The sequence below is a fragment of the Gambusia affinis genome, linkage group LG02 (genome assembly GCF_019740435.1).
Source record: "Gambusia affinis linkage group LG02, SWU_Gaff_1.0, whole genome shotgun sequence".
Classification (NCBI taxonomy): domain Eukaryota; kingdom Metazoa; phylum Chordata; class Actinopteri; order Cyprinodontiformes; family Poeciliidae; genus Gambusia; species Gambusia affinis.
In genome coordinates, this window is record NC_057869.1 from 26,945,269 (window position 1) to 27,013,916 (window position 68,648).

A 68,648-nucleotide genomic window follows, 5' to 3' on the forward strand; every position below is an offset into this window, starting at 1 on the left:
TTAGTAACTCAAAAAAAGTTAAAGTACATGCGCTTATGGAGCAGAAATCAGTCTTAATTTTGATTCATTAGTACAAACGTCCTCCTGTAAAAGACCAAAAATTGTCACATTTAAAATGATTTCTAGCACCAAAAACTAAACAAATGTCCAACTAAAAACAAAATAAGCTTAATGTGATTTTTATTTGTACGTCTTGTAGTGACAATGAATATTACAGTAGAAAAGCGCTCTCTAAACGTTTGTAGAGCCGAAACAAAAGAAAGCCATGTTTTCTGTTTTCTTGTTCTGTAAAAAAACAGATATTCAAATGAACAGGAACAGCATCAGTGAAAATGGATCGGTCCAAGTTTAACAAATGGGTGAACCCAGGTCTAAACGCTCCTTACTGTGAAATCACAATGAAGGCCAAAAAGCTTGATTCATGAAATATGAATACTTTGTGGTTCACTTCAGATTTTCTACTCAAGAAAATTAAATGGATGAAAATCTCAAGCAAAATAATAAGTTTCTATCTGCTTTAACTAGTTAAGAGGACGACCACATTTTAGACACCTACAGCTCAGAGAACAAGAAAGAAAAAAAATAGTTTTATTAACGTTAACAGAGCTGGTCGATAGAAAATTGGTTAGATTGGTTCCCAGACTATGGCTGATTGATTGGTGTTCTTTTATTAAAAAAAAAAAAAAAAAAAAAGACTTTCAGTGGCTAAATACAACAATCCAATAATGAACATGGAATAATGTGTGATAATAAAAATATTTTTCATATTCTTCTAGTCCCTAAATAGAATTCCATATTTTTCCAGACTACATGGGAACAGGTGAGGTATTTAACTTCAGTGTTTTTATCCCCAATGTTTAGACAGGTTGGATGATGAACCTTTGTGATACGCCTTGCCATCTCCGTCATTCACTGTTTATGTCCTCTTCCAGGTTGCTTTTGATCTTTTTAATGGAGGCTTTGCGTTCTCTATCCTTCCTTAGAAAGTATTTTCCAAGAGACAATTGATCATTTATCTCAAAATTGCCCTTAAAGGTTGTAAACGATTGGATGGAGTTCAGGATCCTCCATGGGGGAACATTCTGGGAGGAGAAAATTAAACATTTGGAAATGAAGGTCGTCCAAATGCTCGTTTCTATTCATTTTTGATGCAGGCGTTTCATTTCCTTTGACATCTAATTTAAGACAAGGGGACCGTCCTATCTCCGAGTCAGCAGTTGTTTTGAACTTTTAGAGACGCGTCGGCTCCAAATGACTAAAATGAACTGAAATGGGAAAAAAAAAAAGTTGGTTTCATATCTGAGAAGTGCGCTGGCCTTACATTTGGAAGTCTGTAGCGACAGCCTTGAAGGAACCACATCTAATTCAAATTATATGAAGAACAGGCAAGAGTCAGTGATTTAAGGTACCCATGTATTCTGCTTTACTAGCATTGGTATTAATCTGCTTCTGATGGTTCACCAGCTTCGTAATGTCGACATCTGCTGGTGAAACACTGCATCTGCAACTTGTCAAATTTTCTGTATGCATGTCTGAGATACTTTTGCCCCAATAATCCGGATAAGAGAAAAAGGAGACGCAACACCATTTTGTTCTTAACGTTTTTTTTATATTGATGTTGATACTGCATACATAGTTCAGACTTGCACTCTGCTCTGACACAACCACTGGTTCAATAAGCCTGAAACTTTCCTGTCAAAGTCAGTGTTAGTTAACATTAACCTTCATTTCTAGTGCAGCCTTATCTGCTTTATACAGTATAAAAGCATTTAAAGCTGGAAGAGTGCGGGCACTGAGCAGAAAGTAAAATAAAAGGCACAATTATTTATCAAAAATATACAATCCATTCATATACAAAGATTCATACAGCAAAAAGGTAAAAATATGGAGAACTCTTCAAAATCAGATGACATCCTCTGTTTACTTTGCCAGAGCTTTGTCCAGGTTGTTTTTAATGGCATCCAGGAAGTCAGTTGTGTTGACGTAGTGTTCGTTCAGCTTGACACTGTATATAGTTTTTAAAAAATGTGATCATAAGGACAATAAATAAAGTTTACCAACACGCACTCTTGCAAAAAAAATGAAAATTCAAACTCACTTAGCCAAGCCGTGGATGCAGCCTGCGAGGTCTTTGGTCATCACTCCGCTCTCCACCGTTTCCACACACACCTTCTCTAACGTCTGACAGAACCTTAGGAGCAAAGATGTGGTTTGTAGAAAACTGTGGAGGTGCACAGTTACATGAAGATGAGCATAGGGGGAAAACGGCATACTTTATTAAATCTTTGTTTCCATCCAGTTTTCCTCTGTGTTCTAGTCCTCTAGTCCAGGCAAAGATGCTAGCGATGGGATTGGTACTGGTCGGTTTGCCCTACAAAGAAAAACAGTACGATACAAGATGGCATTAGCTTAAGAAACCATCTGTTTACATACTGTTGTAACACATGCTAAACGTTTTCTCCCACTCGTACTGTTGTGACATGACGTAAATGTCTTTGCAAAGGTTTCCTTCAAAGTCAATGACTTGGGTCAAAAATTCAGGGTTTCCTTCCACAGGCTTCTCCCAATATTTTGCTGGACTTTTTGCCCATTCCTCCTGGTGGAACTGAACCAGGTTGGTAGACCGCCTTGTTCACGTGTTTTCATTGAGATTGATACCTGGGCTTTGCGATGGCCACTCTTGTATCTGATTTTATTGTCCTTAAGCGACATTGTAACAGCCCAAGGGGCAAATGACTAGCTACTCACTTACTCCCACGTTTCCCACCGATCTGCGTATCGGTGGATAAATGTGTGCTCGAATGGGTGAAAGTGACTAGTGTAAAGCACTTTGAGTGGTTATAATTATTGGAAAAACAATAGATAAGTTCAGTCCATTTATCTGTTGGTTACAAACACTGAGAGATGCTGCATTGGGAGATCCAGAAGAATCCATTTTTCTACCCTTCTTCCTAATGTAGTCAGGAGGTTTGGTTCCTCTCCAGCTGCTGCGTTCCGCAGAGGCGGGGTTCACCCTGGACGACGCATGTCAGGGAAATGTCTTGGTAAGAAAAGAAATAAATCTTTGTTCTTGCAACTCAAGAATACAAATTTCTCTTTCCTTGCCAAGTATGTATTGGTCTTCAATATTTCCAGAGAATTCTCTTTCCTTGTGACATCATCCATCTGACAAAGTGTACCAGACCCTCTACGCGTGTTTTTGAGTTTCCCTGATTCCTCCAAATGTAGCAGTGTTCATCATGGCCAAACACTTAACAGTTGTTAGTTAAATATCTCTCATCATTCCAGTGTTTGGACAAATTATTGGCACAATTTTGGCTAGCCCTCTGATTGAATCTAAACAAGATCTGAATGGAAATAAAAAATATTCCAATTTTCTTTCTCCCTACGGTAAAGCCCGTCCATCAGACTGATCCGGAAGCCTTACTATTTGGTGATCTCGGTAGTGCCTGGTGACGGTGCCGTGAGCAGCTTCTGCCTCTATAGTCTTGCCATCAGGACACACCAGCACTGACGTCATCAGACCCAGAGAGCCAAAGCCTTTGTACGTCACACACAGAGAAATAAAAATCGTTGTGAGGAATGAGAAACGGCACTGCATGACTTCATGTTCCTGTTGTAGCACACTGACCCTGAGCCAGGATGTCTGACTGCACGTCGCCGTCATAATTTTTGCAGGCCCAAACAAATCCGCCGCTGGACTTCAAACCCTGGGCCACCATGTCGTCAATGAGTCGGTGCTCGTACCAGATCTTCAGCTTGTCAAACTCGGGCTTGTACGACCTGCAGGAGGACACGGTAAAAAAAATTAAATAAAAATCAGGTAACGATCAGATGCAAAGTGGTTTGGAAAGAAATGCAGGATTTCTACTGACAGAATACTGTCTGTGTTAAAAGTCAGAGGAACTGCTTCTTTTACTTTTCATATATGTCCTCAAAGATGTCTTTGAAACGGCCGTCATAGGCCTTGAGGATGGTGTTCTTGGTGCTCAAATACAGAGGCCATCTCTTCTGGATGGAGTACTGGAAGCAGCTGTGAGCAAAGCCACTGATAGACTGTGTGATGAAGATATCGAAATCATCACAGATCAACAATCAAACACCAAATATCGAGATGAGATTGGCCGCATTTCAGATCCTGCAATGTGCTCTCACCTCATCGGTGTTGTACATTCCCATTCCACAGCCTCCAGCCTGGAAGTCATAGACCTCCCACTCCCGGGGGTCACTTCCGTCCGCTGGAGTGAACACCATTTTGAACTTCCCAGGATTGTCCACAACAAAGTCTGTTGCCCTGTACTGAGAGCATTTCAACATTTTACACATTTAGCTGCTATCCTCCTGAGAAGAAATAATACAAATATCTTTCTTTTTTTTTCTTTTTTTTCCAAACACCTGATCTCCAAAGGCATGCCTGCCAATGGTTATGGGCTGAGTCCAGCCAGGAACGAGGCGGGGAATGTTTTTACACAGGATTGGCTCACGGAAAACCGTGCCACCCAAAATGTTCCTGATGGTGCCATTTGGACTCTTCCACATCTTCTTAAGATGAAACTCTAAAATACGAAAATGCAGTATGTGTTTGAGGATTTAAAAAAAAATTAAATAAAACTTTATCAGAAGCTGCATTTCCATCACAAATGTGCACAAAGCTTTGTCAATATTATGCTGTCGAAAATACGCAATTTCACAATTGCAGTGTTTCCATTAAATACGAAACGCAGTTAAAAATCACCCTTGAATACGTTTATCAGATGAGTCATTAAAAAAACATCCTCCTCCTCCCACTTTTTGTCGTGATCTTTCTCAGCAGTAGTAACATCCGGTTGTGGATTATAAGACTCATGTCATGAGAAAAGTGGTTTCCATTGCGGTTTTTGCAAGATACGCTAATTTCGATACAACCAAAAAAAACCACCTCATCCTAGCGCAAAAACTTTTTATCAAAATACGAGTTTAAAATTTTTTTTTAAATCGCCATGTCTGCATTAAGCAAATGTATTGCGTGATTTCAGTTTGCGCGGTTATATATCGTCAATGGAGATGCAGCTGCACACACATCAAATCTGCCGTTGAGTCAACAACTTAATGACACGTTCAGATTCACCTTCAACTCTCGCCTCGTCAGGCGTGATTGTGGCACACTTGACGGCCACGCTGTATTTCTTCGTAGCCAGAGCCGAGTCGATGGTGACCTGGTCGTCCGTCCGGTCGCGATACGGCAGACCCAGGTCAAAATATTTCAGCTCTACCTCCACATTTGGTAGGATGAGCTAAACAAGGAGTCGGTTTCCCCACATTGGAGTCAAAAGCAACACAGAAAACTCAAAATCACACAGCCTTTAAACAGATTTAATCGAAAAGGTTTGACATCAGTCACTAGAGCAGGCTCTACCTTCTCTTTTATGAACTCCCATATGATGCGGGTCATCTCATCTCCGTCCATCTCCACCACTGGCTGGTCCACTTTGATGCGCTTCGTTGAATCTGAAAAAATTGAAATTGAGAGTTAACGAGGTCTCTCTAAAGGTTCCACTGGTAAAATTGGAGCTTTTTAAAGTTGAAACTTCTATTTAAGACCAATATGAGTTGGTCTCATATTGAACCAACTCTTAAAGACCAACAGATCAAAATGGGACTATTTTATCTTGACTGGTTGCTAATCTGCAGGTCAGACACTGAAAAACTAAAAGATAAATCTAAGAACTTCCACCAGCCCCAGATATATTTGCCCCAATATTCTACCATTTCTGCCCTTTCTACATTTCCTACCTGTAAGCACACCATTTAATACACATCTACTTAAACCATTAAACCATGGCACATCAGTTTATATTCTGTAAAGTATTTTTTATGAATTACAGACATAAAGAGTCAAAAGAAAGTCTCAAATCTCATCAAGTAATTTAATTCTATTGCATATAATTATTTTATTTAAATTTTGTTATACTATATTGAAATTATTATACATTGCAACTCCATAGTTTTTGGAGTTAATTATTTTAAAATAAATAATTACAACTCTACTTTTTTTTAACCTAAATGTATGTATTTATTTTCAATTTTATTTCCTCATATATATATATATATATATATATATATATATATATATATATATATATATATATATATATATATATATATATATATATATATATATATATATATATATATATATATATAATCGGTTTATTTCCATGTTTAATTATTTATTTTCAATTTGATTTCCTCATTTACGTACTTATTTACAGTTTTATTTTCTCATTGATTTACTTACTTATTGTCAATTTTGACAGGATCAGTCCTCCATAACAGTGTCTTCCCACTGACCATTTTCACTCCATAAATGTATCAACTCTGTGACTTTAATAAGCTCAGATAAAGGTTTGGAACATTTGCTTTCATTAATAAATATGGATAATCTTAACCTGCAGTCCAATTTTTAATGTCACTAGGGAAATAAAAAATTTGTTGAAACTGGAATTGGAGAAAAAGTATGAGAGGTGCTCTCCTAATCATGAGCCTTATATTTTGTGATATGTTGTAATAACACCCGAATTCCTTAACCAAAACAATCACGCATGGAAACAATCATCACATTTGTGAAAAGTCAATTTGAGACTATGAACAATTGATCTGAGCCACAGAACTCCAAGTAAAAGTTGTCTAAAGCTACACAAGGACATAGGAAGGGGAAATGGTAGCAAGGGTCAAAGTTTGCACACAGTCAATGGCGCAGCTCATTAGGTTGGTAGTGAAGTTTTATTATTTTATTGAAACTGAGTTTCCCTCAGTTTCAAGAGGGAAACTGAGAATCATAAATCCTCCCTGCCTTTGGGGAGTCCAAATGTCCCTAATGCAGAGAGACATGTAGGAAACATCCTGTGACACCTGTTAGAAATACCGAACAAAAGATGACGACTCACTTAATTTTTTTTAAATAACTCAAACCCAACTCTCAGGGTGTGTACGACAGGTTTTATATGTGAAGCTGTAAACGCGGTCAAGCTATCTCACGCTGTGACCTTAATGTTATATGAGGGCTATGATAGCGTTTATTACACGAGTGGATGAAAAGACAAGGCACGTTGCACTTAATTTAAGTATATAAAAAAAATTATCTTTTACAGTGATTAAAAATATTATATAATTTGACTGTTTCTAAGCACTTGACAGGTTAGTTTTGTTCTTTTTCATTATTAATTATTTCTTTTTCCTAAATAAAGCGATGAATGAACCTATTCAGTGTTAGATAACTGTACGTTAGCAGTCTCTTCGATGTGATTCAGCAATGGCTGGTTGCCAAACAAAAGAAACTTTCTTTTTCTTTTTTCAGAGTCACATTTGGGACCGTTTAAAAAAAAATAAAAATAAAAAATAATCACACAACTGGCACAAATATGTCCACGTGCACTGTAATGCTATGAACGTAAACAACAAGAGCCAACAGCAGCTGTGTATTTTCGAAATATTGGAGTTTCAGTATGAAGCTGACTCACGGTCCCTCTGCTGCTGTCTTTTAATGCAGACGGCAGATGGTGAAAGCGCCGCGGGGCTCGGCGACAGCGGAGCGGCCGCGCTCCTCAGCACGGTGCTCAGAGCTCTCAGGTAACCCGCCATGTTTGGAAGAGGACAGACGTACGGTCACAGACGACGTAGCCGGATCGAAGAGTGTCCGCCTGCATTTAGAAGAACAGGTTCACGCGCACCTGCAGGCGACCTCCCCGGCGGAGCTCCAGTAGTGGCGGAAATAGCTTTGCGTCAAATAGGAAACGTGAAAGCTCTAAAAGCAAACAAAAAGCAAATAAACAGCAGGCCTGACCCAAAATGAATTGCAGTCTGCAAGGTATAACAAAAACAGTGTAAGCAGGAAAGACTTTTTCAATTTTAAAAAATGAGCACATAACCAAAAATTTAATTTAACTGTTTTATATAAACTCACAGAACATTGGATGCCCCTTTTTATTTTATTATTTCTTTCTTCTTCTTCTTTTTTTTTTTTACCATATTGGATTTATGATCCACCTTAAAGTCTCAAAATAATTTTCATGTGAAAATAAATATATAATTATTGTTGCTTGTTGTGCTGTCCTCGCAACTACTGTGTAGACAGCCAGCGAACAACTAATAAAAGGTCTGCAAGGTTTGCATTTGAAGATGTTTTATAAATGGGCATTTTGCAACAACAAAATTCCTACCTAATACACATATCTTAATGCAACGCTCAAAAATTGTGTGTATGTGCTCTACATTTTATCAACTAAAGAAAAAAAACAACACATCGAAGTGTCTTTCAACACTTACTTACAAAGACTACAATTTTCCACGGTACAAAGCCGTACAAAGTACATTCAAAGTGTTCATGATGAGTTGTTAATTTTATGCTAATTGACTAGATTCTTGTTGACGAGGTTACCGGAGAAAAAGATAGCTTGCTGCTAAGAGCCCTCACTCATTCATGTTTCTGCAAATGTCAAAACAGATGAAGCACTAATCAAATTTCAAACCCATAAAATTTTATACATTCTTAGCATGAATTTAGCCATACAATTGCTTGCAATTATGAGTCTACTTACTAACTAAATCAACATAATTTATTTTCACTATTACAGTGTTTGATCGACTGATTTAATTATTATTAATAGTCACCACATACGCCTGTTTTGCCGTCTCTTTTTTCCTATGTCATCATTAGTTTTATGTCTTGAGTAGGTCCATAATAACTAATAAGAAATTCATTTGAAAACCGGAGATGACATTTTTTTCCCCGATTTACTGAGGAGCTGCACTGACTTCCGCTTACCACTGGAGCTCCACCGTTTCTGCAGCTAGATGGCGCTTGGAATTGTGGGTAAATTTGAGAAACTACAACATTCAGGTTCATCAAGGAGGCTCGGAAATATTAACATTTAATTGTTAATATTTGCTTAGAGTCAGAGAGCGCCATAGAACTATGACAGTGATGAATGTATATTAATTGAGAGTATTTTATTTCAAGAAAGACACGACGAAGTTTTAGACTTTATTATTTTCAAAAGGCCAACATTTTGAATTCAGTGGTTTGTCGCGCAACGGCTAACATCCCTTTTTCCCGAACGAACATTGAACCCAACAAAAGAAGATGGCTGCGCCCTGTAGAAAGATGGCGAGTCGGTCCTTCTCTCGGCTTTTGTGTTATTTTAGTAGTACAGCCGTCGGAAGCGGGGCATGTCGCCGGTTTTCCGTCACTCCTATTGACAGGGCGACTCCTCTGGGCAGTACTGCAGCGGACAGAGCGACGTCTCCCTGGTCTCTGATGGCCGCGGTGTGTCTACAGAGGTTACCCGTCATTTCAGCAGACTGCAGTCCGATAGAGCAGCGCTTCAAGCAGATGTTGCAGCAGGTGAGCCGTTGGGGGATCTAAAGACAGAGTTCTGGTTGGAAAAGTGTCCAGGGGATTCTGTGACCTGATGGATGAAGAAGTGACACCTTGTGGAAGATAGGGAAACTACACTTTGATAATGTTCCGTGCACAGGACGTTTTTCCTCTTTTTGTAGGCTATTTCATAGACCACATAGGTTTTTCTTAAATGCGTCGGGGCTTGCGCAGGAAAAAAAAGTCGCATAACATAACAAAAGTAATCTTAAACACAATGTTCACCCCAGATGGAGCTGGAGAAAAGCCTGGTGTCGGACCATGAGCTGCGGCTCCTGGAGGACGCGGAGAAGATGAGTCGGAGGCAGGCTGCCGACTATGACTCGGACGAAGAGGATCGGGGTGACCAAGAGATTATGATGACTCAGGACTTGGAGGACACCTGGGAGCAGAGGTTAAAGAACTTCCATCCAGCTCCAAGGGTCAGAGGTCAGTGGAGGCGAGGACTGGTAAAAGTCAGGAAGTCACTTGGGTGTGAACATCTTGGGATGTTCCTGAAAAAAAGAAAAAGTTTGATAATTTATTAACGGAGACAAGGAAGAAAATGAGGTTATGTAAAGAAATTTTACGAGACGGAAGAATTTTTTAATTTTTTTTTCTTTAATAGGAATTTTCCTCCTTGTGACATCATGAAAGTCAGAGTAAAATCTACACGCACGTCTCCCGTCTCTCTCCCTTATTCTTGCTTAGCCGACGTAGACGAGGACCTGAGCTCGGCGCAGCGCTGCCTGGCCGACTCTCTGGTGCTGCTGGCCGAGCAGCAGGTGGGAGCAGAGAAGCTGTGGCTGCTGCCTCAGGCTGCGTGGCAGGAGGGAGAAACGCTGCGACAGACGGCGGAGAGAGCGCTAGACTCCGTGACAGGTACCACAAAGCCACCGCGTCTTTGTTTTTAGGCTGTTAACACCGTCTTTAAAAAGCCTTTTGAGTTTCTCCAACATGTCCCCGAATTCAAAGGGGCAGTATTATGTGAAGTCAATTTTTTTGAGCTTACATCATGATGTTATTCCCTTATCAAACAATAGTTGCCTTGATTCTTTAATGCATGTTTGGGGAAACCCTTTAATCTCCCATGGCAACCACTCAGCTGGGCAAAACGCCTGAGCTTCTGAAACACTTGTAAGATGTTTTTAAAGGGCTGATAGTTTAAGTTTCAGAAAGAGCAGGCGTTTTTTAGTGACAGAGGCTCAATTTCAAGGTGTTAAATTTCTTTAAATTCATATTTGCTATATATTGCGTTTTTATGACAACTTAAGATCACATAGTTACTTGAATGTGCTAAAAAATTATGCTATGTGGCTGGAAGATACATAATACTGCCTCTTTAATCTACTCAATTCTAGTAGTTTGTCCATATTAACGCTTCAGCCGGTGGACGTTCCGACCTAATGCATAATGATTTTATCCACATTTTAATAAAAAATTATTTTTTTTTTGTGTAGAGAGCTTTGTCTCATTGTAAAAGCTAAAATAACGTAAACAGAATTTAAATATTTATAATATGTGTGACTACAGATTATGCAGCTCCTTCATTTCTCTGTAGTAATAATAAGAATATATTTTAGTGTGTTTCTCTTTAACTCCGAGTCATCTTACAGAGCAGAAAAAAAAATACATTTAATCAACAAAACAGTTAATTAAAAGGGCAAATCAGCACATAAGACTTGACAAGAGTTTAAATGTGGGTTTGAAGCGAATAAGCCAGTGTGAGCAGGTGTGTTTCAGAGCTGTGACTCAAATAAGGGGAGAGAATTTATATTCCTAATGACTGGAGGAAGTGAGGCGAGGAGCAGCCTGAAAGCTGCACTCCCCATGGTGAAGAGACGGGCAAAAGGAACAATAAGATGAGCGGCACATGAAGATCTGAGAGAGCGGGAAGCAGTGGCCATGCGAAACTGGTTACATAGATAAGGAGGGCCAACGTTATGAATGCACTTAAAACGTGAGCATTTACATTTTAAAGTTTATCCGTTAGCTTCCATGGGCAACCAGTGAAGCTGTTAAGGAACTGGAGTAAATTGTTTTCTTGAGGGACTTATGAAGTTATGAACCAAGCTGAGCTCTGCAGGAGTTTGAGTTCATGGAGGAACACAGAAGAAGGAAGTAAATGTTTGCAGACCAGGTGATATAATTAATGAGACTGAGCTGAGAGAGTACTCCCATGTGTGACATCCTGAAGGGAAGTTATAAATACTAATGTAGAAACTGTGAAGATTAAATGTGTGTCAGTGTAACATTTCTGTCATATTAAAGTTAAGTTTGAGAAAACCAGTGGAGAACCAATCCAAAAAGGATTATATATATATATATATATATATATATATATATATATATATATATATATATATATATATATATATATATATATATATATATATATATACAGGTGGAAGGGAGGAGTTGGTTTTGGAAGAAATGTAGAGCTGGGTGTCATCTGCAAAACAAAGAAAGTTAATATTACACTTCCAGACTTTGTGGCCAAGAGGGAGTATGGAAATATTGAATAACAGGGGCACTAATACACAACCCTGGGGCCCGTCTACAGAAACAGAAAACAAACGTGCCATACTCTCTCCATTTCCAGATGATAAACAATGCTCTCTGGGATGTCATGTATTGTTTTATAGTTTAACCCTGATTTGAACATCTCCCCCAGACAGGGCTGCTGTATTTCTTGGTCTTGCTGATGTTTTGTTCTCTCTTCTCTAGAGCAGAACAGGCGGAATCTGTTTACAATTGGTGAAGGCAATTGGCTGGACTAGATTTTATTTAAAGGTTTAAAAATAAAAGGGGCTGATTACAAATGCATCCCTTATGATTGGGAGAATATTATCTATAATATATATATATATATATATATATATATATATATATATATATATATATATATATATATATATATATATATATATATATATATATATATATATATATATATATCTTTTACACATACAAAAAATATTTAAAAAAATTAAGTTAAATAAAATACAATTACAACATTTTAGTTAGTCACCGAGAGCAAGCAGAATGTAAGTTACTGCATTCCTACTGCATGTATTTCCTTACAGCTTGATACAATTTTATCAAGAAATTTGTTAAAGATTGATATTTTTTTTAAACACCACACACTTCAGGGTTTTTTTTTCCTTCATTAGGTGGGATTGTGTAAAACCCTGATCAGTAGTCTAAGCTGCAGTAGGTAGAGGACTGCAGAGTCTGAGAAGCCAGGAGAACTAATGTTAGCATTTCAAGTACATGATATATCGCCTTAGACAAGTTATCGAGCTGCAGCTGTACAGAAACAGCGCTTGTGATCTAGTTTACATCATTCTCAGTTTAAGATATCTTATGTGATTTATACATTTATAAATATAGGTATAAAATATATTTATCTTGTTAAAAATATATTATTTCAGAAGTTAAATATTTATCTTGCTGACAATTTAGCAAACTAAATATTTAGCTCTAATCATGTTAGCTTTAGCTCCAAAATTAGTTTGGAGCTAACTTTAACTATGTTAACTAAACATGTAAACATGTAAAATACATGTTTCTTCATGATACGTGTTTTGTTGCCCTGCAGTACTTCAGCAAATTCAGTGTTTAGTTTGTAACAATTCCTGAACAGAAATTCATAATCACTTCTAATTCATCTATTATTACTCATTTTAAATTCTCAGTTCATGTTGACACCATGCTAAAACCTACATGTTTAATTTTAACTCTGTTACAATTAGTTTCAAAGCTGTTTAATAATAAAAAAATAGACTTTTGAATAGAAATGGCCTCTTTTTCAGGTGGCCTGTGCCTGAAGCTCGTCTCAACTCTACAGATCCTTTCTGCTCCTGCTAATACGCTGAATTTTACTTCACACAGTCACGCTATATATTCAGTCTGTCAACAGGTTAAAATCCAGAAGACCGTTTCGGCTGCAAATATTTTCATTGACTCGGTAAAGGTCTTTAACACAACAGAGATTTAAAACAAAAGCTGCAGTTGTTGGCGTGCAGCTGGAGGAAGCCTCTAAGCTGCAAAGTCTACATGCTAATCAGCACTTGACTGACTGCTTTCAACTGCTGTGCAGCTTTTAGCAAGGGCTCACTCCATCAAACACTTTCTATGAAGACCTTGATACTAGAATGTAATGTTTAGTGGAGGGTTTTTAGCTAAAGTGTCTTTCAGTTGATCCATTTTTAATAAATCTGGACTCATATGGACTCTATGACAAGGCGGCGCTGGTGCTTTGAGCCGTCTGGGGATTTGCATGATACAAGATGAGAAATTTGAAAAATGTTGTGCAAACTCGAGCAGCAATCGAGAACAAACGCAAACCAAGCGCAAAGTAGAGCATGATCGATGCCCTTTCCCTCCCTGATCAAACTCCACCTCTGTGTCCTCCCGTCCGCAGCAGCCGGCGTCAAGGCGACTTTCCTCGGCAACGCCCCCTGTGGAGTTTACAAGTACAAACTGCCCAAGGCCGCTCGGACTGAGGGCTCAGTCGGAAGAAAGGTGTTCTTCTTCAAAGCCATCCTGGCCGACGGCGCTCCGGGAAGCGCTCCGACCGCGCCTCTGCTTTGGGTGAAGAAGAGCGAGCTGCAGGAATACCTGAAACCAGCGTACATGACGAAGGTCGACCGCTTCATCCTCAACTTGTGACCAGGGACTTGAAGAATATGCATCAAGCTAACATTGGTACCGTTTGTCGCTGAACTTCATTCGCTGTCAATAAATATTTTGATGTTCAATAAAACATGATTCTGTAAATCTGAAGTTTTGGATGTAATCATTGCCTACAGTAATCAATGGAACAGGTAAGTTTGAACTTTCTCCTTTCCAACTCCTCTGAAGGTCAGGTGTTGGAGGTTTTGTGATGCAAGCCTCTTCCTGTTGTAAAAAAACAAAAAACAAGCTAATAGTACCTTGTTGCAGATGTGTGACTCCTCCCACACAGCAAAAGGGAAGGAGATTGAATGTAGAAGCAATGGTGTCCCCTGGCAAGCAGCAATTGGAAATCTATATTTAATAAAAGACCTTAAAGAACTCAATCCATGTTCAGAAACAAGACCTGGTCAAAGTTAGTAAAAGAAAATACAGAGTCCTGTTGACCAATCAGATGGGTAGCATATGAAGAAAATTTGACCCCAAATGAAACAAATAATACTTTTAAAAAGTGGATTGAAAAGGGCTTGGTAAAATACAATGATTTATATCATAAAGTCTGTCTAAGGTCCTTTCAAGACATTAAAATATGATCTTGATAACAGAGATTTTTTTTTGTTATCTACAAATCCGGCACTATTTAGAAAAAAAACAAATAAAAATGAACCAGACGGAACCTTTGTTGGCTTATTGAACATCTTTCTAAAATGGTATCAATCAACCTCCGTTAATAAATTAACATCCAAAATGTATAATGAACTACAAAACCTGGAGGGAGGGGATACATTATACATTAAGGAGAAATGGGACAAGGAAAGGAACCACCAAATTCACATTGAAGACTGGTTAGACATTTTGAACAACTGCTGGAAATGCACATCATCACTAGCCTACAAGGAATTTGCATGGAAGACTGTTACATGCTTCTTCAAAACACCAGTTCAGAGGGGCAGACAACACGCTGGAGGTTATGTGGGTCGAATCAAACCGGCCACTTTCATATTTTATGGAGCTGTCCTAAACTATGTTCCTACTGGGAGACAATTAAACAAAGCGTGGAGATCGTTATTGGGGTTAATCTTGTTCTAAACTTTGGGACGACCAAACTGTGTAAAGGGATTCAATAAAACATGCATGTTTAATATAATGCTAATTACCAGTAAAAAAGCAATCACTCGAAAATGGATGACTGATAAAACGCCCACACTACAAGACTGGATAAACATCATCCAAGACATTTGCACTGAAACTGGAGCAAGAGAAATTTGAAGAATGTTGGACCCCATGGCGGACTTTCATGGACACCAGATCTAAAACTAACGATAATGAGGTGACGCCCATTGTTCCTTCGGTACTCTGTTCGGACTAGACCGCTTGTTTTACAGTTCGGAAAAGTTATTTCGATGTGATGTTGGTTTGTTCATTCTTTTTCATCCCCATTCTTCTGAGAGGAATTGAGGTTGAGGAGGAGGAAAGAAGGAAATAGAAATGGAACACTAAATACCAGAGACGGGATAATCACACGACAGGGTCTGTGGTACGGATCAATATGACAAACTGATAATCACATGACGTTATGGATCACTATGACAAACTGAATAGATGATTGTATAAGACTGTACCACCTTTTGTGAACAGACGAGATGCACATTCTTCATGTTGTTCCTTCATAAAAATTTGAATGAGAAAAAAAAAAGCAGTACCTTGTTGCTACAGTTATGCACCATAACAACTGACAAAACAAAACAAGGAATAAAGAGTTTTTGTGGGATTTCTCTGCAGTGGGACAATGACAGCTACTTCTGTCAGATGTATCTTCTAAGCAATAAATCAACCAGTAGTAAGCCTCTAGAAGTGATGCGTCACTCATTACTCATCACTTTATTATACAGTTCAGTGTTAAGGTTGTCAGTCGTTCCCTCTTTCAGCAGCAGGTGTTAAAGATTCTGTACCTGCATCAATTTCCTATTATTTTAGGGCTCTTGATATTTCATTTGAGCCATTCTTTTCCCGGGGCCTTTCGAGGAAAACAACCTCCTTAGATTTTCAAACCGGCTAAACAAGTTTGAATTTAATGGTGTAAGCCAAAGAAAGAAGAAGAAAAGAAATTTACGATAAAGTTTCAATATCCGAGAAGAAATGGCGCAAAAACCCCAAAATAAATAGTTGGCAAAATTCTTGAAAACTGCATTTTTCAAAAGTTTATGTGAACAACCAGCTTCTTTAGCAACAGCCTGTTGTGTCTTACGCTCCTTATGGGAGGGGTCAGTAACTCCTGGACATCTGTCCAATCAGCAGTCTTCCTCACAATGACTCAGAGTAAGAGACCGTTAGAGGCTCAGGAAACTTTCGCAGGTGTTTTGAGTCAATTAGCAAGCTACAGAGAAGCAACTTCAACTGGCTTATGGTGCAAATCTGTCAAGATATTTGTTCGCTCTTCTTGACAAAAATTGTAGAGTTTCCTGCCATAAACCCAGCTTTTAAGCTCAGTCCAAAGAGTTTCCGTGGGGACAAAAATTACATGCCTAGCCGGTTCTGTCAACTCCAAAACCAGTCTAGTTGTTTGTTTGGGGTTATGTCCTTGCTGGAGCACCCAGTTGCGTCCAAGTTTCAATCGACTGACCCAAACTGTCCTCTTTAATTAAGGACATTTGGTATGGATGTTCATGAATACCACACCACAACCCTGTCAGAATCTGGACAACAACAGAACACCAGCGTCACTGCCCAGGGTGAGGTGGGTTTTACATCACCATCCAAGAAAGACCTCAAGACCTAAACCTCTGAGCTCGTTCATTAAAATTTGCAACTGCCAAATAAATAAGCTAAGTCTGTCTGGAAGCAAGTTTTATGCTCATATAAATGCTGCTAAGGACAGGAAAAGTGCTTGCAAGCAGGTGAAACTGTTGAGCCTTATGCTGGTTGTCTCATGCTGTGGGGCTGTTTTGTGCAGTTTGCGCTAAAGGATTACTCAAAGTGGGAGGATTAATGGTGAAGGGGAATTTATGAAGAGCTTACGGCTAGATTAATGGTAAGACACCAGTCAATTTAAACAAAGTCTGCTTTTTTCGGATAAGAAAAGTGTTTGAGTTTCCTTCCAGAACTGAGTCAGATGCTAGTTAATGCTTACAATAATGGTCGAATGCAGGTTGGTAAGGCAGCTTGACCTATGAGTCAGGGTCTATGTGTATATTTAAACTTTTGTGAATAAGATCAAACCTGTTGCGGCTGTTGTAACTCCAAGTAACGTTATTAGCTGTTTTCTTATCTTTGAATACCATGAGGACATTTCTGAATATTTTAGGTGTGACACTGCTCCATATAAAAAGTAATTACTTCTTCATTCGAACACCAAATTTGAACATTTATTAAAATCTTTATCTCTAATAAGCTTTTCGCTGTTAGCGACTTCTGGTTTTAATTCAAATTCCATGCTACTTACTTCCTGGACTGATGTTGCTATTCATCGTTTTGACTCTCCTGTCAGAAGAATAGTGTTTCGACTTGACATAATATAAATCGCTTTCGTAGAAGTTGTACATATCTGACTTTTTCTGTCTAACCTAAACAGAACATCTAAATATTCTGGACGCATGAAGCCGTGGTAATTTTTATATATAACAGTCGGAGTGGATATGTGTTGCAGATCTAATTTAATTCTTCAGAGTGGGCGAACATTTTCAGATAACCACAGTGACATTCTGCTCTTCTGCCATTATGTGCTTGAAGTTTGTAATGTCAGATAACAGTAAATCCTTTTATTTAATTTTCAGTTTATATTTAATTTGGATATCTGCAGCTGAATTGCTTTCCAGCCTACAAGTCAATTACTGCCGAACAAATGTTCACGTCAGATACAAGCAAGTCCAGACACCTGCGATGCAATTTTAAATATCAAAAGATCTATAAAATATTGGTGTTTGAGTAGCAGCAAAGCAGTCACAGGCCAAGCTGACAGAACCAGTACTGCGTCACACACCTGTCAGAAGACATTGAAAACGACTCCCTGGGGCGTCAAATGTGCTCCACAGACAATCTGCAACTGGTCTTCTTGGTATGCATGACTGTTCAATTAGAGGACAGAATAAGGACCATAAATAACCTGGCGCAATGTGTGCACTAGGAAATATCTGACAGTTCTCAATTTTAGTGGTGGAGGTACCCGCAATGAAAGTAGTGGAAGAAATAATGTCACTGGCAGTGTTTGACAAGAGGCTGGGAACTTTCATGAATTTATCCTTTGTGGTTGAGGACGGTCTCTTGTGACAGCCCGTTTCATCACCTGCTGATTGTGTTATGAAGCTGTTTTAGAGAAATAATAAACGAGATCAAAGCTGTCAGAAAAGAATCCCCCCTTTTTTTTTTAACACCTCTTTGTTTATCAGTTTGTTTCTTATGCTTTTATGTCTGACGGATCCCACAGCAGCATTTCAACCGGAATGTGGTGTTGACTTTGACTAGTGCAAAACCTTGATTTCTTTCTTTTTCAGCCTTTCTACTGTGGATCATATGCTACTATAGTACGACCCGGTTTGGATGAAGCGCCAGCTGCCGGGTTTATGTCCAATTACGTGACTCTAGAGCCCTTTGCTATGCTCTTCGTCGACTTATTGACTTGAAGGTGAATGTGATGTATGACCGCAGAACAAACCCAAAATGTGACCCACTGTGCCTGGCAGGTGGTAAGAGGTGTATGTGCTAAAATAAATATGGGATGAATCTGGTTTACACCAAACTTAGTCCTGGGCAACAACCCCACTTTGTTGTTCAGATGCCACTGTTTTCAGAGATAAAAGTCTTTGTCATGACAACCCTTCCAGGGAGGCCTTACTTGTTCAGGCGTTACCAATTGTACTTTTGTGATCATTAACGTTTCTTTTGCGTCGTGAAATTTGTCTGAGCATTGAGGTGATTCAGCTGGGGTCTTCAAAGAAGATTGTCAACTGTGAAGAATCTTTCTGACTGTGGAACAGTCAACTTCAAATTGATCAAAGTTGCCCTCTAAACCCTTCTCAGATTGAGGGGTAGCAACAATTGCATCTCTCAGGCCATTGCTGATTCCACTTTGGTAAGTTGCTAATACAACGTGCTAAAAGTTCTGCTTTTATAGGGGTGGTCACGCTCGTTGAATCAGTTAATCAAGGGCTTTCGGGAAAAAAAATCTAGATTTTTTTTAGCGATAACAATGTGCCTGACCCACAAGGGCAGATCTATTCAGTCTAATTCTATCTTTGTACTCTGAGCAACGGCATGCTTTATTATTTATTCTGTATTGTATTTAGAATTCCTAATTGCACTTTCTGAACCATTTCAAAAGTTCGTTGTGAGCTATTGTGTTTTCTTCACTTTCTATATGTTGGCTGCTATATTCCTAATTGCACTGACTGAGCAAATTAAAGTAGTTTTTACTCATTTGACCAAGCTTGTGAAACTATTGGTGTATTCAACCATGCTGTATTGATGCAGAGTTATTAAACAAATGTGTAATTCAGTACATTTATGCCTGTGTTTTGAAACAAAAACATTTTAAGTCGATTCAACTCTGTTTTTTGTTTTGTTTTTGTTTTTGCATCAGACTGGTATTGGTCGATAATGAGCCACAGATATCTGTATCAGAAGTGAAAATAGTGGATCAATGCAGTCGTACAATATACTAAGTTTAGAAAAAGTAGTAACACGATTCTGACATCTTTCTTGAATAACCAATTACTTGGAAGAGTCATAAATGCAATGCATGGTGTACATTTAACATAGCGATGTGTGCACTAGGTTGTGAAGCTAAGGAGCAACATCTATCGAGCTATATTGGGGGGAAAAGTCCAAGGAAGAAGATTTCATCATCCCAACACTAGATGGCAGTACTGGCACACCGCTCAAGCCACACGTTTGTGAGAGGCAATGTAATTAGGCCCGTATGTAGTGACCCTAAAGGAGGACTGCAGAGAGTGTTTCTGATCAGCTAGGCCTCATCTTACACATACTGAAAATATCCATCATTGCTGGCTAATGTTCCTTTGCAATAGCTGCGATAATTCGTCTTAGGTAAGAGCTTTCTGGTGTTCCTGAGCCATTCTCTGCCTGCTATCAGACCGTTCTTTCCATTTGTGTCAGCCAGGACAAGGAGTTATTAATGTTGCAGAGATTGGCATGCCATTCCCTCCACCCCCCTTTCTCGCTCTCTGAACTTTATTTCTAGGGGTTTGTTGAAAGATATGGCGGCCGTAGCTGTTTGAAGGATTTGTTGAGTGCAATTTATCCCCCACTGTGTCAGGTGAGATGTGCAATTTGAATATTTTAGAGGGGGAAAAAAAAAAAAAAGAACATTTGAGAACAGACTCGACCCCCGTGAACACAGTTTTCGGGGGTTTTTACGTTTCGGCTGTTGGTGGCCTCTCTTGGATCAAAGAGCAACAGTTGCTGCTTCCGTCTCCGTGGTGAACCTCACGAAGGCTTCTTTAATCAGGAGTCTTGTGAAAGCTGCCATGTTTATCAGTTATATGCGTAAACTATTTAGAGGCTATGAGGAGCGTCGTCAGGTTGTGTATAGGAGCGAGATGGGACTGTGTTGCATCATGGGAAATGTAGGAGTAATTCTTTGGGTTTCCCAGTTCGTTTTGTGGAGATTGACTCACATTTTGTGGAAGCACGATGTAAATAAAAGAAAATTCATGACGTGACCAGTGTAGTTTGTTCCCCAGTTGGATCACAATGGTTCCAAAATGATAACCGATAGTGACGCTCACTTTGCTCGACTTGTACAATTTACTCGAAGACGTTCACGTTGCCTCCCAGCACACTTTAGCCGAGCGTTCCTGCCTGTTTCTTTTCGACTCCAACACAGTGACATCGAGACTTTGCACCTATTAAGAGGCTGTCTCCCCTCATCCAGTCACGTAGCAAGATGGCACCAATACAACACGGATCACAGAAAAGGTCACGCTGTTCTTCGTCACTGGAAAGGGTAAAAAAGGGGGAGAGAGAGAGAGAGAGAGAGAAGATGAATGCAGAAGGAAGTTTTCTGCTTTTAAAATCTTTTTGGAAAGAAGGAATGCTGAGCATGTTCTGTACCGGTGCCACGCTCCCCGCTGGAGCCGTTCTCACTGGGGGATTTAAAAAAAAAAAAAAAAAAAGCAGCCACGATTTCTTTTTAAAATTAATTTCCAAGATTCTTTGAAGTTCAGCAGACCGAGGGGGGAACTCGTCTCCGGCTCCGCCGGGGCGACCTGTTCTAATAATAGCACGGTGTCGAGCTCCATCACAGGTGTGAAAGCCAGTCAGTTTCACCGAATGGGAACTGGCTCTCAGCGACGGCTTCCCTGGATCTGAAGCGATGATATGCGAAAGTTTCCGCTTAAACGGCTCAGAAAAAAGCCCGTGCCCATTTCTACGCGGTGTGAGGTTCGTTTTGACTGGCCAGTGGCATCTGTAGTTTTAGAAGCCCAAGCCCGACTACTTGTAGAAAAGTCAGCTCCACCTTTCCTCTCTCACTGTGTTTTTTTTGGGTTTTTTTTTTAAAATTATTATTAATATTCTATTTCATGCAAATCTGCTCTTACTGAAGAGGATGCAAGAAGGCGACTCATTCGCAGCAGCTTTACTGAAGCTTTTGATAAAGACTTTTACTTCTTAGGCTTATTGTGAAATAAAAAAGGCAGAAAAACATGCGAGTACTGTAAAGGCTGGACTTCTGTAAGCTCCTTAACGTCCGTCGCAACATGTGGCTGTACCAGTGTCAGCTAAGCATGCTAACGTGTAGCTTCTTCCTCTTTACCTCTACTTCTGTTCCACCCACAGATATGGACATCCTTCTTATTAACCAACATTTAAGGGGTCAGTATTGTGTATTTTCCAGTCACAATCAAGTAACTATGTTACCTATGCTTGTTAGAAAATGCTACATACATCAAAAACAATCCATCAGGTAATGAAAAGACATCAAAAATAAAAAACACAAAGTTTTCCTGCCTCTTTGACTGAATTTCCGATCTAAATTGGGGGTAGTGAACTGTGTTCTCCTTGACAGCGGCGGCCAATAGCAAGATGTCTAAAAATAATCTGCCGTCTCCAACCCAGAGTGCAAGATTTTCACAAAAAATCATAAAGAAATGTCTTAAAGGTATGTTTCTGTAAAGGATTCTTCTTTGCCGGCGAACGCTTCAAAACTGCAGAAAAATAAAACTGGACTGTTATTTTTCTGTTCACAATACTTCCCTCTAAGTTTAGACTCGCTTTGTAAAGAGAGACTATGAAAAACCTTGACCTCATATACACTGCAGAGACGAATTACGGAGCTGTTGAATATAAGCCGCCACAATTAAGCATATTAGTTTGTAAATGATCAACATTGGTTATATTTTTAGTAGATTTTTAATCGAGTTAATTGCAGGGTGTTTAATTAATTAATCACATTTTAATCAAAAGCCATAGATCAATAAAAGAGGCAACGTCTTCAATTCAGAAGCTTGTTTTGCTGCTAAATTATTGAATAAATGGACGTATGAGCTCAACTACAACTATTGTTTTTGATCTGTTATTGAGGTTCCTCAACCATCAGATTGCTGAAAAGTGCTTTCATACCTGAACATTCATGTAACTTTGAGAAAAAAAACAAACAAAAAAAAACTTCCTTAGAAGAAAACCCTGCTCTTTGCACAACTTGCACACGACAATAGTGTTTTATCACATTTTATTTATTTTTTTGTTTTGTTTTAGTTTGAAAGCAAAAGGTATTTGCGGATGTCGCTTGTGCGTCAGATTTACGGGTCTGTCAGAAACGCGCAAATTTAAAGATTCCGTCAGGAGCCTTTGCATGCAAATAAAAATAAATAAAAAGTAGTAGTAATTTTGTTTAAAAAAAGAATATTAAGTTGGTTAAAATCTTTGTAATCAAAATTAATGCAGCCAAGCCCCTAATCTTTAGTCATTTTTTTGGGGTTGTTGTTGAAAGTGAGAGTGAAGCTCTCAGCACCTTGGACAGTGATCACCCCTAATGTCTGAAATGTAAAATTAAATCTGAAGTGTAATCCAATATGTAAAAAAAAAAAAAAAAAAAAGCATTTCTATTTTTATTTTGTAAGTAACATTTTGTGCTTCAATCACAGCCAGATCTTCTTTTCGTTTATTTCCAACACGGAGAACAAACTACATTCCCTCACAGAGGAAAGAGCCGAGGCGCCTGTTAGTCCTGAATCTCTGCAGTTTATATGTTTCAATTAAAGAAGATGCCGCCACAAAGTCACACTGAGAAAGGTTATGAACATGGGTTATGTCATCCTGTTGCTTTATACCTTCATTTGATTAATAAAAATAGAAATTTGGACAACTGTTGAGGCTTAAGTCGGCATTAGAAAGAATAAAACCTCTCTGATTGCTGCAATTGAGTAAACTACTTAGTTTGAGTGAAATTATTATTGATAATAATTCAACACAAACTAGTTGGTATTGAAGATATGTTTCAAAGTTTTAGCTGCTGAACTTATTTAATTATTTTCCCTTCCTAGTCACAGATTAAAATAAATAAATCCCTCCTGATGCGTGGTCAGTTTAATGATGCATTAACGGCTTGATTGTGCGTCTCAGTATACTCAGTCTTTCCTGTATATTACATGCAAATAACCATTTGGCTTTTGTACAAGTTTCATGAAGCCAACAAGGTTCAAGTTCTCCTGTTTTTTTGTGCTTCCCCTGCTGTTAAAAACACAAGATATTCTTTCTCGACGTAAAGACAAACTCCCAGCTATAGGAGCACAGAGTGCATGTCAGATTTATTGAATAACTTACGTCAAAATGCATGTTAATAAATTCAAATCAACTTCCAGAATCACAGAGCGCCAACGGCAAAAGGTGGCGCAATAAAAAACAGAAACACAAACCTTCCCCGGACACCGTGTCGGCGTGTTTGAACTGGTTTCGGAAACACTTTTGTAAAAGCAGAAAGTCTGTTTAAAAAAAAAAAAAAAGATAAAGATTTTGCTTTCTCTGTTTCACTAGTTTGAAATCTATTGAAGCCTCAACAACATGGCACTAAAAAGGGGAACTCTGAGACGGGGTTTCTGCCGACTGTGCAGGAGAAAAACAACCAAAACAAAAAGACGAAACACGGAAGACTTCCAGAGAGCAACATGATCACTTGCAGCGATGCGGAGTGAAGATATTTAACATATACTTCAACCTGCTGCAAACATCAAGAAGAGATTCATAACAGGAAAAAAAAAAAAAAGGGGACACAAAGGTTAAAAACCCAAAACAACGCACACAGGGACATCAAGAAAAAAAAATGCAGGAGTAATAAAATCAAAATGTTTCCAAAGACGAACCTGTCATACGGTGATAATAGTTGACCGACCTGCTGAAGCAAACCGCCAGAACGGCCCACAGCGACTGGAATGATCAGGAAGCTTGAGGCCCAGATGTGGTGAAGACCAACCAGGTGTTTATTGCCAACATTGAACAGATGATGGGACACAGAAAAGGCTCCTGGTCAGGTGCTGGTCTCAGCAGCTGACCACTATGATCTGAACTGGTAGCATTTTCATCGCCCGCCATCCACCGAACCTAACAGACCCACAGAAACGGGGCTACCAAGAAAATATAAGCATTTGGAAATTACCACAAAAAAAAAATCCAAATAGTGTGATTCAGAAATATTTTTTCCAACACTGAAGAATATGTCCATCCATCCATCATCTCTTCTGCTTACCCTAAGTCGCCAGACTGGTGAAGGGTTGGGTTGAGGGGGGAGACGGGAGGCGGCCGGTGTATGTGGGCGAGCCGGAGGTGATGTGAGCCGTCTCAACCTTTCCTCTGCCATCCATCATACCGTAGTGCCTCGCACAAAGGGGACCAAACAGAGATAGCAAACAGAAGCTTTTGTAGTGGCACTCGTTCTAAGATCTGTCCGTTCACAGAGAGATTTCTCCTGGGGAAAATGTCCTCATCTACCCTTCCCAAAGCAGACACTCGGACCTACGTAAAAGACGGGACTTTTACACGGCGAGAGAAAGATGACACGGATTCAAGAAACGCTAAGGCCTGATCAGCGTTATTGTTCTGTGAATTATAACCAACCGCTCGTTTCGGTGTGAGCATTGCGAATGCACTTTGTAACATCTTTACTGGTATCATAAATAAATGCCTGCTCCAGCAGTACAAAAACAATCATTTTAAAGCTCAGCACAGCACTTTACAGCCAAAATTGCGGATCGATAATTTGAGAAGAGAGTTTAATCGAAGCAAGAAGAAACACTTTGTCCGTATCAGATCTCTCCACTTTTTACAGGCTGTTAGAAATCAATGGCTGTAGCTGGATGGCACAGTATCTAAGTATCACTCCCTGACCCGTAGAAATAACGTCGGTTTATATTTGCTTTCATTTCTCAGTGACAAGGTGATAAAAAAAACAAACAGGAAAACTGAGGTCTGTTCAGTTTGCACGTAGGGTTTCAAAAGTTCTCATACCCTTTGAACATTTTCATGTTTTCTAACTTATTATTTCACGCCTTCTATCGGGATTTTACAGGGAAGAGCAGCATAAAGTTGTGGATAGTCGCAAAATAGAGCGAGAAAAACGTATGGCTTTCAACAAATAATAATAATAATAATAATACAAACAACCTTTCAATGAATGCTGTGCATTTAGCTCCGCCCACCTCAAAGCCACTAACATTGAAATATGTCTGCCTTGCTCTAAATGTGAGCCAGTAAACTGTCCAGAGTTTCTGTCTCTTGCGCCTGAAGACGTGAAATGTGTCTACAGTAAATGAAAACGTCCCAACTTCAAACAAAAATCTTATAAAAAAACTTATTACTATCAGGATTAAGGAAATCCAGAGAAGCCTGGAGGAAGAAGAAAACCCCCATCTTGCTCCCTTTATGACTTTGCTTTCCTTTGTATGAGAGCGAATGAAGAAAGCAGGATGAGCAGAGAAGGTCATAAGCAGCATCCGCCCAGGAAAGGCAAAACAAATAAGAACCACGTCAGCTGGGCCTGGTTAAAGTTGGCTCCTTTCACACTAGCAGAAACCTTCAGACACGAATCAGGTTTATTTTGTTTGATTTTTTTTAATGAACTCGCTCGGCCCCCTCACGACCATGAACGCCATAAAGCAGGCAGAGGAAATGATTAAATGACTGAGCGAAGAAAATAGAAGCACTAGCGCTAACAAACTTTAGCATCAGACTCATCTGCTGTCAAGGGCTTAATTTGTTTCTCCCTGCTGCATCCGCCGGTGCTTATAACAAAAAGGGACAAGCCGCAATTAGAACCGCGATTGTGCTAGACTTGTTGTATTTCCTGTTGTACAAACTCGGTCTGCGCGGATGATTTATGTTCATTAATAAACGACTTAAAACCTTTACGCCAGCATGTCGTAAGAATTCCAAGATTTGTTGGCTTTTGTTTTAAGATCCTCACAGAACAAAGATAATAAAAGGAAAAGGCAGGTTATACCCAGATTTATCCGCTTTTTGATGAAACGGCCTCTCGTGACTTTCCAATGGGGTTTTTAATCCAACTGCGCAATTAAAACCTCCAAATGACAGAGAGCTGGAACCAGAAGTTCCCATAAACGGAATAAAAAGACAAATGCACATTTTTTCCCCTCACTGTCTGAAGTCGAATCGGACCAAGCTGCTCTTGTTTTAGGTCAGTTGTAATTTGCCAAATTATTTCTGTTTGCAAATCACAAAATGTTTTACTTCCTATTTCGTTTACCTTCATGTTCATGAAAACCCCTTTGAACTTTGAACCCAAGCCCTTTGAACTGCCTACAAGTCAGTTTATTTTTACCTTGTCGCCATTCAGCAAAGTTAACGTGAACAATTCACATGAAATACACATAAAAATTTTGCTATGTGAATTTCAAGCGATCGCTAATTTCTGACAGTCGGTACATGTGGTCTGTCCACAGAACAAACTTTTTGCTGGACAAATTGTCCCGGAAGTCACTGCAAACGGTGATATTGTTGTTTTGGGACTATTTATTATTGTGGTAATGGCACAGTAACGCAAGTGCACAACGTCAAAGACCAATAAACGTTAAATCCTAAAGAACATTTAACACTGAAACTGGAAAGCATTTTAAATATCCAAAATAAATAAAAATAAAAACAAATAAATTTTTTTAAATCAAAATTGTCCTTCAAACAAAAAAAAAAGAAAAGGAAAAAAGGGATAATTGAGACTAAAGCACCAGAGTGAGCAGTTTTTGAGAGAGAAAAGAGAAAAAACAATAAATAATGCAAATGTGAGTTGTTATTTACCGTTCGACGGATTTACTGCGACAGGCATTCACTTTCGCCGAACTTCCTCCGGGCCTTCGGATTTGGAGTCTAAGGAACTGTTCTCTGCTTGTTTTTTTGTTTTTTTTGCCGTTCCTGCGATGCGTTTGTCATCCGTCTGTGTTACGCCGATGGAACAGTTGGAGACGCCAGACGCTCCTCCTGTTTCCTCGTGTCCCAGTCTCTTCTCCGCAGGAGGACGCTTTGGTCCTCCACACCTCTGTTTATCCTGCCTTCCCTCCGTCTCTTCCTCCCCTCCATCAAAAGCCGTGTCTCTGCAAAGACTTTTTGCATTTTGAACAGTGCTACCTGCAATGTGGATTCCTTCTTCTTCTTCTTTTTATGTATATTTTTGCATTTATTCATGCGGCGGGGGAGGATATAAGTGTTGAACCCGTCAACGTTTTTCTCTGTAAATATGTTTCTGATGGAGATATTGGCATGAAATTCACACCAGACGTCAAGTAAGTCAGTCGCTGCATAAGAAAATAATCAACATATATATGGCCACGGGGAATATGTATTAAACACGCTTTCTGGTGATTTTATATAACAATAATCTAAAGAAAACTAGTCAGACTCTTCAATCAGATTTGATTTCGGGGGAAATATTCCTAAACAAACCCTCAAGTTTCTGGAGATTACTCTTATGGTCTCTGATCGTCACTTAGATGGATTTTTAGTGCAGCAGATTTATTTTGTTTTTCTGAAACATAAGAAAGTTCCCTTGGCATTGTGTTTGGATTCATCTTCAGATTCTTATTGGAAAAGCAACAAAAAAAAAAAGTAAATTTTCTCCACCCATCCTTCCTTCTGGTATCAAATGAAATCTGAATTAACCTTTTCCAGAAAAGTCAGTCCGATGCCGTCGTGTTCCCCGATGGTGTCATCAGGTTGCATTCGTTGGCTCGTCTTCATGTTTTACATTAAACCTAAATAATGTTCTGCATGTTTCCTTCAACAGTGGAGCGTCGCGCATGGCATTCATAGAGACATTGGAAGCTAGGTTCATTTCTATTGCTTTTTTTTTATTGTTTGGGTGAGGATTCATTTTGCTTTCAATGTGTGACTCAGTTTGTGTTGCTCTTCGTACGAATGTGGGTAGATGAAGTTTGAGAAATTTTTCATTATTTTGATAGAAAAACTGTTCCGTTTGATTCCAGGTTTCTCTCCAGCACTTGTCAGCAATCTGGTTGGACCTAGCTCCGACGTAGCTCCTCCCCAGAGCTGCAGTTTCCAAGCTTCCAATGTTACGGAGCAGCCCTCTCCTACAACTCGCCCACTCAGCTCCTTCAGACTAGTGGCAGCAGCGATTAGCAAACACCTGGTGGAACTGTGCATCTCGGTGCAAGGCTGATAAAAACGTTTTGAAAGGGTTGAAAGAGGAGTGACGGTGTGGTGTTGGAAAGAGCAGAGCTTTCTCAAAGAGGCCCCGGCCCAATTTCAAGGCGATAAATTACGAAGCCAAATTTCTTTTAAGTCATATTTGATATATACAGCAACTTTACAATAACTGAAGGCAACAGTTACTTGATTGTGCTATAAAATGGCCCTGAGGCTGGAAGACACACAATACTGCCTCTTTATTTTGTGTGAGGTGGATGTAATTTTATCCTTAAGACTACAGATAAAATGTAGTTATTGGTCTATTTACACCAATCTGTTAATTAATGTGCACTGCTATCAATACATAAATACAGTCAAACTTTTGTTGAGATTCTTTATGCTCACAAACACATCTCATCGTCCTCCCGTCCTGGCTACATCTCTCTCTCTCACACACACACACGCACACAGATCTGTTCAGCTGGTGTTTGGCAGGCCACCCCCGCAGGTCAGGTCCTCCTTCAGGTTCCTGACTGTCTGGATCTCCCAACCCTCTTCAGTTTGCCCAGAACTAGCTCTCATTCCGGGGAAGCTGTCCATCCAGAACAGACTGCTGGGTGAGTCTGGAGCTGCGGGTGAACCGACGATAGATAATCTATTACAACGGAGCAAAGGTGGTGGCCCTGGAGATGGGGTGGGGAAAAAAACAAAAAAAAACGAGAGCGTGAATAAACACGAGGTTTAAGGTCAACTCCCGCCGTGCAGCGAGACTGTCATGTCGGGACGAACGGCCGCTCTTCCGACACCTACTTCTCTTCCTCTCTATACCTCCAGACCATCTGATTGGCTGTTGGGGTTCACAGTCCCCCACCGACTGCCAGCTGGATGGGAGCGTCACGACACCCCCGGGTCACGGGCGAGCGTATGGAAGAAGGCTGGAGCAGCTTTGTAGGTTCAGTGCCGTATACTAACGTATAAAATAACCGTTTGATGAAATGCGCAGCAGCTGCCAGGACAAAAAAGTCCCACCTTGACCAACCAGATGAGTTCTCTTTATTAGAAGGTTTAAATGTGGAAAAACGAAACCCTCTACACGCGCCTTGACATGCGCCGGCTGTCATTGATCGGTGTGGGTATTTTACATTTAGCTGGCAGCAGCCCGGAAAAGGGACGAATCCCTTTCCAAAGACCTTTCTCGATGACGATCAATGGCCCTCGTGGGAGTTCTGAGCAGGCCCCGCTTTGGCAGGAGCTCTCCCCGTACCCACCTCCAGAGTCTCCTGGGGCAAGACGGACAGCAGCTGCTGCCAAACATCTGGCATGGAGAGGTAGGAAAGTCAAAGTCCACTCCGTGAGCTTGTTGAAGGAAAAACATCGGCACCGACGGGGTTATGTAAGACTGAGCCGTCGCCGTTAACAGAGACGGAGGAGTTGTCTGTCTCTCTCTCTCAGAAGTGCTGCTGAACGTTCCTGTAACGATGAAAGACAGTTTTGATAGGAGGACCCCTGGGTGTGGTGGGGGAGCGGGGGCTGGGAGCGCCTTAGACCGGGTGGTCTCTTGCATGCAGAAGTGGCAGAGCTCAGTTTATAAAAATGTCTCCGTGACTTTTCAGCTCCTTCCCTGGCAGGTGTTTAGTTTCCATTTGCGGATCTCGAACTTTATCTCGACCGCAAGCCGGAACGTGGGAAATGTTGTGAAGAAAACCTGCGATGGCACTAATGACAACTTCTGATTGCCGTGAACAACGGCCCGGTTGCTGGTGAGTCAGGTTGACGAATGTTTCTAATTCACATTAAAGCCAGCCCAAGCTGTCCCTTCTGCATTTGGCCGTTGTTTCCCCAAAATACTTTAATGTTCCAGAAAAACTTCCTGGTCTCTTCAGGAAAGAGCGTCGGCACACTCCAAATCGAAACATTCAGTTTTTAATAGTGCTGTGAATCGATGTTAAAAAATATTTGATCACTTAATCACACTCTAATGTTAGTCTGACCTTGAACCTGAACCCACTTGAAAATTTGTGAACTTTACACTTAATTTGTGAAAATGTTTGCTTATGAAAAGCCAATGTTGCTCAACGAACACAGAACCGTGAATAGACAAGAGGTCCACTGTGTGGCATTTTCAAATTATTGATTAAGTTGCTCGCAAACTTTTATTCTTAAAACATCTTAAAAGTTGTTTCTTGTCTGATCCTTCCATCATGCAAAAAACTGAAATGCATCACGAAAAGGTCAAAATAAATTTGTCAGAAATTACAAATATATCCTTTGATATTTCTAACTCAGAGAAAAGACTTCTTCGGGCATCAAACAAGTCATAAGTGTTCTCGTGTACGGTCTCGAAGCTGATGGGCGGTATAGAAAACAAACCATTAAGCCACGCAAATTGCCCAGAGCTTTGCAAGATGGGATTGTGAAAGGATAAATATAAGTATTTGTTATGTAATTTGAAGTATACAACAGCCCAGCTTTTTGAGTTCCCAAATAAAAGTATCAAAACGTCTTTATTCAAACTGAGCCACTTGGGACAGAGGATGAAATTGGAATATAAATCTAACAGAATTGACCAATAGTAGTTTTTTTCTTGTGCTGTTTCTGGCAATATTTTAGACAAAAAAAAAAGCCCTCTTATTGAATGACTTCATCTCCACTGATGGTTTTAGATATGAGTGACATGGCTGTCTGCCCAGGCATAAAACAAACTGTCTGAACTGCTTTTGAAATCCTGTAGTTCAATTAATGAAATATTTGGTACCAAACAGTTTTTAAACACAATATGTCATTTATAAAATGTTTATACACGTGGTGAAGGTCTGTAATTAATCACTAATTATTGACTATTGACAAAATAAGCAACATCTTCAATACAAAAATCCCTTTTTGTCACTAAATTATTGAATACATACACCTGAGCTCAACAAAACATACATTTATTGTTTTGAGTCTGTTATTTCAACCATCAGATTGGTGCAAAATGCTATTATATCCATTCAGCTTCCAAATGTAAAAACATTTCTTTCCAAAGACGTATTATTTTATTTAAAAACGTCTTCAGAAATGTGGACAGTGGACACCAACGTTAGCGTTGGGGACGTCTGTGCTGCTGCAACACGGTTAGCATCCAGAAGCTAATTTAGGGTGACCATATTTTCATTTGGGTAAACCGGGACACCTTTGAGCGAGGGGGGGTTGGGGGGCGGTTGGGCGGGGACACCACGACATGTTGGACCGGGGGGGGAGACACCACATTTCCTCACTTTCTAAAAATATCCCGGGACGCCCGGGACAGGACGTGAAATACGGACACGTTTGGTCACCCTAGCTAATTTAACCTGGAACGTCAGTAAGAGGCCAACTCTTTTTAGCACTACTTGAACACAACTATAGTCTTGTCCAGCTTCCAATCAGATCGTCTTTCAAAGCAAAAATGAATCCCAGAGGGCGAAGAGAAGCAGCTCTTACTGTTGTTTGCGAATGTTGCTTGTGCGTCAAATTTATTGGCATACCAGAAACGTGGCTCTGGCTGGAACCTTTGTATGTTTCCAAAAAAAAAAAAAAAATCCAGAAAACACCAGTGACTAAAATTTTTTAACACGGTAAGATCTTTGTAATTAATTAATGAGTTGAAGTCCCAGCCGTAGTTGAAAGTATTTCAATGCCTTCTCAGCAGAGTTAACGCTAAAGATTAGGGTGATGGCAAGGAGGCAATTCCACCTCTAAAACTTGAAGCTCATCAAAGGCAGAACAACAAACTAGTTGTGGAAACATGCAAGAAGCTAGTTAACAAATATAGAAAGGTTTGACTGCTGAAGCCTTTCTCTCAGTTTACATACTGAAAAGAAATTGAGATCAAAATAGCTTCTTTTAAAAAAACACAAAATGACTACATTTCAGGGATTTTTATTATCTTTTGATAAATTCCAGTTTTATTCTCAGTCAGAAACAAACCTGCTGGTTGATTGAATAGATTCTTCAATCTAAACTTAAAGGGAGTTTAGAGATTTCAGGCTTCTTAAATCTTAAAATTCTTAAATTGCATATAAAAATATGTTTTTGAATGCGCGTGGGTTGGCAACAGGAGGCATTCACCCAAGAACCGCCACTGTTGAATCTGGAAAGAGGAAGAAAGTGTGAAAATATCAAACCGTCTCTGAAAGCAACATGCATCCAAATAAAAGAGATTAGCGAATGCATTTTGAATGAAGCCATGCACGTTACGCTTTATTTTTTTGTTTATTTTGGTTTTAGGATCCCAGGAGTCCAGAGCTTCGTGGTGATCAGAAGGTTCAGCGAACCGAGGTAAAAATGACCTCTGGGTGAGATCAGTGGTGTTAACATGACGACTGAAATTGTTCAGACAGTTTAAAAAAAAAAACTAAAAAAAAACTGAAATGAGATGAAAAATAAATCCCTGTGGGAATAACGACAATTTATGCAACTCAACCTCCCACTTCACACTCCCCCAAAAATCTAAAACATAAATAATAAGAAGAATTTTTAAAAAATTAGGTGCCATATTTATGTCATGAAAATCGAGCATTGGCATGAATAAAAAAAAATAAATACTTAAGAAAAATCAACCAGCTTCCGTCTTCTTGTGTTCTGGCAAGGACTCCTAAGGGTTTTTTTTTTTTTTTGGGAAAACAAAACCCACAAATGCATTAAATTCAGATTTTGTGCGTTTGCATCCTGCCTGAAGCCTCCTTCTTTCTGCAGAGCCGAACAGAACCATATCTCTCCTCTGCGTATGAACCAGACAGAGATATGGTTCTGTTCATCTCTCTCTCTGGTTTGCTAGGCTGAAAAAAAACAACAAAAAAAACAGACAGTGCAGATGGTGCGTTACGCACCAAAAACACAAGGGCAGCAGAGATTCAGCTGCCACACACACATGCAGTCAGGGGACATCCAAAGCTGGTTTCTTTGCACAATCAGAACAATTAACAATTATTAGAGATAAAAACTCAGAATGTTGAATTTTCTGTTTGTAGATTATGCAAAAAGTCCGGAAAGTGCAACTTTATATGGCTAACTTCCTGAATTTATTTAGTTTCGGCTGCTAATCAAATGCTAATTTAGGTGAAATGAAGAAATATTTTGTTGAAATTTAAGTACAGTATTTAACCTGCATGTTTGGGTAATTGGGTCTACTTTGGAAAACGTCGACTGCCAGATGTGTTTCCATCACTGATATTGTTAAGTGTTGAACATACATCAGGCCTGGAAGCAAAATAAGACGCCACAATATCCTGAAGAAGGACAGTCAAAACGGGTGGTGGCAGCATTATTCTGCAGGATCAGAACACTTAAAACTTGACAGCAAATGGATTTGTGCTCTAAGCGCTGCGCTGCAGCACACCCGACCTCAAAAATCAAGTTTACTTCTACTTTAGCGAACAGCAGCTCCATGTATTGAATCAGATGGCGGTAGATGTACGAGTCCAGGGCAAAGTGTTGACGGGGATTTTGATCTGTAGTTTTCATAATTATCAGAAAATGATGTTGGTGGTGGCATTTCTGGAACAGTGGCTTGGATTTTGTCCTCACCATGAAGAGCTTTTGACACAATATCCATCCACAAAAACGTTGGAGCTTTTGATGGTTAAAAAAAAAGGAAAAAAAGAAGTATAATTACAAATTGACTTAAAATGTACATGCTTTGTGTAGACGGGCTGTCGGGTGAAAGCGTCTTAGTGGCACAAAGATTTCACATTTTGCTTTTTCTTGTTTTTTTGCCAAGTCATTGACAAGAAGATGCTGCACACTGATCTTCAACTTTTAAAAAAGTGTTAATTTGCTTTTTGTGAGCAAATTAAGTGTATTAACTACATAAAGTTTTAAGTTATATTAAATAAATGTAAAAAAGAAAGCAATTTTGACAAACTTATTTCGATTACATTTAACAAATTAACATTTCTTAAGTTTATTTCGGTTGGTACAGTTATAATCCTTGCATTAGGTGCAAAATGTGAGTAAACATAATTGTGTTTCTTACAATTATGTTTATTTGTAAGAAACATAATAGTTGACGTTGTCAACATAAGTCAGTCTGACGTTGACTTATGTTGACAACGTCAGACTGTTTCCGAAATATATTTTTAAGTTCAGTTCATGATAAATTGCTCTGTGGGACTAAAAGGGAGAATTGAAACATGAAATCCAGTAATAAACAACGGTAACAACGTTCGACCAGAATCATAATCCGAAGAAGTATCCGTCTACAGAGGTGTTTCTCTTCACATTTCACAAACCAGCTACAATAAACAAGTCCATCCTGGTAGGCAAAAACCCCCGAAACAAAGTGATCTTTAGGTCGCCAAACCAACGTTTCATTTATTAAAGCAGCAGCTTGAGCAAAATATCTGACAGCCGTGAAAACAGATCAACTGCAGGCGATCGCTCCCAACTTTGAAAACGATTTCAAACGCGGCTCGCGGTGATGTAACTGCCTTGTAGCTTTCACGCCTGCCAGTCGATGTTCCTCCGACTGATTTCGTTTGGCCTTACCAGCCTCCTCTTCTCCCTCTGAGGAGGAAGGGTCCGCAGGAGCTTGCTGAGCACACATTCCTAACAGAATCCCTTTCCAAATTAAATTTAAATGACCCCCTCAGCTCACAACCAGGGGCTCTCACGACAACTTAATTCATAATTCAGTGCTGAGCCAGGGCCTTGAGGCCTGTAATGACGGCCTAAATGGAAGAGGGATGCTGCTAAATGGGCTGTTTGTTTGCACCTAAACCTCTTTATAGGCAGCAAGTCCACAGCTCAGCATCGGCGCGATGGAGGAGAAAGAGGCGGAGGAGGAGAGGTCGATTTGCTGACCGCCCACTTTCACGTCTCAGATCGCCGTTTGCCAGCGATCAGGGGGCCGGGGGAAGGTCTTCAGAGCGTCCTAAAAAACACTCAACAGGTCAGAGGACTGGTTAATGTCAGAGTGTGTCGGCAACCTGTAAGAAAGGCTGGACAGGATGTGGAGGGAAGAACTGAAGAGAGCAAAGAGGTAAAGAAGGCAAACAAAAGAAGCTTCGCCGGGATTCGTTTTGGCTGACGCGACTAGCTTTTTCATTTTCTTTTTTTTTCAAAAGAGAAAAATGTAGACAACTTAAGCTATTGAAGAATTGGAGCATTTTGTAAGGTCTTCGTCTCCCTAAAATAGTCCTGTATTTGCTTGAAGGGATTTTTTTGTTTTTTGTGCCTAAATCACTTTGGCCGCCATTTTGGGAAGGTGACGGTGTGCCGTCATAATTCCATGTAATGTTACACTGCAAAATGATAAAATCTTATTTTTGGTCTCGTTTCTAGTTCGATTATTGTAGTACACCTGAAATAAGACAAAGCTAACTCACAACTCACTTTTCAACAAGACGTAGAAGCTTGTAATAAGTAATTCATTATTATTGATGAAAAAGTGCTGGTTTCATTGGCAGTTTATTTTACTCATGTTATAAGTGAAATAATCTGCTAAAATTAAGTCATTATTTACCCCAAACAAACTCCTGTATCTTGTTGAGAAGTTATTTTTGTCTTATTTCAAGTGTACTAGGATATTTGCAGTAGAAACTAGAGCTAAAATACTTGGCTAGTCTTTGTGTTTGTATGCCATGTGGTATATTATCTACTACAGTATTAACAGGAGCCATGGAGATGCTACACAGTCAGTAAGATCTGATCTCAGTGTTTTCATCCCCAACGGGTGGACTAGAATGACAATAAAAGGCCAATATTGTTGCTGGTGTTTCCATGTTTCTGTAACTTTCGTTAACACCGGGTGGAGAGAACATATGACTTGAGCTACACGTTGATCATTCCTAATAATTGAACTAAAATAAATCCGTATTTCACAGATTTTGTGCCTCAGACTGTCAGATCACTGAGCTGTTAGGGCAAAAAATAACCCATTTCTTTATAGAGACGCATGCCAGTATATTCTGGTAATGTTCTCTGTTTGTTTTTTGTTTTTTTAACTGTTTTAGAACTCAGCAGGCTTCTGAAACAAATTAATTTTTCGTTTTCTTTGATTATTCTACTGCACATTGATTACCTTGGATTTCCAGCAAGGAGTACATCTTATCTAGCTTTGTTTTGGAACTTTCTTACCTGAAAATGTACACTGTAAAAAAACAAAAAAAACAGTCTGTACTTCCTGACAACCCTGTATTAGAAGCGTCTCTAGAACATTTCCTGGTAGGGCTCCATCCGCTCAGTGCTGACTCACACCGAGACAGAGACGCACAACCGGCGTCTAATCCACTTCATTACAATCTGGTTGTTTTTTTGTTGTTTTTTTTTGATGAATATTCTTTGTGATGCGTTAATATTTTAGCTTCCAGAGTGTTTTGTCTTCCCGTACAGGCAGCGGAGGCTGGAGGCAGCACATCTAGTGACAGAGGCTCCTGAGCCGAGCATCTCTCTCTGGAGAGACAGCCAGGACGGCCAGTCAGAAAGGTGTTTATCTAGCACTCTCTTCCTGCTGGACACCAAAACCCAGTCTCCTCCTCCCAACCCCACCAACTTTTTCCTCTGCAAACATCCCCTTGATTTGCGTCAGTTGTGTAGAATGACAAGTTAGAGAGAGAGAAAGAGAAACACTTCTGTCCGTTCTAGTTTGCGAAACACCTCAGACACGCAGGAGAACACAGAACTAGTCCAAATTTACTTGGTGAGATTTAGTGTTTTTGCAGCTTTACATTATGTACTTTAATACAGCAATACGGTGAAATAGTGTTGTTTTGCCCAAAGCGATCAGAATCATATATGGTTGAATCCCAGCCAGAGGCACATTGGGCGTCTCTTTACTGTTAGCTGGAAGGCATCTTAAGAAGAATGATCGTTTTCTCTCTCTCTCTCTCTCTCTCTCGCTCAATGAAAGCAGAATTTTTCACCATGTGAAATATTTTCAGAACAAGTGTGATGTGCGCGCATGGTTTTTAATAGCACGATGCACCGTTGTTTTAAATCTCCGTCAGCAACTGTTCCACAGAAACAGCCACTCTGGAAGCGCGATATTCAATAGAAAATCACACAACCTTGTTTAACGCTGTCAAATGTTGGCGTAATCTTCCATCTCGTTAACTCGGGGTGCCCCGTGTTACTTCTCCATAGTTTTTCACGGGTGGAAGATGGATCTGTGTTATTACCAGTGTCATCTCCGATGTTGCTGGGTGTTAATCTTTCGGTTTCAACTGCGCTTCATGCACTTTCTTACATCATTTAATAGCGGCGAAGGGTATTAAATGTGGGGTGCTCTCATCTAGCATTAACCAGGAGAACCGGTCTCAGCATGACAGTAATTTATGTTGTTAATCTGTCCAACTGTCCATAAAACAGGCTAAAAAAGACATTTCACCTGGAGGTTCAGCTAAATTATTGCCATCATTAAGATTTTTTTTTAAGGAGGCACATCTCTTTCCAAGATCTTCTGCCTCAATTAACCCTTTTGTCTTATGTATCTTGAGAATATGCCCCATCTGCTGAAAAATAAAATAAGAACGGATGTTTTATAAAGCTAGTTTTTTGTATTTTTTTTAAAGGCCATAATTTGCTGAACAGGACTGAGAGCGCAAGAAAAGGAGATTGCTGCTCTAGTCAGCAACTAAAGATATTGAGGTTTTTTACAGCAGTATTGGAGGAACGTTATTTTAGCATCTCTAACCGTATAAGTAAGAAATAAAGGTTCAATAAGGGTGCATTCACCCAGTCCGCTTTAGTCGAACTCTAGTTTGTTTGCCTAGAAAGTCTGGTTCGTTTGGGAAGGTGTGAACGCACAATCAAACTTTGATGTGAATCCAAAGAATCAAACTCTGGTTTGTCTAAAAACCTCGGTGTTGGTTCTATTGAAATGAACTCTAGCGTGGTTCAGAGGCATACGTGGATGCAGACAGACCAGAGACCGCTCCAAAAGCAGGTAGTAGACTGTGGCGCAGGGCATTTTGGGTAAATGCGACCAAGAAAAAGGTGCGAGTCCAGCGGGAGAAATGGCTTGTGGTCTTTTAGTAAAAACAACAGAAATCCTACAACCGCCAATCCATTTTTGTTTACATTCCTGGAGACGGCGGTTACACTCAATCTCTTCTTTGGAGGTCCTCGTGTTGCTTCCTTCAGTGGTTCTTGGTGCAGCAGTAACCCGTAACTGACATCACTGACGTGGTCACAGACTCACCCGTTTTCTATCTCTGGACATCTTTTGTTAGATACTCTCTGGTTTAAACCAGGAGTACTCCCCAGTTTTCAGCCGTCCCTGTAGTCTAATCAGCACAACTTAAGTCTTGCAGTTTTTTTCTGCTTCTAGCACATCAAGTTTGAAGACACAATGTTCTCTTTTTGTCTCTTTTATCCCCAAACAGGCACCAAAATTAAGAGTTAATCAGTGTATTTTCCATCACCATGAGAACAAATCATGAGAAAAACATTATTTAGCATGTTGGTGAGGCTTTTGTCATTTCTGAGTGTGTTTGTGTTCTTTGTCCCTTCCTGCGTAATTTGATCGTGTGAGCTCGTCGCTCTGCGTTTTTCCTCTGGCATTTTCGCTACTCTTCGTCATTAGTATTCACCTGTAGGCTACGGACTACGATTTTGAACAGAAAACAGCTTTAGAGGTTTGTTCATTCATTGAAGTGAAACTAAAAAAATGTTAAACTTACAGACCTGTTTCGTGTGCTTGAGCTTTGTTACTGCAGTCTGTGGGTAGGCGAATAAAACTTAAGACTTTTATCAAGATATTTTGTGGTACCATTGTGATAAAGATAAAAATTATGATAAAAAAAATATGACTTATTTTTTAGATAACCGCAAGGCACAACATTCACACCGCCATAAATGCTGCTCTTGAAAACCATTTCTATTTGAAAATGGCCTTCTTCAGGACACAAGCTACTTAAAGTAGGTAGATTTAAAATACTAAGATGCACAGAGACTTTGTCTAATCACATTTTCAAATGTACTGATGTTAATTGATGCTCTTGTGGAAAATGACAGTGGAGAAAATAGTAAAAATAACATTTCAGGGGTGCTGTGGTGGTGCATGGGTGGAGGACAGCCTGCCTAAGGAACTATATTATCTTCGGTTCTAAAATTGCTACACATGAAATGACTTAAAATAAATTAGATTTTGCAATTTAACCCCTTCAAATTGGGCCTCTGTCTCTATAAACTTCTGCTTTTCATGAAACTCCGCCTTCAGGAAGTCATCACAACATGGCTCCTCTATTAACCTTTCAACAACATTTTATTTTATTTTATTTTTTTTACCAGCGTTGCACCGAGAAGTAGCTCGTATAACGATCTCAGCAGCTCCATCAGGTGTTTACTAATTGCTGCTGGCTAGTCTGAAGGAGCTGAGTGGGCAAGTCATAGTGGGAGGGGTATTCTGTAACGCGGAGATGCGGCTTCTTGGAAAGGAGCTGCGTCCTCGAAGGCATCGCTAGGTTCACCTAGGCGTTTTGCTTAGCTGAGTGGTTGCCATGGGCGATTAAAGGATTTCTCAAACATGCATGAAAGAATTAAAGCGACACTCTAGGTGTGTTTTTGATGAAAAACATAACATTATAACATGATATAAAGCTCAAAAAAGGCAATGTTAAAAATCACCCTCTCCCTTCCCCCAAAAAAATACAAAAAACCAACTAGGCACACACATCGTTCAGCCAGACATAAACCTATACACATATTTTGTTTTCAAACTCCAATGGAGTTTATTTCACACTTCAGGTTGCAACAAAACTACAAACCATCTTTGCATTCAAACACTTCTGTGTAACATTTTTTTTTTTTTCATTCATCCATACCGCTTCCCAAGCGTCCCCTGCAGGGGATGCGCCCCACACTTTGGGAACCACTGCATTGTACCAACCCCTTTAGCTAAAATATGATGAATCAAACTTCTCATCGTGAAAGCATGATAGATGCTTACCCTCACTGTAGACCTTGTACTTGAACATCCCCACCTCCTTTCCAAAGGAACCAAGCAGAGTGTTGATTTTGCAGAGAGGAGCGAGCATTAATTTTACAGGGAGCTTCTGTTTCCAGAAGGGTAGATGGTTTCAAAAAGGCCAGTCCACCCATGTCCTGTTGTGCCATTACCTTCTTTAACAATGATGATTTGTCGACGACTCTGGTCGGCTCACTGTGCGGTCTGTTTGGGAGTGAGCTCTATTAAAAAGTCATTAAAGTCAAGAGAAAGCATGGTGGGCTCAACCCTCTTGGCTAAAGGCGCTGCTGGAAATTACTCCATCCATCATAATTACGCCAACCGGACAGTGCCTCACACTGGCCAAGGGACACTGATTCTTCAACGACCTCACCGAACCAGGCCGGGAGGAAAGAAAAACAAAAACAGGAAAGCGACAAAAGAAGCAAACAGGTCCGGAAATCGAAGGCGTTAAAAACAAAACTGCAAGAAAGATGGAAGAAATCAGGCCTGGAGTGAAGTACTGGGAGGACACAGGAAGTGAAAGGATCAGCCGGAAAAGAGGAAGGCTTTAGGGCAGAGAGTGTACAAAAGAAGGAGATGGGGAGGAGAAGAGGAAGATCTTGTTTGATTGCAGGTTAGCGGTGAAGAAAGTTGCTGTCATAAAAGTGATTTTATAAAAAAAGAGAGAGAGACAGAGAGCTTATATCCTCTGAATCTGGCTGTGGTTTTTGGTAATCCCGATGCCAGAGGCAAACAGCAGTGCTGGCGGAAATTAGGTTGGATTTAGAGAAATGCATTATCTGTGGATCTGGCTTCGCTCACAACCAATCAGATGAGCACTTTTCCAAAGTCGGGAAATTGCACGAGGTAATCAAGCCGAACAATACAAAAAAACAAAAAAAGTCTCTTGAAGGAAAACTGGCATGTTTGTGTGGTAAGGGTACGAGTGAATATACTGTACCCTAAATAAACCACCGAGGGCTGTTGATTATATTAGCTGCTGTGGCCGCAGGGGAAACGGTTGCTCGGCCCAGGAAATGATATTACAGAAAAAAATGTTATCAAAGGTCGGCAACAATCAACAATGTTTCCTCAAACTGCGGCTCATCCTCACACACTGAGCCTCAAGCGAATAACAAACTGATGACCTGATCATCTTTTATGGAGCAATCACCAGTAAACACCTCCGTATTAAAAACTCATGCCCTCTTCAGTCGATGTAATCTAATCAGCAGCTGCGTTTCCATCGACCACGTGAGTGCGCTAATTGGAATTACGAAAATAAATCTGCCAATTTCTGAAAATAAAAATTTTTTGGTAAGAAGTTTGTGTGCGACGTGCACAGCTTCAAGAATACGATTCAAATGTTATTCTTCATTTTTTTTTTTTTAATGTAAATGGAAAACCTTTTGTTGTTGTTGTTAATACTACTAAAATCAAGCAAAAGCAAAATGGTCAATTACAAACAGAACGATGTTGGAGGGAGAGTGGAAACTCTTTTATTTTGGGATTGTCAAGTTCTCCAACCTCATAGGCTAGAAGGATTCACTCAATTATTGTCAAAGTTTTTACTCAAAATAACCAGAATTCATCTGGAAGATAAATATTAGACAAAAATAATGGTTAAAAAAAAAGCTTTTGCCAAAATAAAGATGAAATAAGATAGGGTTAGAATCGTAAAGGACATGTATAAAATAGAGAGGATTCCCACTTCAATTAATTTACAAATGTAAAGATTTTTTTTTTTTTTAAACAAGAAATTGAATATTTTTTAATTCATTTATTTCTGAATTCAAAATTCAAAACTATTTTATTGATCCCAAGGGGAAATTAAATATTGTAACTGTAATATTAATTCAGTTTCTTCAAAAAGTTACTGTAGATTGTGATGGATGTTGGCAAGAGAGATCTCCTGTAGCGGTCTGTGTTACAGTGAATCTGAAGAAGCCTCTAGAGAAAACGCTTTGTTTTCTCGAAAAGAGGATGGTCAGGGTTGTCCATAATTTTCTTATGTTCATGAAGAATCCTTATTTTCATTAACCATGGAGTAATATACGTAAGTAAGCATAAAAGGGCTCAAAATTAACTAAATAATGTAAACATAATTTTTTTTGTCTTTTTTATTGCTGATAGGACCGGAATTTCTTGTCTTATACTTTTCCTCTCATTATATTCCTCACATTCCAAACTTCCACTTTCTTATTTTTTTCGTGTTTATCTTTCATTCAGAAATGACCAAATTCCATGCTAAAATATTGAGTTTTTGACCCATCTTCAGATTTTTGCACACTCACAAAGGCGTGAGTAGCAAATCAATTTCACCCCACTGACAGTACTGGTCCAACTTTGGCCTTTGGCCTTCCCCCTCTCTGACCTGATAAGCCTCGTTTTTCAAAAAATCTGTGCAAGATTGCTGATCTGGAACTATTGATAGCAAGACTTTACTTATTCACACCCCGAGCTTTCTGCGTCCCCAGAAGCTAACGCTCGTATTTGAAATACGTACAAGTTACATCAGTCCTGCTGATCTGGCTTCACTTCACCTCTAAGTCAGAATTGAAAAAACAAACAAACAAAAAACAGCCGAAACGACGAAGAAAGCACATCTAGACACAGGATAAACAGTCGATCTGCTTTATGTGCGAACACCAACTTCGTCTTCAGCTTGCTGGAGCTTGGCAGAGCGACAAAACAAGGGGGAACAAATCGCATGTGAAATGCACACCTGTCCGCTACGACGGCTCTAGTCGCAGAGGAAAAGAGGTGAGAGATGAGGAAAGTGATGGAGACGGACGAGAGGTCACGGCACGCCGTCGGGACCAAGCAAAAAAAAAAAAAAATCTCCCTTTCCTTTCCTTTATAGGAACAGGAATCAGAGAGGGAGTATGGGAGAGGAGGTGGTGTAAAACACTGTACAAGAAGAGCAGATCTGCAGAGCTGGAGGTGGTGTAAGTGTTTTAAAAAGGGGAGAGGGGGAATTGTTGAACACTACAGAGGGAAGAAGGAAAAAAAAATGAAAAGAGAGGGAGGTGCGGAATACTGACGAAAGAGGAGATGTATAGCAGTGTTGCAGGAAAGGAGTAGGTGGAGGAAGAGAAGGTGCAGAGGAGGCTCTGCTCAGCTGTGTTTGAGTCTGGCACAAAGTCACGTCTGCTGGGTCTGACGGAAAGTAGGGGAAGAGAGAGAGAAAGAGAGATGCTAACCCATATTTTTATCACGATGCAGTGTCAGTGGTCAGTGTGTGAGGTTTCCTGTTGCTTAGTTACTGTTTTGCAACAGCAGCGCCGGTTTCTGTGCTTGTATGTGTCATCCTCCCAGTGGTGGGTGTCTGCACGATTCTCCCACTGCTGCCGCCACGTCTGCTGCCTTGAAACTATAACGCTGTTAACAGGAATCAGACTTCTGACAGAAAGCTTTCACCCCCCCACACCCGTCTCTGTTGCCCCCCAGCAGGTCCAACGCCTCAGCCGGCTCACTATATATTCTCCTCCAGACTGTCTGTACCAGAGGAAAGGAGCGAGGGAAACACTCCGCTGTCGAGTACCAACTCCCCCACACCCCCTTCCACCACCACCACCCAACGCTCCCCCGGATGGGGCGTGTGCATCGGCCCAGCTGCCCTGTAGTAACCCCGCCCATCAATCACCATTGGCCAACAGCTACGGCCGCAGCGCTCACGCCCTGAGGAAACATGAATCGCCTTTTTCACCCCCTTCAGCATGATGGATGAGGTGAGAGCTGCTGAGCCTGAGGGCCGGGCTGCCGTGGAGTGTGAAGCCGCACCGACGGGATGGATGGCGTTGAGGGGGCCACAAAACCAAATCTGAAGGTTTGGGAATTTTGTTTTGGCTAAAATATGTGCAAAAATGCCCATGTGTGTGCCAGTTGTACCCTCCATCAGGGGAATTTCAAAGCATTTTTGTTACTTCTCTGACTGAATCTCCAGAGGGCAGCCACTGCAAAAACAAGGGGTTTCTAAAAGTTGAGTGAAGATGGATTTAAAGGAGGGGCTGCACAGTGGCGCAGTTGGTAGAGCTGTTGCCTTGCAGCAAGAAGGTCCTGGGTTCGATTCCCGGCCGGGGATCTTTCTGCATGGAGTTTGCATGTTCTCCCTGTGCATGGTGGGTTCTCTCCGGGTTCTCCGGCTTCCTCCCACAGTCCAAAAACATGACTGTCAGGTTAATTGGTTTCTCTAAATTCTCCCTAGGTGTGAGTGTGTGTGTGAATGGTTGTTTGTCTTGTATGTCTTTGTGTTGCCCTGCGACAGACTGGCGACTCCAGACTGGCGACCTGTCCAGGGTGAACCCCGCCTCTCGCCCAGAACGTAACTGGAGATAGACACCAGCAACCCTCCCGACCCCATTAGGGAAGAAGGGTGTAAGAAAATGGATGGATGGATGGATTTAAAGGGGTGGTTTGTGCTTTTCCGAGCACAAAGTCCCATTTCATAGCATAATTGTTGTAAAAATGATGTATATATAAAATACGACAAAAAATATGGACATGAAATTGGGCCTTTGTCTCCTTAAAAACTCCTGCTCTTTCTGAAACTCCGCCTTCAGGAAGTCATCAACACAGCGCTTCTCTGTAGTAACGTTTTTACCAGCGTTGCACGGAGAAGTGACTCCTAGAATGACCTCAGCCTTTACCAGGTGTTTGCTAATTGCTGCTGGCTAGTCTGAAGGAGCTGAGTGTGGGCATGGCGGGGGAGGACTGCTCTGTGAGGCAGAAGCTCGGAACTACGTCTCATCCAGCGCTCGTCCACCATTCTGCACAACTGACCGGTTGCCATGGAGATTAAAGGGTTTCTCAAACATGCATGAAAGAATCAAGGCAACACTCCAGGTTCGTTTTTGATGAGGTAATAACATTATGACATGATGTAAAGCTCAGAAAAAGTGATTTTACACAATACTGCTTCCTTAAGTTAGCAGCTGTGCTAGCAGTTTTTTGTACAGTTTGATCATAAAGCATGCAGAGAGAGTAAAAAGTTAGAAAACCAAGTGAGAAACCTGGTGTAACAGGGAACAATGCTGCTCTCCACTTGACTTCATGAGAAAGTCAATGTGACACACAAGAAACCATAAACCACTCAGGCGTTTTACTGAGCATGACTTTAAACAGCTTGGAAAATATGAACCGTAACGGCGTCTAAACTGTATTTGTGATATCCGAAAAATACTGATAAAAAGGACAGTCTGCAAAGAAAGAAAATCTATTTAATCTCCCTTCATTCTTAGCTTCGCTTTGTGCTGCTTTCAGTTTGGCTGTTAGTTTTCTTTCATTAGAAGCTGCTGTATTTTTTTTAATGTAAGAAACATTGAAGCTAATAATTCAACTAAAGTGTAGTGTTCAGTTTGGATTTATGAAACTCTTTAAAATTTTAGATGTTTTCAGATGTTTTTATTTGTCTTTGTTAAGCCTTTTTTTTTGCAGCAGTTAGCAGACGTTTTGCCTTCTGTGACAGTTTTGGCAGTGCAAAACACAAAATCCTCCGTGTTTTTGTCTAGTTTCCAGGGCAAATATGTTAGTTCACTTGAATTAAGAGAACTGAAATTGAGGCTGCAGTTCACATAGGCTCATCAAAACTGGATATTGCCAATTCTAAAATGCTGCCTCAATTTCAGCAGTGATATTCAGATGGTAAGGTAAAATATTTTTGGGTTTTTGGTCTGTTGTTTAGGTTATCCAACACCAGACTGGTGTGAAATCCTATTGTACACGTTCAACTTTCAAGTGTTTAAGGAACCTCTTATCACTCATAGAAAATTCTTCTTTGGAAATATGGACTGTGGACGATGACATTAGCATTGGGTATGTCTGTTCTGGTGCAACATGTTTAGCATTGAGATGCAAATTTCGGATTCATAGGCCTCCTACTTTTAGCACAATTTCAACACAATAGTCTTTGCTACCGTTTTTTTTTTTTTTTGTTACAAGAATTAACCCAGTTAGCCAAAAGATGCTTAGTGGATGCTGCCTTTTTACGGCATACCAGAAACGGGTAAATACGAAGGTTCCAGTCAGAAATAAATGCGACTAATTGCGTTTCAACTTTTAATGTATTAAAAGATAGAAAATTTATTAATCAAAATTACTGTTTAAAAGTTCCCAGCACACTATGAATTTACAAACTACAATTGTTGGGGGTGGACATGACAAAATTACAGATTGTATCTCAGCAGCATATATTCTGAGCTAAGTTTCACCACTTGCACCAATACTGATCATTTGAAAAATCTTAAAGGTGCAGTATGCTTTCTGAAATAAAAACACAAAACAAACTGTAAATATGTTGCAACAGTATAGTTTTGAGACCAATAATCTGTGAAAAGATTGGTCCCTCTGCCTTCTCCCAGCGCTAACTAGAAACAACCAATCAGAGCAAGGAGGCGGGTCTCAGCGCTGCCATTCACAATCCCTCCCCCACTTGGTCTCTGCTACACTGCAACTGTAGAGAATGTTATGAATGCTAAGGCTAGTTAGCATGGCCACTAACGATAAAGGATAAACTGTTTTCCTTTAATGGTAAGTCATTCCTCTGCCATTAGCACATATAGCAGTATCGACTGACAGTGCCGTCACACTCAGGACATAGTGACAATTTTAACAAATATATATACTGCAGCTTTAATTGGGAACTGTTTTTAATAACTAAAAGTCCTCATTTCTCCACCTGTTTTCATGCACCAATCTTAAAAAGTCTGGCAATGTTCCGCTTTGGTGACCAAGTCTTCTCCCTCTGCCAGCCTTGTGTTAATGAAGATAAGATTCGCCAGTAAAAAGGAGCACAAGCACTCCTGAGGGCCTTGTCTCAGCTCATTTAAAGGAAGATTCCAGAGTGCGCGGCGTGTCTGTGGTTTCCATGACCGCTCGCTTTAGACACACTCATAAAACAACGCATGACTCTTTCCCAGAAGACATGTTGTCTAAATGAACAGCGACAGCTGAGAGTCTCAGACATGCTAATAAATGTGAAAGAGATAAACAGCTGATTTTTTTTTTCTCCTGCCGCTCCTCAGTTAGCACGAAGCGACAAGAGTGAAATTAGGAGCGTACATATGAGTTGCTGCTGTTGTGGTCCAGCGGCGGCACAGCTCAGATTATGCAAATGTCTTTAATGCCTTATTCCTCCAAATAAATAGTTGCTGCCGGTACATTCCCCAAAGTTGTGTCGCGTTAACGCTCAAAGCCGCAATTCCGCCTTACTTCACCAAAGTTGTATTGACGGTTGGGGGGAGGCTCCCTGTAGTGTGTTGGGGAATGAGAAACGTCATCTGGAATATCATAATAACCGTAAACACGCATAGGAAAACACGTTAACTGCTTTATAAATGAGCTGCCTTTATTTAGACTTTATTAAATGCATCAGTAGCGTGACTTAGAGACAAACTCCTAATTGCTGGGTTTCAGACACGTGACCCGGATGACGCTTGAAATTCAGATATAGGGCCGGAAGGGGATTTCTCCGGTTCAAAACAAAGCAAAATTGATCTCAACAGTATGCTAGTAGGCTGGAACAGACGAGGCATCGCTAAAAAAAAAATACAAGTATATTTAGGATATGATCCGTATTATCTCGGTAAAAAAGACTTCTCTTGTACTATTGAGGATTTACCAACATCGAGGTGATCCACATAACTAACTAACTATCTGGTGCTGCAGACCTATTATAGGAGCCAGAAGAAAGTTTTCAAAAGTCTGGAGAATACAATCATTTAGTTTCAAGTTGGTTCAAGCATTTAGGACCAAAAAGAAGCATTAAATGGCTGTCGACTTATGGGTGAGTAATGAATTGTACTATTTTAAGTAATTAGTCTGATAACGATGCTATCGCTAACAACAAGTAACCCATTTTTCTACGAGCTTGGATCGGACGGCAAATAATTTATTTAGTTTTTCCTTTTTTTTTTTTTTTAATTAAACTTTATTTACAAATAAACAATATATAATTGCAGACAGTACTATGCTCGAGGTGCTGGGGTAACAAATCCACAGGATTCCATGACAAAAAAAGAGAAAAAACCCCCCAAAACAGTTTACAAATCAAACATAACTTATAGTAATAAGTTTCATAGCTTTAGAGTTGGTGCACATTTTTAAAGAGTCCAAAAAACATCTTACATAAACTCTAGAAACAGTGAGGTTGGGTTTGTTTTTAGCAAATTTACAGGGATGTATGTGGAACTTAGCCACAGAATAAGAAAATTGATAATATATTCTTTCCCAGACATACTGTTATTGGAAATACCAAAGAAAACATGTTTAACATTCAAAGGAATAAGTATATTACATTTCTGACTAAAGAAAATTTTGAAGTCACACCAAAAAATGTTGCTGAAAGAGCATTCCCAAAAAAGGTGGATTAAGGTTTCTTGTTCGATGTGACAAAAGGAACAAAGAGGATCAATATTTGGGATATATTTAGTCAGTACTGAATTTACAGGGTAACACCTGTGTAGAATTTTAAGAGACACCTCCCGTTCTTTATTTGAGACAAAAAATTTCCTTGGCAATAACCATGTTTGTTCCCAATCAATATTTGTATAAAGATTGTTCCAATAAAAGATTGAAGCAGGTTTGCTAATAGTGTTCCTCTGTATTATTTCTCTAATATGTTTATTTCCAGTTTTAATACTAAGGAATGGATCTGAATTACCTATTGGTAACTCTGGAAATCTGGGATATTGGACATGGGCTCCACCTGAGGTTGATATAAGAAATTTCAAACCTGCTGCAATAACATCAAAAACAACATCAAATTCTTTAGGGGCCACAGGGAAGTTAAATCTAGAAAGAAATTCACCATAATTAAACAGTGGACCATCCTCATTAAACAATTGTTTTACAGATAGAATATCATTATCCACCCAGTTCTTAAAAAATAGGGATTTATGCTTAAAGCAAATATTTTGCTTATTCCAAATAAGACAGTTATGAGGGGAAAAGTTATGCTTATACACCAATGTCCAGGATAAAAGTAATTGTTTATGGAAGCTAGATAAATTAACAGGGAGCTTTTCTATTTTGCAGTTGCATCTTAATAAGGGCTGCATTTACTTCCGGCCTTCCACCTTCATTGGGTGACGTCGAATGCTACGTCATCTGAAACCCAGCAATAGTGTAATGAGAAACTCACAATGGTCTGCGCTGCTTCTCTACTGTCCCACGTCGGGGTGAAATACGGAGAGGCCTTCGCGGCAGAATGGGAGATAATGGCTGGAAATTCATTCTTGAGATTCTACCCTTTTATGGGACGCATTAGCAAGCTGTGAATGGGTAGAAATGTCTAAAACGGAGTGTTTTCCAAGTATTTAAACCATAAGTGAATAATGAAAAAGGGTGAGTAAAAAGTATTTTGTGCTTTATAGTGAAGCAGCCAGGATGGCATTTGAAATTAAGTGTAGCCAGCAGAGTACTTTGTGAGAGAGACTGATAAAAAATTTAATATATAAAAGTCTTCCTCTGAGGTATACTGTGGAAGAGTTGACAGCAGCGTCTGTCACCGAGCGAGGCTGTCCGTGTTGCTCTGGGTGGGATTTTCTTTTCTCAACCTGTGAAAATCCCAAATATTTGCACTTGCACTCCTTTCTATGCATATACAGAAATCACAGAGAATGTTCTGCAGGGAGGCCAGAGGGAAAACTTTGAGGACATCACCTGGTGGAGATTAAACAAGAATTAATAAAACACAATACAGGTGAGAATTGTTTTCTTTCAAAAATCTGCTCTTCTCCGTATACATGTCGAGTTTTAAAAAGAATCAGATGTATCCAAAGCGTATAGATGAATCTCTGGAGGTTTGGATACATCTGATTCTTTTTACTTCATATGAGTAGTGTTAAACATTGTGATTGTTTTATTTAAGAAGAGACAATAACTATCCGAAAAAAATGTATTACTTTGATGAAATAAATTGTTGGAGTCCAAGTTCACGACCTTGATGCTCACCAGACCTGTAGACTCCAGAAATCACTTACACAGATCTACCAACATGAAGCTGACATTCAAAAATCAAGCCAAACCCATCATGTCTTTACCAAGTAAACAACATGACAAGAAACAAAGTTATCTCTCCCTTTGCCTGGAAAAGCTTAAAAAAACAATTTCCAAAGCACTCCAGCAAATCGTTGTGGAAGCCACTAGGCATTATGTTTAGGAAGAAGATGATTTTCATGTACTCCCAAGTCAGTTTAGAAAGCGTTTTATTGTTTTATTCATTTGAAAACTTGCGTCCCGTTTTATCCATATCTGATATTAAGGTTTGTCTGATCTGAAACCTGGGCGTGTGAAATAAAAGTTTAGACTTACCAGCGATGTAAGGCGTCTAATAAATGCTGAATGTGGATTCGTTGTGCCCCCATGTACAATGGACTTGTCAGGTTTCCTACACAGTACCAGAATTGGTAACCCTGCTGATTTTGCATGTGATTAAATTAATTTTGAATTCGACTTTCCGATCAGATTCTCTCCTCTTCCATATTCCAGATTTTTTCACTCGACTCGTGACTTACGCGGAGCTTCGTTGGCCGATAACGGCACGGGTGCCGCACACGAGTGCATGATTGAAAATCTCTGGCAGATGATTCCTGTGACAATGATAATCGTGATCATTTTGCTATTCATGTGAAACAATATAGAGCAAGAAAAGAAGGAAAAAAAAATGCAATTTCTGAAAAGAACACTTTGCTCCCTTTTCAGTCTTGACAGAGGAGGCCTGTTAAAGGCTCACCTTTTCTTTGTGAGGGAGTCGGATTCTCTCGAGATGATAAACAATAACCTTCACATCAATGCACAGTCTCTGCTGCTAAAGTATATTCAGCTGCATTTTAATACATTTGAACGTCATTCAAAAGGGTATTTATTCCCATAATTTATTTCTGTTGATTTGGGAGGTTATGGGTTATAGCTAATTGATATCCATTCTCAGGAAATCTGAATATTAAATAGGACCATTGGCAGATTATTTCCCTAATAAGACATTTTTCCCATGTTATGATTGAATTAACTTGGAAAGATTTTATCTTCCCATTTTATCTTTGTTTAGGGCAGGCAACACATTTAGCGTTGGGGAAACTTACCAAAACTAACATATCTAATGTTTACATTGTGGCACTTGGTTACCAGACAATGCTGTCATCTCTTAGCAACAGCTTAACAACAAATATTGTTATTGTTCAAAAATCATAAGATTTCCTCTGCTCTTTTAAAATACTACGTATCTCATTGTCAAGTTGGTGAATATTGGAAAATTTGAAAATGTTTTTTTTTTTTTTTTTTGCCATTAATGGTACACAGACATTGATCACAAAAGTAAAAATCTGATTTATACATCGTGACAGTTTGTTACCAGAAAAAAAAAACGCTCATCTCTTAACATTGAATTAATAAGTTATATTATTGTTTATAAAATATAAGTTCTTTTGAAATATTTCTTATATGCTTAGACAACAAATTTAGAGTTGGTAAACTTTGCACAGCTAAAATATGTAATGTTTACATTGTGGCCCTTGGTTACCAGACAACGCTGTCATCTCTTAGCAACAGCTTAACAACAAATATTGTTATTGTTCAAAATACACAAGATTTCCTCTGATCTTTTGAAGTTCTATGTATCTTATGATACTTAAGAATCGTCATTTGGTGAATTTTACAGAAAAGTTTGTTTGTTTGTTTTTTATCATTGATGGTAGATATACTATAAAACAGAAATTGAACACAAAAGTAAAAATCTGATTTATGCTTTGTGACAGTTTATTACCAGAAAAAGAAAAAAACTCTAATTTCTTAGCACCAAATTAATAAGTAATAATATTGTTTATAAAATATAAGTTCTTTTGAAATACTGCTCATATGCTTGGAAAAAACATTTAGAGTGGATAAACTTTGAAAAACTAAAATATCTAATGTTTACATTGTGGCCCTTGGTTACCAGAAAAGGCTGTCATCTCTTAGCAACAGCTTAACAACAAATATTGTTATTGTTCAAAAAACATAAGATTTCCTCTGCTCTTTTAAAATACTACTCAGCTGATTCTACGTAAGAATTGTCAAGTTGGTGAATTTTGGAGAAAAGTGAAAATGTTTTATCTGCCGTTAATGGTACACAGACATTGAAAACAAAAGTAAAAATCTGATTCATATTATTGGGCTGCTCAGCTCTCTAGTGCTTCTTGCTGGTTTTCAGCAACTGATATGTCGTGGGTAAAAATAGAAAATATAAATGCCACTCCTTTATCCCTAAACTCATATCTATACTCAAGGAAATGCAAAGACTTATTAAAAAATACTTCCAACCCATTTGTTAAAAATACTATCCGAGTATGGTATGATGTACATAAATTCAAAAATGAAATACCAAAACTATCCCAATTCTCCCCGATCTGGGGCAATATGTCATTTGAACCAGGTAGGAACGACATGGGCTTTAAAACATGGTTTGCTAAAGGTTTATGCAAAATCTCAGATTTATTTGATAATGGGATTATGATGAGGTTTGAAGATTTGAAACAAAAATTTGACATTCCAACTAAACATTTTTTTTAGGTTTCTGCAAATCAGAAGTTTCGTCTTGGGTACTCAAAAGTCTCTAACACTGCCTACTCTTACTTCTATAGAAGAACTGGCAACAAATGACCATTTGAAGAAGGGCCTAATATCCTGCTTTTATAACACCATCAAAGACAGCTCCCAGACATCCTCAGAGCACAAACGACTGGCTTTGTGTGAAGTCTTGAAATGTAACATATCAGTAGAGGAATGGCAGAGGGCCTGTCTAAAGGCACAGACACAATCTATTAATACTGAGTTTAAGTTAATCCAATACAAATGGTTGATGAGAACATATGTTACTCCAACATTACTAAATAAATTTAATTCCAACATCCCGGATACATGTGCTAAGTGTGGAGATAAAGGGAATTTGATTCACTGCCTTTGGGATTGTCCTGAGATTCAGAAATTTTGGAAGGAGGTTTTGGATATACTTTCACTTATCATTGGTATTGATCTCAATCTCTGTCCTAGGTTGTGTGTCTTAGGAATTTTCCCCACTCAAACTCAAATAAGCAAGGTCGATCAAAAGTCCATAATTTATTGTTTGGTGCAGGCTAAATATAGTATAGCCAGGTCCTGGAAATCTGTAACCAGACCTCAGCTAAAAACTTGGATGTCTACATTATCAAGCTCTCTTGCCTTTATGATTAAAGGTAAATACTATGTGTTCAAAAAGATATGGAAAAAGTTTTTGCTATTCTTGGAAAATTTAAATACTCATAATGAGGATTGACTGAATGTTCTCTAGCTAATTTTGATTATGTATTCATTCTTATAGTGGCTGTAAGTCTGGTATCTTCATGTTAATTCCAAATGTACTCACCTCCTCAAAAATGTATGAAACTTAAACACTGACGTCGGGATGCATAGAACCAGGGAGGACATTGCCTTCACCTCATACCTAGCCTGTGGACTGTGATTAAATCTCTTGGACTAAGTCTCAACATACTCCCCTGAGATAACAAACTTAAAATATTTTGTCTCACTGTAATCATCTAACGCTGGTCACCTTGAATGTTTAAATTGTTAGTGTTTTCTTTTTTTATTATTATTATTATTTTGTTAGGTGTTTTGTGCACTTTTTGTCTGTATGTATCTTTGAATTGTAAAAGACAATAAACAGATTTTTGAAAAAAAAAAAAAATAAAAATCTGATTCATGCTTCGAGACAGTTTGTTACCAGAAAAAGAAAAAAACGCTCATCTATTAGCACCAAATCAATAAGTAATAATATTGTTTAGAAAATATAAGTTGTTTTGAAATACTGCTTATATGTTTAGACAACACATTTAGCGTTGGGAAACTTACCAAAACTAAAATGTCTAATGTTTACATTGTGGCCCTTGGTTACCAGAAAACGCTGTCATCTCTTAGCAACAGCTTAACAACAAATATTGTTATTGTTCAAAAATCATAAGATTTCCTCTGCTCTTTTGAAATACTACGTATCTCATAATACTTAAGAATTGTCAAGTTGGTGAATTTTGGAAAATTAGAATTTTTTTTTTTTTTTTTTTTTTTTCCATTAATGGTACACAGACATTGATCACAAAAGTAAAAATCTGATTTATACATCGTGACAGTTTGTTACCAGAAAAAAAAAACTCTCATCTCTTAACAATGAATTAATAAGTAATATTATTGTTTATGAAATATAAGTTCTTTTGAAATATTTCTTATATGCTTAGACAACAAATTTAGAGTTGGTAAACTTTGCACAGCTAAAATATGTAATGTTTACATTGTGGCCCTTGGTTACCAGACAACGCTGTCATCTCTTAGCAACAGCTTAACAACAAATATTGTTATTGTTCAAAAAACATAAGATTTCCTCTGCTCTTTTGAAATACTACATATCTCATAATACTTAAGAATTGTCAAGTTGGTGAATTTTGGAGAAAAGTGAAAATGTTTTATTTGCTATTAATGGTACTCAGACATTGAACACAAACGTAAATATCTGATTTAAACTTCATCCCAGTTTGTTACCAGAAAAAAACGCTCATCTATTAGCACCAAATCAATAAGTAATATTATTGTGTATAAAACAAGTTCTTTTGAAATACTGCTTATATGCTTAGACAGCAAATTTGGAGCTGGTAAACTTTGAAAAACTGAAATATGTAATGTTTACATTGTGGCCCTTGGTTACCAGACAACGCTGTCATCTCTTAGCAACAGCTTAACAAATATTGTTATTGTTCAAAAAACATAAGATTTCCTCTGCTCTTTTAAAGTACTACGTATCTTATAATACTTAAAAATCGTCATTTGGTGAATTTTACAGAAAAGTTAGTTGTTGTTTTTTTTATCATTGATGGTAGATATACTATAAAACAGAAATTGAACACAAAAGTAAAAATCTGATTTAAACTTCATGGCAGTTTGTTACCAGAAAAAGAAAAAAACGCTCATTTCTTAATATCAAATTAATAAGGAATAATATTGTTCATAAAACATAAGTTGTTTTGAAATATTGCTTTTATGCTTAGACAACAAATTTAGTTTATAAACTTTGCAAAACTAACATATCTAATGTTTACATATTAGCCCTTGGTTACCAGAAAACACTTTCATCTCTTAGCAACAGCTTAACAACAAGTATTGTTATTGTTCAAAAAACATAAGATTTCCTCTGCTCTTTTAAAATACTACTCATCTTATTCTACTTAAGAATTGTCAAGTTGGTGAATTTTGGAGAAAAGTGAAAATGTTTTATCTGCCGTTAATGGTACACAGACATTGAACACAAAAGTAAAACCTGATTTAAACTTCATGGCAGTTTGTTACCAGAAAAAGAAAAAAAATGCTCATCTCTTAATACCAAATCAATAAGTAATAATATAGTTTAGAAAATATTAGTTGTTTTTAAATACTGCTTATATGTTTAGACAACAAATTAAGAGTTGGTAAACTTTGCAAAACTAAAATATGTAATGTTTACATTGTGGCCCTTGGCTACCAGAAAACGCTTTCATCTCTTAGCAACAGCTTAACAACAAATATTGTTATTGTTCAAAAAACATAAGATTTCCTCTGCTCTTTTAAAATACTACTCATCTTATTCTTCTTAAGAATTGTCAAGTTGGTGAATTTTGGAGAAAAGTGAAAATGTTTTATTTGTTATTAATGGTACACAGACATTGAAAACAAAAGTAAAAATCTGATTTATACTACGAGACAGTTTGTTATCAGAAAAAAAAACGCTCATCTCTTATCACCAAATCAATGAGGAATAACATTGTTCATAAAACATGAGTTGTTTTGAAATATTGCTTATATGCTTAGACAACAAATTTAGAGTTTGTAAACTTTGAAAAATTAAAATATGTAATGTTTACATTGTGGCCCTTGGTTACCAGAAAACGCTGCCATCTCTTAGCAACAGCTTAACAATAAATATTGTTATTGTTCAAAAAACATAAGATTTCCTTTGCTCTTCTGAAATACTGCTCATCTTATTCTACTTAAGAATTGTAAAGTTTGTGAATTTTGGAGAAAAGTGAAAATGTTTTATTTGCTATTAATGGTACACAGATATTGAACACAAAAGTAAAAATCTGATTTATACTTCGTGGCAGTTTGTTACCAGAAAAAGAAAAAAACGCTCATCTATTAGCACCAAATCAATAAGTATTAATATGGTTTAGAAAATATAAGTTGTTTTGAAATACTGTTTTGAAATTATTGCTGAGGGGCACAAACAGGCCTTCTGACAGAGATTAAAATTAAAAAATTAAAAAACATTTTATAGACCCCCCCCCCCAAAAAAAAACTCAAAAAGGGCACTAGGGCATCAAGGATAAAAAGGGCAGGGGATCAAGCCCCTTTGCCCCCCCCTGCACGTGCCTGATTGTTGACTTAAAACAAGTTACTTGTAAGTTAGTTTTATCTTGGTTCTAGTCTAATAACATATTTGCACAAGAAACTAGACCAAAAATACTTGGTAAGATTTTGTATTTTTGCAGCATATGGTTCAAAAGCAACTTTAAACTTCAATTAAATGCATCAGAATGCTTTTAGTTCTTCATAAACTAAGACATTTTTCTCTAAAATATCTTAAATATTTTTTTTTAGTTTTCTCAATATATCTTACTGAACTGAGGTTTTGCATATATTTTCTTAGAAACTGAGAAAGAAGTAGAAGTACTGTTGAGATAAAATTAGTTGGTCACTCCTCGGTGATGATGTGAACTTTCTTTGTATTGCTAAGGAATCTTTATGTTCACAGAATAAATGTGTCAACGTGTTACATTTAGATAGTAACGAATGTGTGTGTTCCTCCAGTCTTTGAATAGAAACCTTCTCCCTTGCTTCTTGGCGGCTTAATATCCGTCTTCAGCATCTGTCAGTTCCAGTTTGTACGAACTCCTGCTGTCCTTCACAGAGAAACAGAGGACAGAAGAAGAAGGGGGATCTTTCTCTTGCTCTGGGTTACTCTGACATAACGCATGCCTCTTAATAGAAGCAATTGCTGCCGCGTGGGAAGAAAACTGTGATTTAACAATTACGCCGTCTTCCTTCCTCATCTCGCTCGTCCTCCTGTCGATGCGGAGAGATCCGTCTTCAACCTTGATTTGTTTTTATTTTCGTCGCCAAGCTGAGGCGGCAGACCGTTTTGGAGAGTCCACCCAACTCAGACAACTCAATCGCAGCGTGCCGTCTGGGCTTCATTGCCTCATTTCATATCTCATCCCAACCAGCCTCTTCACTGCTCCCCCCTCCCTGCAGCCCTCCACTCGTTTTCTCATTACATCCCTGACTCTCCCAAGCAAATAATACAGAGCTCTGCTATTGGTCTCAGTGGAAAATGCATTTTCTTTCATCTACCCCTAAGTGTGTGTGCAGAATCCACATACAGTACATATCCTAAAATGTGTATGCAGTCCTCCTCCTGACCCCCCTCCGCCCACTCTCCAGCTACTTAAATAGGCTATTTTCTCCTCTAATGTTGTTTCCCCTCGTCTCTTCTTTTGTATTGATTGGACAAGCTGGTCGGATCAATAGATTGCTGTAGATCAGAGTGATTGCTGCTCAGACAGGCTAGCTTGTCCTGCCGTTCAACACGCGGTCTCCGCATAAGCCACTCAGAAGGGCTCTCATTTCTGTGCCGGCGTTATGAAATAAAGTGCTGATAAAAGCTGACAGTGAGGCTTGTGTGTTTTGACCGATGAATAGGTTAACCGCTATGGCAATGTTGCCAGCCTTCCGCGAGCTCTCTGGGTCTCACCTCATTGTGGAGCAAATTGCCTTGAATCTATGGTCGCTTTATTGCGCCCACAAATCCTGAAAGTTGTTAGTGCCACAGGGCCGAGGAACAGAGGGGAAGATTGTATACTAATGGCCCAATGATGCTCGTGTTTTGTTTTTTTGTTGTTTTTGTTATATGGCTGATGCATAAACTATCCATCATTGTGCTGCACAATTCAACCAAATGTTTTCCTCACTTTGACTTATTTGGATTCTGTCTATTTGTTATTTGTCAGACGATGCACCCATATGGTCTCCATTTTTTATTTTCCTTTTTTGCTGTGAATGTTTCTAAGGATCATGAAAAGTTTCAAACAGGGCAATGACAACATAAAGTGGATTTTCAGACATAACATTTGACACGTGTTTGGCATTGTCAGACCTGAGCAAACTAACCCCAGGCAAACTAACCCCTGCGTTTTACCCTCCGGCCAGCAGGGGGAACCATGGTTCCTCTTTTCTTCTTCAGAATCAAAACCATTATTGCTTTTACACTGTCAAACTCCCAAAAATCAGTTAAATTACTAGATTTTTTTTAACTTTTATTTCCTGTTTACTTTTCTTATGTTGAACCAGTTAAACAGCTAAAAGTAGCAAATGAGTAAAAAAAAGTTCCCAACATACTCCATCTACATTTTAGATGGCCTGTTTACAACTCTGTCTCCAGCATTGCCTCTCTCAATTTTCAGAGTATTTTTTTTTTGTTGCATAACCTTTGACCTCACTAAAGTTCTCCATGAGTGAATACAATTCCCTAAGGCAGGATTTTCCTCTGCCTTCTTTACATTCCTCATTGCAAATTCTCACACCAGAAAACAGATTTTGCATCCTCTTTGTGTTTCAGTCTTCATTGATTTTTTTTAATCCAAATCTTGCTCTTGCTGTAATGCCTCCACTCACAGTGCGTCTGATTGGTTATAATTGACACAACTTTTGGATTAAGCCCAATAAATTGTAGATTCGCTGTTAAAATTGATGAGAAAATTTAATAGGGAACCTTTTGTTTCTCTTCATGTTTTGGTTATTTTCTTGTGTTCGATACAAGAGGTAGATTGACACTATTTTTTTCTGTAATTGACAAGAGGCCAGTAGAAACAAAGAGAACAAGAGCTGAGAAATTTTAGACAAAAAAAAAAAAAAAAAAAGCAATTCAGGGAGACGCTGTCAAAGGTGTGAAAAAAAATCCCTGACATGTTTGCTGTAAGATCTCATGTAACACTTGTGGATGATAATGGAAGGCTGAGTAAAAAAAATTCAAAAAATAAAAGATGAGAGGAATAGAAGGAGAACTTGGCAAAACAACCTGAAACAATTAAAAGTACACCAGTGTAATGTTGAGAAAATTTAAATGTCAAAATGTGTGTAGAACAAATGGACCTTTCAGTTTGCCACTCGTCGTGTGAATGAGGGTCGTCAAATTAGACGTTCTTCCTTAGTACTCAGAGCTTATGAAGAATGTTATGTTTTGTTTTTGTTTTGTTTTTTATCTTCGAGCCATGTAAAGAATAAGTAGAAGATGTTTGCTCAGTAAAAAGCAAACATTGAGTTAGAATGAATGATTCGCTCTTTCATGTAGCCTCGATACGACAAGTGTTTTAAGGTGACCAGATATTTTACTGTATCATGCAGTGAGCTGAATTTGTTGACCCAGGCTCCTGGAAATGATGTGCTTGAGGGAGACAGTCTTTGTGGGGGGTTTCAGTGGACAATGTATGAGAAATAAAAGCTGACAGATCCAAAATTGCTTAAGCTTCATGTCCATTACCTGCACTGCAGCTGTTATGTCAGGGCAGCTTTTTACACCTCTCTGACAACGTGCTGTCATTTCTTTTTAAAAGCTCCGTATTATCAGCTGCAGCCTTATTTTCCCCACTTTATATGTGCAGCGCCTTGCAAAAAATGTTCGCTTTTTTTTAAATAAGTTGCCGCGTTACAACCACAGAATATATTTCATTCGCACTGCATGTTTGTGTAGGCGCATGTGGTTCAGATTTAGTTACTGGAAGCAAATTTACCATTGTGCAAATTATATATATATATATATTGATTGACTTTATTAAATCAAAGATGCCTCAAAGCTCTATTGATAAAGTATGAACCTGTGTTTATACGACCTTCAACCTTTTCAATTATTTGCATGTGCGAATCTGTGCGAGTGTGAAAAAGTAGGATTTTAAAGGACTTAATCTATAATCCCATGAGATGTTACAGCTGCGACTGAACTGATGCTGGATTTAAAGGCTCCTCTCTTAGTCACCGCAGGTCTTTGAAGCATATTGTAATCTCCTTAGAAATACTCGTATGCATCATTTTGTAGTTACTCAACAAACACTTCTGGCTTTTCTCGGTGCAACTTCCATCCTACAAATGGTAATATATATATATATATATATAAAAAAAATTCCCTTCTCACCCACCGCGGGTGGTGATTCTTCTTCCTCTTAGCTCGGGTTCTCTACCAGAGGCCTGGGAGCTTGAGGGTTCTGCGCAGTATCTTGGCTGTGCCTAGGACTGCACATTTCTGGACTGAGATGTCTGATGTTGTTCCTGGGATCTGTTGTAGTCACTGTTCCAGTTTGGGGGTGACTGCCCCGAGGGTCCCGATGACCACAGGCACCACTGTGGTCTTCACCTTCCAGGCCCTCTCCAGTTCCTCCCTTAGGCCCTGGTATTTCTCTATATATATATATATATATATATATATATATATATATATATATATATATATATTTGTGTCCTCCTTCATTGTAGCAACACAACACAAAATAATGCATTTCATGTGTGAATACAGATTCCGTACTCATGCTACATAAGGGTGTTTTATTACAACAGCCTCTTGCATATTCTAACACTTTAAAGAAACCTGCAGAGTGAAAATGCCACATTAGAATAAACACATCCCTTCTCCCTGTAAGAGAAGCCAACTCTGAAACACGAGGATGCCTTTCCAGGGTTATAATTGGGACAAAGCATTATTATTTGCATGATGACAGAAAATGGTTCATTTATTGTGCTAGCCGGCATACAACAGGCAAGGTTTTAATGAGGCCCCATCCATCTTTCTCGCTCTCCAGCCCAGTAAAACGCGGCGTCCGGCGCTCCGAAAGGCCGGAGCCGCTGCTCTGTCCATTTTAAGCGACTGGCTCCTTCACCTGTGCCGCACGCTCTAGGACATTATGCAAATGTCCGTATCCTCTCGCTGGCTGACCACGTTGCTCTCTGCCGGTAATCAGAGGTGATTATGCACTGTGGCCCACAAAGCCCTTCTCAGCAAATACATTCACCGTGTCCATTATAATACCCACACCTGGTGGGACGAGGCGAGGAGTGGGGAGCAGGCAGGTGTTGGGTGTCTAAGGACGCAATACCGCGCTTGGTGGGGTTTTGTGGTGGTAGGGATGAAGCCAATGAGACGATTTGATTACAGTAGGAATCGACAATGGGAAGAAATGCTACCGTTTCTGGAGTCAGCGTTGATGTGAAAGAGAGAAAACGGCTTCGGGCATTGCAGAGGAAAGCCGTCTCAATCCGCTACCAACACCTGCAAAGAGCAACGGCAGATTTGCAATACAATATGAGAGACCACCCACCTCCACTCAGTCTGAGCCATCTCCAGTTTGCGTCTTCATCTCACAACAGGAGGACGGTCTCTGGCCTCATTACCGAGAACAGATTTTACAGCGCTAAAAGCCTGTTGGCCATGCAAAATATCTGGTTCAATATTTCATCATGCCCTTACAGCTGAGAGAGTAAACAAGGCTGCTGTAACGCTCGACGCCCACATTATATTCAATCACTTTCTCAGTTTATGGTGACATATCTGTATTGGTGTTGACCTTATTCTTCCGTTGCTACATCCTGCAAATCAAATTACAATAATATCAAGAACACAGACGTTTCACTATGTGTTTTTCCGCAGCTAAGAAGAGTTCCACTTCACTCTTTCCTGTAATCAATTAGGCTACTTTAACACAAGACCGCTACCTGGAAACTGTTGGTATTTTCAGATGCTGATTGTGGAAAAAGATCCATATTTAGAAGACACTGCTGAGACGCTGTGAGTCAGCTGCAGTTGTCATACCAGGCCTCTAGTTGGCACTGTGATTTTAGAATGACACAACACTTTTTACCCTTTCCTTCCACACCACTTCACATTGTAAATAGTGACCCATTGACCATGTTTTCATGTGACACATCAGTTCTTCTTTTTAACCTGAAATTGTGTTAAACTGAACATGTTAAGTAGCTCAATGCTATCCACCATTGTTTTTGTTGCCATCTGCCCTTGCATGTGCAGAATAAACCCTTCAGCGTTCTGCGTAGGTATGTTTTGACTCCTGCGGAGGACTCCACACATTTGTGTAAGGTCTCCACAAACCGTTTCACTGTGAGATCTGGTTTCAAAAAGTGCCGGTGTGAGAGACTTCGGTCAATGGCGCCGTGTAAATGAGCCAGTATTCACACCTGACACATTTGATCTGCTTTAAATGGACCAGAGTTTGTTTCCCTGGTTGGTCCGAACTTTCTGTGCAGTTGTGAACACACTCGACGAAGCCTTGGGTGTATTTATCCAAAATGTCGTGTCCACAGTAGATTGCAGGATGGGGCAGAAGTATAGACAGGTGATGGCTTTGTCTGCGGTATTTTGGCCATTCCTTCAGTTAGCTGTGATTAAGGATGCGAGCTAAAAGGTCCCATTCATGACTCGTTGTTCATCTGTTTTCCATCCCTGACCTCTGGTCATGAGATGTGGATTAGGATCGAGAGAACAAGTTCTGGAAAACAAACAACTGGAATGAACTTCCTTTGTTAGGTTATCATGCTCAGCCTCAGGGACAAGGTTGGGAGCCTGAAGTAGAGCTGCTTCTCTCCTGCTTGAAAAAGAAAAAGAGTTTGTTGAAGGGGCTCAGGCATTTGATTAGGATGCCCTTCCACCCCCGTCCCACTGAGAGAAGACCCCAAGACAGAACCAGAACTTTCTGGGTGAACTACTTATCCCTTCTAACCTAGGAATGCCTGGGGATTGTCCAGGAGGAGAAATACGTGACCCACATCTGCTACCTGGAAAACTTTATAACGAACGAATGGAAAATTTATGGTACAAATCTGCGAGGAAAAATAACTGATTGCAAGTTTTTCCTAATAAAAAAAAAGAAAAGGTCCTTGAGACATGATGTAAACATATTCATGCATCTACGTCTTTCTAAAGAGACGCTAACACTTGCAGTAGAAGCAGAAGCACTGAACTATGGTAGTTTAAGGGAAGAAAAAGTTCAGCAGCAACAGTTTTTCGTATCGCACGACAGAAAAATCAACAACTAGTTGTTGCCACTGGCGAAAACCACAAAGCAGAAGACGACAGGAAGTAGTTGGCGGATCATGGTGCAACATGTTTAAATGACATATCGCATGAACAAGCTTATTCACATGGGATTTTAATTGCATTCCTTAATTAAAGGAAATATTGCAATAGCAAAGTTGTGTTTTTCAACATTAACAGAATAGTGTCAAAGCCTTCTGGACATTTGTAACTGAAACGCAGCTAATCACTCAACACCTTTAAATGGATGCTTGTTTGTACAGCTTTGACAATAGCTGCCTTTTCAAACTGAAGGTCAATTTCATTTTGCTTCCTACACTAAGCTTTCTCCACACTCTCCATCTATTCATCCGTTCATTGTCAATACCTTCTTGTTTTTCCAGAGTTGCGGGGGAACTGTTGTCTATCTCCAGCAGTCAATGGGTAAGAGGCGGGGGAAAGCTTGGACAGGTCACCAGTCCATCCCAGGCACACGCAGGACCTAACAACCGCATTTATACACACATACTCATACCTATGAGCAATTTTAGAGAGACCAATTAACATAGCACTCATGTTTTTTGGAGAGAAGCCACACATTCACAGGGAAAACATGCAAACTCCACACAAAAATATTCAAACCCGGAACCTTCTTGCTGCGAGGCAACACAGCTAACAACTGCATCACCAACCTCTGCACCATATTTTATGCTGAAAGCTTAACTCTGGATAGCCTACTCAGAATGTGTTGTTTAGTTTGGTGGGATTGTTGGAGTTGTGAGCAGCGGAGACAAAAAGGCCAAGAGACCCTCAGCAACATTTTGCCTTTGCAGAGCTTCTGGCACTGCAAAGTCAGCGTGACTAGAAAGTCAATTCTTATCAGCCTGACAATAGTGTTGCTGATGGGGAATTGGACTGTGAAGTTCTCCCCGATTGATTATGTAACGACCTGTTAATAAAACCTTGCGTGCAAGGATGTGTGAGTAAGAGTGTGTGAAAGGCTGTAAATATCCCAATTCTGGCCCTTCCTGGCGCCTTCTAGATACCCAGATGACACTGGTTTCTGATCTATCCCCACTACTGTCTGTAGACGGTTAATGGTAGGATGCCGGGTTAACTGCTGAAACAAATGCCAAATTTTGCCCAAATATAGACGCCGAACCAGTGAATCACCACGCTGCAGTGTTCACCCACACTTTCCTCCTATTTCCTACTATTCAGGTTTTACTTCCAAATGCAACTTTGTATCCTATTCCTTCCAGTTCCAAATCCCACTTAAATACGCTCAAGTTCAGGTAGCAATAATATTTGTGTGAGGCAGTGCAAGACTGTGAAACAAAACAAAACAAAAATCCTGAATAAACCCGACTCAAAGTTGGCCAGTCTTTCCCATCTCAGTCAAATTGAGCCTGCCGGTGTGGGGGGGCAGGAAGGGGAATAACAGGTGTGTAATTTACATAACAGAATCACCACATAATCACAGCAATTACCTGCACATAAAATTGTGGCTCGTGTTAAAATCCGCCGCTCATCAAGGCCTGCGCACCACTACTTCAGATTTTCACACTCTCCCTTCTGGAGCCCCTCCTGAGGGACCGGAGGAAATTCAGCCAGTCTCCGCCATTCCAAGCGACTGCGATAAGACTGTGATGCGTCACGGGTCCAGAGGGCCGGTGATGAATTGTTATTGGCGATCAAAAGTGACAAACGTGAGCGTTACCCGTAAGTAATTGATTGTATCTATTAGCTACGCGACGGCGCAATGCGGTCCAGAGGATGGGCGATAGGTTTTTAATTAATGTGCTCAGTTATTTTGATGCTAACTAGCTCGTTTTAATAAATGCTGACAAAAATAATGTTTCCCTTTGTTGTACCAGAGTCCATTTAAAAGTTTGTGCTGTCTTATTTGCTCTTTTTTTTAAACGCCTTTTTTTTTTTTTAAAGTAACAGATCCTCTGTTTTGCAGAGGGAGGACAGTACTTGCCGCCATAGGTCTTGTAGACTCCCATCTAAACAAAAAGTTTATCTCTCCAGGCCGCTTTGCTCCAGTAGCTTTAAGGCGTATTGGAAAGCAGACTGCTTTAGGAACGAAATAGTTCTGGCGACTCAGCCATGCAGCCTGTTTTTTCTCCACATCGTAAATTTTGTGTTTTATTTTGTTTATTCTTAACTCTTATAGCTAATATGTCAGCTGAAGTTACTTACTTTTTTTTCTTGGCAGTTGTGCGAAATATCTTCTGGTTTGAAAGCAATTTCTCATTTTCCACTTCTTTTATTCCCCCATGACTCAGAACCAGCTAATGCCACTGCATCGCTGGAAGAAACACGCAGGCGAACTCAGTAACTTTGTATACACCATCTACTTACAACAGAATGAATCACAGGTGAGTCTGTTTACCTTTCAGAGCCATTTATTGTCTTGTTTCAGGTCAAACTGCCCTGATATTTGAACCTTTGATCGGGCGTCATTTGCTCGGCTTCTGATGTCTCTTTATGATCAATGAAAGAGCAATCGATTGTTTGGTAATAAATGGAGCCCCACAATCACTAGTCAGTAGTGAATGAACAGTTGTTGCTATTATCATTTATAAGACCTTAAATTAAAATTACGGAATTTCAAAAGTACATTTTGCTTCGTGTAAAAGTGATAATTTCAAAAATAGATAAAAACTTTGGTTTCCAGAATGAGGTTGTAGATGTGTTTTACAAAACTCCAATGGAAACTCTTTTTTCACACGAGTCACATGATGAACAACCGGATGTTACTACTGGCAGAAACAGTGAAGAAAATGACAGGAAGTGGCAGGAGGAGGATGTTTGTTTTTGTTTTTAAGACATTCCATTCTTCTCTAAACTTGCCAACTACAATTTCCCCAAAACGCCTCACATGTAGTTGCTTCCGAGTATAACGGGCTTGAACAAGACGCCGATGTATCGTCTGGCTGATAGATGAGCAGTATGAAATAGGACATTTGTCACTGCCATGTTTTCTAATGCCTTATTCCACAAACAAGCTTATTCGTGTGTGATTTTAATAAAACTTCTCATTTAATAAAAACACTGCAAACGTGAAAATGTGTTTTTGGGACATTAGAAGAACATTGACAACGACTTGCGCACATTTTTAAGCTGTATTCTCTGAAAAACAAAACAAAAAAAATAAATTAATATTTTCCTGGGGTGTGTAAATTTAAGAGCGCAGCTGTACATGGACGGGTCAGAGATACAGAACAGCTTAAGTCAATTACACTGAGGCTTTTTTCTTTTGCCACAACACATCATACAGTTGATGGGCAAATGTAGGTGTTTATTTTGGCGATCCACGGCAATGTTTTTTTTTTGTTTGTTTGTTTTTTCCACGTAACGCTTGACTGGGAGTAGCTGATGCACAATCACAGAGTGCCTCAGCGCTCAAGTCGTGTTTGAAATGTGAAAGCACCTGCTGCCCGCGTCCAACACTGGGTCCTCTGGTGAGCAGGCGTTACCGAGTGAGTGAGGGGAAAAGGGAACTACTCCAACATGGCGTGTGACTCCACGTCTCACCGTGTCGGTGTTCCGAGATTTTGCGGACGCTGCAAGAGCCGAACGTTTCGTGTTTCTGGCTTCGCAAAACGAAATGCAAGAAATACTAACTGAAAAGACGCCACTTTTTTTCTACCTGATTTCTGCTCTTGTTTTTCTTTCCTCTTTTACTTTTTCAGCTTTTGTTGTTTTGATTTCAGTTTCCAAAAAGGTTGGAGGAAGGAGCCTCATTTGGCAATGCAAGCAGACACACGCGTAGCGGATTATAAAGTTTTACTCCCGAAGCATAAATTGGAGACATGCCAAAAATAAAACCTCATGCAGAACATAAACTGAAACGGAGAGGAGGATTTGTTATTGCACAAAAGACGAGGGGCACAAATTGGCGCGCAGGTGGAATAATTGTGAAATTAGGAGCTGGTGTGATGGGAGTGAAGACGGGCTGAAGAACCACGATGGTAAGGTGCAGAAAACAAATCAAACTCAGATGACTGTAGACGTATTTAGTAAAAATCACAAATATTAAAGTTAAAGAAACAACAATCTAACACAATCTTCAGTTTTACGCTCTTTAGTTGAGTCACACAACTTCCTAATCATATTACATAAATAACACACTCACAATAATGAGTCACTCATTATATCTCCTTATGCTTCTCATTCAAACATGTTAAACGTCTGTCCTCCGTTCGCCGTCGCCCATCTCAACTAATATACAGCTGTATTTTACTGAGCTTTGTGTGATGGACCAACACAAATGGTCAGGGTAATTTATCTTTGTTGAAGATGAATTCAAAGTGTTGCCTTTATCTGCTTTGTAAGAACCAAAGTGTGTCCAGACATGCTTTTAACATCTACAGGTTCACCTTCCTTGCTCGTTCATCCAGAATAACCCCAAACCCAGTCAGACTTCAAGCAGAGCATCTGTGAACATCAGATCGCCACATATTCTCAGTTTGAACTTTGACTGAAACACAACACTTTAAAGTTTAAACTATTCTGCTGTAGCTCCAGCTAAAATCTTTTTTTTGTTTGGATTTTCCAACGTGTTTTCCTCCAGGATTCCCCGACGTTCAGTTCTACTCAGCTTCCAGTCAAATAGGACCAGCTCTACTGTCTTTGCGAGAACGTTCCCAAAGAATGATGCTGCCGCCACCGTGTCTCATAATTGAAATGTGTTTGTGGTGATTGGAAGAACAGGGGAGTTCTGCATCTGTCAACCAAAAATATCATTTTGCTCTGAATACAGAAGATCAGAGGCGGAGAGAGCAGCCAAAAAACTGTAGTCAAGTTAGAGAAGCAAGATATTTTTACTCAAGTAAAAGTAAAAAGTAGCCATCTGAGAAATAAGTCAAGTAAGAGTAAAAAAGGTATTTGGTAAAAAGTGATTAACTGATCAAAACATCATTCACTTAATATTTAAAAATTACACCATCAGA

At 39.3% G+C, this 68,648-nt stretch overlaps 2 protein-coding genes across 4 annotated transcripts; one reads left to right on the top strand and one right to left on the bottom strand.

The window, feature by feature from the left end:
- Positions 1-656: 656 nt before the first annotated feature.
- On the bottom strand, positions 657-8,781 carry LOC122842254 (isocitrate dehydrogenase [NADP], mitochondrial-like). Of its 2 annotated transcripts, XM_044135973.1 has the most exons (12): positions 8,657-8,781; positions 7,500-7,783; positions 5,396-5,487; positions 5,108-5,273; positions 4,396-4,556; positions 4,156-4,299; positions 3,920-4,056; positions 3,632-3,783; positions 3,428-3,540; positions 2,274-2,371; positions 2,099-2,191; positions 657-2,005 (listed from the first exon to the last, which is right to left on the bottom strand). In XM_044135973.1, the coding sequence occupies exons 2-12, from the start codon at positions 7,618-7,620 to the stop codon at positions 1,921-1,923; spliced, it is 1,362 nt and encodes a 453-aa protein (XP_043991908.1). In that variant the 5' UTR covers positions 7,621-7,783; positions 8,657-8,781; the 3' UTR covers positions 657-1,920. The 2 variants fall into 2 exon arrangements, with proteins under 2 accessions (XP_043991908.1, XP_043991898.1); XM_044135963.1 differs by lacking the exon at positions 8,657-8,781 and having other exon boundaries at positions 7,500-7,859.
- Positions 8,782-8,806: 25 nt separating this feature from the next.
- On the top strand, positions 8,807-14,182 carry mrpl46 (mitochondrial ribosomal protein L46). 2 transcript variants are annotated; one of them, XM_044135986.1, is made up of 4 exons: positions 8,807-9,382; positions 9,646-9,844; positions 10,106-10,276; positions 13,821-14,182. In XM_044135986.1, the coding sequence occupies exons 1-4, from the start codon at positions 9,122-9,124 to the stop codon at positions 14,066-14,068; spliced, it is 879 nt and encodes a 292-aa protein (XP_043991921.1). In that variant the 5' UTR covers positions 8,807-9,121; the 3' UTR covers positions 14,069-14,182. The 2 variants fall into 2 exon arrangements, with proteins under 2 accessions (XP_043991921.1, XP_043991930.1); XM_044135995.1 differs by having other exon boundaries at positions 13,824-14,182.
- The last annotated feature ends 54,466 nt before the right edge of the window (positions 14,183-68,648 follow it).

Bases quoted from the DNA above. Each gene is read 5' to 3' on its own strand.
- mrpl46 (XM_044135986.1), top strand. From the start codon at position 9,122: ATGGCTGCGCCCTGTAGAAAGATGGCGAGTCGGTCCTTCTCTCGGCTT. The intron at 9,845-10,105 runs GTCAGTGGAGGC...ATTCTTGCTTAG, and splicing joins TCCAGCTCCAAGGGTCAGAG to CCGACGTAGACGAGGACCTG. The intron at 10,277-13,820 runs GTACCACAAAGC...TCCCGTCCGCAG, and splicing joins AGCGCTAGACTCCGTGACAG to CAGCCGGCGTCAAGGCGACT.
- LOC122842254 (XM_044135973.1), bottom strand. From the start codon at position 7,620: ATGGCGGGTTACCTGAGAGCTCTGAGCACCGTGCTGAGGAGCGCGGCC. The intron at 5,274-5,395 runs GTAGAGCCTGCT...CTCCTTGTTTAG, and splicing joins GGGAGTTCATAAAAGAGAAG to CTCATCCTACCAAATGTGGA. The intron at 3,541-3,631 runs GTCAGTGTGCTA...TGACGTACAAAG, and splicing joins GTCAGACATCCTGGCTCAGG to GCTTTGGCTCTCTGGGTCTG.